The 71,914-nt window shown below is 40.6% G+C and overlaps 2 protein-coding genes and 1 long non-coding RNA gene across 4 annotated transcripts in view; all 3 read right to left on the bottom strand.

Annotated features, from left to right (window-relative positions):
* Window positions 1-8,042: 8,042 nt before the first annotated feature.
* On the bottom strand, window positions 8,043-35,214 carry LOC124111605 (L-threonine 3-dehydrogenase, mitochondrial-like). Its single transcript, XM_046471366.2, has 9 exons — window positions 35,072-35,214; window positions 27,848-28,039; window positions 26,400-26,442; window positions 17,929-17,999; window positions 16,021-16,236; window positions 15,607-15,713; window positions 14,735-14,825; window positions 14,157-14,423; window positions 8,043-12,166 (listed from the first exon to the last, which is right to left on the bottom strand). The coding sequence occupies exons 2-9, from the start codon at window positions 27,987-27,989 to the stop codon at window positions 11,982-11,984; spliced, it is 1,122 nt and encodes a 373-aa protein (XP_046327322.1). The 5' UTR covers window positions 27,990-28,039; window positions 35,072-35,214; the 3' UTR covers window positions 8,043-11,981.
* Window positions 35,215-45,208: 9,994 nt separating this feature from the next.
* LOC124111604 lies at window positions 45,209-56,870 on the bottom strand. Its single transcript, XR_006857467.2, has 3 exons — window positions 56,270-56,870; window positions 45,626-45,776; window positions 45,209-45,378 (listed from the first exon to the last, which is right to left on the bottom strand). It is a non-coding gene; the product is annotated as an uncharacterized LOC124111604 (long non-coding RNA).
* A 2,246-nt stretch (window positions 56,871-59,116) lies between these two features.
* The window catches only part of LOC124111603 (RNA 3'-terminal phosphate cyclase-like), a 15,249-nt gene continuing 2,451 nt past the window's right edge, over window positions 59,117-71,914 (bottom strand). The window contains exons 3-11 of one of the 2 annotated variants that reach the window (XM_046471363.2): window positions 70,602-70,745; window positions 69,718-69,841; window positions 68,972-69,030; window positions 68,352-68,493; window positions 66,525-66,649; window positions 65,330-65,388; window positions 64,617-64,711; window positions 61,841-61,945; window positions 59,117-59,594 (exon numbers count right to left, since the gene is read on the bottom strand). In XM_046471363.2, coding sequence (XP_046327319.1) covers window positions 59,508-59,594; window positions 61,841-61,945; window positions 64,617-64,711; window positions 65,330-65,388; window positions 66,525-66,649; window positions 68,352-68,493; window positions 68,972-69,030; window positions 69,718-69,841; window positions 70,602-70,745 — 940 coding nt within the window. In that variant the 3' untranslated portion in view covers window positions 59,117-59,507. Of the gene's footprint in view, window positions 59,595-61,840; window positions 61,946-64,616; window positions 64,712-64,750; window positions 64,891-65,329; window positions 65,389-66,524; window positions 66,650-68,351; window positions 68,494-68,971; window positions 69,031-69,717; window positions 69,842-70,601; window positions 70,746-71,914 lie in introns of those variants that run through there. The other variant, XM_048399643.1, reaches the window with a different exon arrangement.

Here is a 71,914-nt window from a genome sequence, read left to right on the forward strand (position 1 = left end):
GCTTGTCGTAAGAGGCGACTAACGGGATCGGTTGGTCAGGCTCGCTGACTTGGTTGATGCATGTCATCGTAACCCAATTCCGTGGATAGATGCTCATGATGTCAATCACTGGATTATCCAGACTCGATTATTTACAGACCGCCGTCATACAGCTGGAATATTGCTGCGTGCAGCCTTAAACAACAAGTAACAAACAAACAACATCTGATAACGATTTTCTGCTATCCATGCGAGGAATGAAGGTGACTGATTGCATGGAAATATTTCAATATACATGTATACATATATATATATAATAATTTAATATTGCATTCAATATATACACTTACAGCATCATTATGTAGCACGTACATGCACATATGTCTGTTGTCCTTAGTTTCTCCAACAGGATGGAAACGTAAACAGTATCGTATCCTTATTTAATATTGACGTGATTGATTCTGACGTGTGTTGAATTTTTATGGGAGTTATTTATTTAAGAATTGACTTTCACTTTGTGTGAGTTCATTGGAGTATGAACACTCATAGAATGAGGGCTAAACTGTATGAACGTCGGAGCTGTCATGCTTGAAATGTAAATTTGTACCGAAAAAAGCAATTTATTGATTTTCAAAAACAACATGTCTAAGAAATGAAGCATTCGGCTGCCTCTATAATTGATGTTAAAATATAATACCACTGCATGATGCTACTACTACTACTACTGCTACTACTACTAGTAGTAGTAGTAGTAGTAGTAGTAGTAGTAGTAGTACAACCGGCATCACAACACTACTACTGTTACACCTATAAATGTCTTCACGGTCGTCACTGTGCAAGCGCTAATCAACACAAAAACACTTTCTTCTTTCTTCGCGAAACTCAAACCACCGTCACGTACTAAATATGTAGACGTAAATACGATCCTCAAGTGTGAGTTACTCGTCAGCATGTTCGCTACACCCTGCATGTGTACCTGCCCGCTCCTCGTTACCGGAGTCAACCTTAATTACCAACTACACCACAGCATCAACAGGTGTACTGTCTGCGTTCTGGTCTCTAAATGGCATCATAATGTCAGGATGTAATCACAGGTGAGACACAGGTGAGACACAGGTGGGCTCGTTGCGTTACTTGCATGGAATCTAACCAACCTGTTCAACACATGTAATTGTAGGTACTAAGTACATAGGTTGTTGTGCTTTTAATTAGTTGTATATCAAGCTGTCCCATCACAGTGTGTGATTACCCGAGATAGGTTTCATATTGAACAAGCAGGGATATCGGGACACGCCCATGGACATCACCTGGATCAGGGTCGGCCGTGCACTTCAATCAGAGAACAAGAGAAATGACGACTAAATAAACCAGATGCTCCTTCAGACACTTTACAGAGATAGTTTTACGTTATCTGCGTTTCGCTCTGTGTTTACGAAAAGGGTGCATGGTAGAAACGTATTATTTCCCAGACCAGAGCGATGAAAATAATTGAATTCCTGCACGAATTCCTTAAGACCTGCATGTAGGCTATATATACGAATGCCATAATGTCTTTATTGTCCACACTTAATAGGTTGTTGTGAAGAAATATAGTGTTTCCTAAGATACTTTGCCAAAAGATCAAAGGCTCCGACAGTATTTCATCCTGCGAAAAGGTACACTCCTGAATTATACAATTAATGGGTTGCGTCATTGTTCAAATGTTCGTTAACAGGGCCAACACAACACCAACAACGACGTTTATACCACAGAGACGTCACTACTATCTTGGCGTCATCATTAACAATTGCGTCAACATATACTTAATGGGGTTGCCTAGTGAGGGATCGTATATAGCCCCGTAGCACCAAGAGAGATAAAACCATATTCTTAATACAAAAAAACAAACTATTCATAAATGCACCAGTAACGGGAACCAAAGATGGCGAAGTTGTACTATATTTTGCCCTTGGGGTACAAGACACAGGAAAGATATGTATTCATTGTTCTAATGCATTTCACGCGTTTCAAAGATCGAGTCAGGGGACCCATCTAAAATGGTTATCCCTAAAGTTAGAATTTCTATTAGCTATGTGACTCTTGACTTATCCATCAACGATACACTACCCATAGGTCACACCCCGATTCAAAATACCCCCTAGTAATCTGTACCATAGAATAGCGTATTGTTCTGGTGGTCTCTAGCCTATCAAGTATCTAGGATTAACTGAATTACATCGGTACACAGCTTTATACATATGTAAACAGTGTGTCCATTATGTAACACGTAATAATCCTTTGATCTCAGCGATGCCTGTCAGCCGCTCAAGTGGATGACCTTTTGACCTGATGAGAAGTTGCAACGTAAGAGATTTATCAGTATGCATACAACGGGCTTGTTCCCATCCAGGTATTATTGGGGCTTAGCCTAGGGCGGTGACTATAGGATATATGACACCAAATGATCTCATCGTGAAAAGATTTCTATACTATATTCATATCATTGATCAAATTTATTTATTAGGTTTGAAATATTTATGGGCAAGCTATTATCTAGCATCTACTAATGATGTCGTTTATTAACCAGGCTTAACTTTATGTTTGAGTGGCATTTGAAGTTGGATATGTAACTGATGATAAACTGTTATGGATGATCAACTGTTTTCACACTACAGTCATCATTCAAGCTATAAACGTCTCGAAAGGCCCCATGTTAAGTAGTGGATAAAGTGGCGCATGGCGCATATTGTCTGAGAGTAGAGTGGCATAGCAGGAATCTGTAGATTTACATAAAATAACAATTGTCATGTTAAACTGGTATACAGAAATAAAGATCCTGTTGTCATAATCAGGGTATGCAAAACCTTGGTCATCATAATGACATCACAGGTGATAATACATGGATAACCGTATATCCATATAATAAATAGATTATCTATCTCTTGCAGTTATGTATTATTTTATTTATTACGTCATACAACCCGTTAGATCTGCTGGACTGGTGTGTTGTACATGCAGCTTTAGCTGATGACAGGGACACCCTTTACGAGCATATAATTGACTCTTGAAACCCTGAAGAATATATGTGCATAGTGCTCTTGTAAATATGTTGTGCTAATATGACTACAATGTGTGTCACCCTCCGAAACTAATGGAGGGAATAAAGAACACTGTCACGTAGCAACATGTAAATACGATCCTCAAGTGTGAGTTACTCGTCAGCATGTTCGCTACACCCTGCATGTGTACCTGCCCGCTCCTCGTTACCGGAGTCAACCTTAATTACCAACTACACCACAGCATCAACAGGTGTACTGTCTGCGTTCTGGTCTCTGAATGTCAGGATGTAATCACAGGTGAGACACAGGTGAGACACAGGTGAGACACAGGTGAGACATTCGTCCATCCCGTCCTCACACACACACACACACACACACACACACACACACACACACACACACACACACACACACACACACACACACACATATATATATATATATTTAAACTGTTGGTGAACACAACGTCTTTCCTTGTTCTTGGAGCTGCCAGTATCTATAGCTATATTGTGCATCATGTATCGGGCATATATCAACTGCAGAGAGATATTGTGTGAGCTTCTTTTACCTACTTCCCCGTCCAAAACTACACAATAACAGCACTTCTCTTCAGAAGTGAGGACATGGAAAATAACAACCAATTTCAATACTTGAGGAAACTTACCTTTCGCCCTCGATGTGTATAAAACGGACACCCTTTTCACTCTCTCATATGCAACACGTGGTCGTTAGTCTAACTTGTCATTCAACTTAGACGAATATATGCTGTGAAATATATTGGGTTTTAATTGCCAATCCCGTAGCGCAATTATTCAATGTGTTTCCTTGTACAACATGCCCGAGGATGGGACAAGTTCTTCATAATGATTTGATCGACTAGTGTAGTAGCGATAGCTTGTAGCGATGTACGGGCATGGTGACAAGAGTGTGTGTCAGTCATAAACACAGAGTGACATTCATGGTCTGGCAGAGGACACAGAGGATTGATTCACAACACCGCGTGAGTCACCAGGTTGCATCTATTAAACTCATTCAATCTTATGCAGAGTGCACAAAAAAGGATTAATAGTGAGTTTGGGTAACATTAATTGTCACGGTGGTCAATCTTAAAGAGGATAAAAACTTGACAGCTTGTCTGCTCAAAAAAATATTAGACACGTATTTTAAATCAGTCATGTGAGTGTAGATGCATATTCGTTTAAAAAAACCATTACAACGTTTTCTTGAAATAGATTCATGTCCCCAAATCGAGGGTCGTCAGACGACCATATTGGAAAAGTGTTGAACGTTGGGTGTACAAAGGTATGAGAATGCTGCATTATTTGATTCAGGGGGCACGGGTGGCCCAGTCGTCTAAGGCGTCGCGATTCGATGTGCAGAGTTGCGTCCCTTGGGCACGCCAGAAACCTATGGTTGTGGGTTCGAATCCAGGTTCACCCCGATTATATTTCTAAGTTTGTCAGCACCGTACCCGTGCTCGTGGGTTTCACCGAAGTGGTAAACGTCTGGGCTTTCCTCCCACATTAAGCGGACACGCCGTGATATAACTGGAATACTGTTAAAAGCGGCGTTTAACCCAACTGACTCACTCACTATTTGATTCGGTGACGCCTTTCTCACATCCGTGGTACGTGAATGTAACTATGTTTCTGAGGAAAGCTTTTTGTAGACATTTAAAACGTTTGGAGTTTTATCATATGGGGATTACGGCAGTTACTACAGACGGATAATGACAGATTCCATGTATAACCATGGTACATCTATAAACATAACAGACCAGATCTAAATCATAATAAAATGTTCTATTTATTCTCTCCGTTATAAACTTAAGATATATTTCAGGTTTCAATAAACTCGTCAATTCTTTATACAGTCGAACCTCGTTGTGTCGAACTTGGATGAGTCGAATTCTCGTTGTCTCGAATTCACCTTCCGGTCCCTACGAACTTCTTCAATATTTATCATCATTTATACTCGGATCTGTCGGACTGTATATGCAATGTTTTGGGCTACTGGAGGAACGTATTGACAGATACGTTCTTAAATACTTAGTAAACTATTCAATATTAAATATATAATCTGATATAAGGAAGGCAGTTTTCTCACCCACAGTTTGGAAGATGAAAAAATCCCAAACCGAGCTCGAACAAACATACGACGTATATGATAGTGAAACATAAGAATGGAACCAAGCTTGCTATGGTAAACATATACTGAAGGATGAAAGTAACTGTGCTTGCAAAGTGGTGTAAATGTTATGTTTTTGCAACCATTGTCATTCGTCTGATCAATGTGTTATCGTAACAAATGTATTGACAAAAGCACGTAACGTCCCTGCAATTGCGCAAAGGTTGTCCCGGAAGCGTACGCCATTCAAATTACCAATAACAATGATGTGTTGTGTTGGCCCATGAGTTGTGATGCCACCCCATACCATCACACTGCCACCCCCAAAATGACGACCTTGGGTAACGCAAACATCGATAAAACGTTCTTCTGGACGCCTGACGACCCTTGCACGACCCCCAAAGGTGCCCTGGTGAAACCACGACTCATCTGTGAACACTGTTTTGGTGAAAATTAAAATGTCTGGCAACTTCGTTTCTGTTTGCAGCATACCCACGGCCTTGATTTTCAGCAAGCCGCGGCATTGCGTAAGTGTGTTTTTTTTATGAGCCCCTGATAGCTAAATAATCATTGTGTGCTGTTCACATTAAAAAAAACCACGCTAGTGAGTATCATGCTCCTAACAAACCCATAGACATCTGAATTGTGCGGCATGCATGAACATGCACAAGGAAAAGTTTAATTGTAATTCACGACCTTAAAGTCGAGCAGATGTCTTCAATAATATGCATTGAAAGGCGCATTATTTAATTTCAGAATAAACTTATTCTCGTCCAAGCATATGAAGCACCGTTACCTTTTTCCGTTAGTATATAAACATATTGAATAAGATTGAAAGGGCATCAGGAAGTTGAGGTATTCTTCGGTTGGATTGCAGAATGAATGAGTGAGTGAGTGGGTAGGGTTTTATGCCGTTTTGCCAATATATCTTTATGGCAAAATCACTGCGGAGGACAACAGAAATTCAAGATTCAAGATTGATGATTGAAGACAACACGTACCCATGTTACAAACAGGCATTGGTCAGGCATGCGGACGGCGCTATAAACATCACCTCTTCGCTAAGTATTTAGGTAGTTTACAATTAATCTACAATGGGCTTCACACATGTGGGGAATCAAACTCGTGTCTTCGGTGTGGCGAGGGAACGCTTTAGGTACTGACCCGTGATGACACTTTTGGTTCAGCATGGTTCCCTGGGTATGCTGCGCTGGCGCTCGGTTGCGCCAGCGCAACATACCCAGGGAACCAGGCTGATATAGAATGAGCACAGGGTTACGAGACACCCTGCTCTTATGACTTAAAATGTTCTATTCCAAACAAAATACCTTATAAACAAAGTTGACCCTATAATATAACCCTCCCTTTGGGTTCTTCACGTCGATATTTGTTAGGGTGCTGTATAGTGATGATTTATTCACAGTTCTAAGCAACATTGCAGCCCTATACGGCGGCGGACACAACTAGTGGCTTCATCCAGGTGTACCTAGCTTGGGCGTAGAACCCGGGCTTTCTTTAGCAACACACAAACACCCCAGGGCTATCCCAACGTACCGACCCAGATTCATTATCGTCCATGGTTCGACCACATTGTTCCCTGAGAAATACAACACGACCATGACAAGCCACCGCCCAATACTCTAAGTGTCCACGAATCTTACAAGGAATCTGGTACATCTAACAGCGTAACAATGTCCACCGGCCGACACTAAGTTGAAAAGAAACGTGTCAGTGAAAAATCCTTTTAATTGCATTTTCTATATTTATGGATTTATGGTATGTACACTGTCAGTCTGTCGCCGCACCCTTCGGTGTTGGCAGTCAATGTAGGTTTTGGGGTTAAGTTGCTAGCCAGGGGCGATGCTACTTTTGTTTTATGGAAAATCATTGATATGGCGAAATATAGATGATATCGTAATGAATAAATTGTCAGGCGCCTCTGGCGCGTTGTAAATCTCAGACTCTGAACACAGTTGTCAACACAGAACCGCAGGCAATAAACAAGGAGCAATAAAAGCATAAGTACTTTTGATAGAGAGCATTTTGCACGAAAGCTATGATCTATAATTGACATTTTTATGTACTTGAACTTCGTGAGGCATTTACATTTAATGGCATGCGTTCAGAAAAAAAAGGATATTGTACATTTTCGGTATTTCTTTCTGTTTCTTACAACAGTGTATTTGTGATTATTTCATCGTCGGATTTTGGTTGTATCAACTGTTTGTAAGTAGTAATTAAACTCAGGTTAGAGAGCCAAAGGCTGATTACGAATGCGTGCGCGCGTGGCTCAATGAGCACTACAGCTAGTCGAGTCGGGAACGTCGTTTGGCATGACGCGACCGGTGAACGAACCACCGACCTTCCGCTTTCCGTAGTTGAAATTTAAGAGATTCAAGTCAAAGTGTCAGCTAATCAGTTTAGGCTGAACGCCACCTTGGACAGACTTTCAGATATATCAAGGCGTGTAGGCTTCGCTTGGAAGAAAACGATGGGGATGTTGACGTTTGGATGGATGAAACCAACATGTTGCCGACAACACAAGGATCAGCATCACGCGTTGAGTGACGTCACTTGACAAGACTCGTTTGAGCGCGACTCGTTTGACCGAATCCCGAGTACCAAAATGGGGTTAGCAGCCTCACGTTTCTTATTAAGAACTGGGACTCGTTCCACAAAGCGGTCGTAACTCCCATATTTTCCTATAGACTTACTATCGTAGCGCTAAGATCACTTTGTAGAACGGGGCCCAAACTAAATTGAGATAAGTGTTTGTGCTTGAATGGCAGTCGAAGACTTATGTTAATGAAGCGCCTATAAAATATTTCTTTTGCAGACTGAAGCTTCTGACTTCATGTCACGCCGCAGCCTTCCGCTACAGACAAGCGTACACCATGGCACTTTGCTAGTCTTTATTTCCATAATCACCAAACATTATATTTTTTAATGAGACAAAAATATGTGGTCCAATAGACAAAGCATTAGGCAAACACCAGGTTAAAAGAAAATAATAATAAATATCACATATTTGGTTCCATGTCAATGTTTCTTGTTCAATGATGAAGGGAAAACCAGTTCATAACTCTTTAACAGATATCTGACCTTGAGTATGCTACAGGACAGTCTCATTAAATCTCACTGAATACTCATATGCATTGCCTCTTTTACGAAGAGAGATATCCAAACAGACTAAAAGATCTCATTTCATACTTCTCTCAGCAGAGAGGTATCAATTTGGAGTAAAAGATCTCATTTCATACTTCTCTCAGCAGAGAGGTATCAATTTGGAGTAAAAGATCTCATTTCATACTTCTCTCAGCAGAGAGGTATCAATTTGGAGTAAAAGATCTCATTCCATTTCTCTGTCAGAAGAGAAGTATTAAATATGAATAAAAGATAATATTTTATGAGATGGTTTAAATTGGTCGGAAAAATCCATTTCCAAATTAAATCACAATTAATGAATGATTGTGTTGCTGGTCAACATTTGGAGAGATTCAGTGATATGTGTAAACAGACTCAAATATGTGCAGCAAAATTTGTAAAGAACATAAATCACTGTTTTGATCAGTACTGTGTCTGCCTCTCAAGTAGCCTCAGAGTTGGTAAACAGTATTGGTTGTGGCTTTCATACACCTGTAAATTATCTTGCTGACATCCTCGAGGGACAACACCTATTGAGGAATAGTCAGTCCTAAAACAATGTCAAGTTAAAATTTGTGAATTTCATTTTATTTTGATCACTTTTGTAAAAGTTACTAAAAAACATCACAACAGGCTTGTTGCACAGTTCACAGGTTCATATGTCACTACCCTGTCAAACATAGGTATATAATCAAGCCATATTTGTATACACTCTATCAGATATATCATGGTCAATATTCATAAAGCTGAGGTTATATAGATTATAAATATACTAGTAACAACAAAGCTGTTTGACGTCACATTTGAGTGGATGGAACACCAGTGATGCAATATACATGATGGCCAAGAGAGAAAGTAGATGTGGTGATTCCGTGTTGAACACGTAACCAGCAACCTGCTGGTCATAAGAGGCGACCATAAACATCGGGTGGTCAGATTCGGCGACATGCTTGATGATGACGTGGATCATTGCCCACAATATCAATCACTTGATTGTTTGGTCCAGACTACCTGGTTTACTGAGGCAGACACTCCCTGGAACCATATCTTATATTTAGGGAGCATCCATTTAATTTCTAGGGGTGGGGAAAAACATTTTTAAATGAAAAGTTTGTTCAGAAATATGTCCCAAATAAATTGTTTGCTAGCAGTGATGAAAATATGAATAGTTTGTTTTGTTGAAATTACCAGAACTTTTGTGTGTTAATAGTGAAAATAAATAGATTGTTTGATAGTTATAGTCTGTTGGATACAGCTTGGCCAAAAATACAGAGTCCTAAAATACCCCCCACCCCTATACAAATCAAATGGATGCTCTCGTAGCCATATTTGTACGTATGCAGCAAAGAGCATATGACATACATTATATCATTGGTGTTGAATACAACCCCTAACAGTGACACAAGCAGTAGAGTTATCACACAGTACCTCAGCAGCCTCAAATAGCCGCAGCATGGCTAAGGTGGCACTAACAAATCTTCACTCACTGAACTCAGAACATGTTTAGAATCGTTGTTTTTCCGCTTATCACCGGGAATTCATTTGTTTGATATACTTCATGTTGAGATCTCAAAAACACAACTTGAATTTAATTTGTAATCAGCAAAACACTGTGAGACTCCTCAAACCTCCATTACATAGAAACAACGGAACAACACAAAGTTGAGCAATGATCACCATAACACAGCCCCGCTATACCTTAATGTCTTCTCAGAGAGTCACCATGGAGAACATTTTGTTCAAAAACATATACATACACATTTATTACAAACACTGGTAAAGGACTCCAAAATAACCAAGAAAAATGTAGAACCGATCGACCTCCTGCCCAAACAGCAAATACTAAAACGCAAACTGAACACCAAAAAAAAGCAAACTTACAATCATAGTTTGTATCCATTTACTATCAAAGGATGTTAAAAATTTGAGAATAATTTTTTTTATATCAAAGTCATGTGTACAGAAAATATTTGCAGAGAGATTAAAATTTGAAAATATAATTTTATCTTGTAATGTTTTATCTCAAAATTCACATTTTCATGGACCATATTTGTTATCTCCACTACATTCCCAAAACAAAATAGTGACTGCACATTGTATATAAATTATAAAATTACAATTTTTCCAGAAACTTGAATCCAAGAATGGTGAATGCACACTATACTGTATTTTCTTGAGTATAGTGCACACCTTTTTTTCCAAAAAACACAGCTGTGTAGAAGGGGGTGCGCATTATACAGACAGTAATGAGTTTTGATGTTTTTTCCCCCAACGGAAAGACATAACCGAGTACACAAGACAATGTTATATATATAAATATATACCATACTTACAGTTGTATGGAGATACATAAACGGTATAGACAATCTATTGTATAGCACTGGTTCTAAGATAGCATAATACAACAGAATGAAAATAACATCCATCACCTCTTGTGTTAAAAAGTAAATTATTTACCCAAATAGTAAATGGATAAATTTAAACAGAACATTAAAGATACCCTTGCTAAAAATAACGTAAATGTTGGCTCCATTAAAGTCTTTTACATACTGTCCTACATCAACATACACATGTATTGTAAACATCAAAAGTCACTTGTCATTGATAAAATATAATTGTCATTTTTCAGTGAACATGTTCTCTTAAGGTTACCATTGCACACTGACAATCATGAAGTACCATAGAAGTATTGATACAATATTACAAGTGATATGTAATGGTTCTCTCCCTTTATGTCACACTATTGTATATACATATACCCTGTAAGTGATGAAAAAAATAGACTCCATAGAAAATGATATTTACATATATAAATACAACACAGGCGTGAGTTTCCTTTGTGCTTCAAGCAATGGTTACTAGTTATTGCTCGGGCCTGTTTCACAAGTGACCACAATTTTAGGATTACTTCAAGTTCTAGTACTGTGCCACTTTTAGTTTATGTCTGCCGTGATATTGCAACATATTGCTAAAGCGGCTTAAAATATTAGTCACTAAAGTCTTGCTCAGGAATTTGTATCTGTACACAAATATATAATCATTCAAACAATTGGAAAGACAAAATATGATCTAACAGAAATACATAAATAATCTGAAATAAACATACACTGGAAAAACAGACTCTGAATGAACAGATTTAACACTTAGCACACTTAACACAGAGACAGATTACTACTGTAGTGGGAAACAAACAGGCATAAAAACAGAACAAATCTATGAGCAAAATATGGAGTATCATGGCAGATCGGTAAAAGGTACCCATTTTTGAACAAACATAGATTCAGCATGAGATTCTATTGTAAAGATAATTATTAGCAAAAAAATAAGATTAAGCTTCAGTTATTTAATATTACAAAGTAACTAAAATCCCATCACAATTGTAAAATTATTATGTCAAACTTGAATGTGAAGGTAAATAAAGAGTTCCACATTGATTTATTTAACTACATGGAATACCCATCAGCTGCTAATAGCACACCTTGGTTTTTCCTGGAAAATGTCTTGCAATGCTGGTACTTCAAAACTTGCATTTGTGAGATTCCACGGAAACATGCACAAGATTCCACAGAAACACACACAAGCTTCAACAATTGGTCACAAGTACATCCTTCAAAGAACCAGCACTAACTCCAGTGACCCGACATGGCAAAGGGAGATAACTCCACTCTGCAAGGGAGACAACTCCAACACAACTTAAAGGGCCTCTCTTTTGACTGTCTCTGTCTCTGTTTCTGTGTATTTAGCACTCTCCACTTGGTTGTATTGTGGGATGAGCTTCTCGAACATCACACGGCACATGGACTCCAGGTCATACTGATGGCTCCATCCCCAGTCTCGGCGAGCGTTGGTGTCATCCAGCACCTGGGGCCATGAATCAGCTGAAACAGAAACAAGTTGTATTGCTGTCACTAATCGTTAATTTTCTCGGTAATTCAAATTTACTTCAAAATCTGATTCAGGAAATATTCTTGTTACAAAGATGGAGAGATCTAAAAATCAGTAAGTAACCACAAAACAATTCGATGACATCATCCTTAAATGATAATTTGTTTAAAAGTTCTGTGACTATCTTATGACAGTTAATTGTTCAAGCATTTCTCATGGCATATATGACCACAATAACCAATAAGCTTCTTGCGTCTTTAACTCTATGATCTCTGTAGTGTAGTCATTGTGATGAGTGCTATAGTAAATAGTACCAGCAAGCTCGCGCTATGACGTAGCTGATGACGTCAGCGCAGACCGATGTACTGACGCCATGATGAAAGAATATACCCATGATGGTATCCTAATCTTCATGTTATAGATACAGAGATAAAGTAAACTACGTTTATAACGAACACACGAACTGATGGATATAACGAACATATTTTTGGTTCGGGCCATTTGCTGTATATATGCTTTATATAGGCTTATAACGAACTACGGATATATCAAACTAAAATCAGTGGTCCCTTTGAGTTGGTTATAACCGTAGTTGACTATAAAAATCATTCTAACACTAACGATAGTATTGTCAAGTATTCTGAGAAGCCCAACCTTCCAACATTGCAGAATGTGTTATTCTACTTGGTTTCAACCCTAACACATTCAACATTATCTATGTTCACTTGAGTGAGTGAGTGAGTGAGTATGCTTTTACGCCGCTTTTAGCAATATTCCAGCAATATCACGGCGGGGGACACCAGAAATGGGCTTCACAAATTGTACCCATGTCGGGAATCGGACCCAGGTCTTCGGCATGACGAGCGAACGCTTTAACCACTAGGCTACCTGACCGCCCTATGTTCACTTGATTGTCATTGAGGTAGAGCTTATGTGCAGATGCATCTGTTCCATGGGCATATGGTAAAGTATCAACTAACATAATTCACTAGGGGTGGTCATGAAAACTAACAATAGCCATGTGTAGTATAGGCTAAAAAGAAAATAGTCTTGGTTCTCAGGAACCGCCCGCATCATCATAAAGTTCGCCGCACGTTTCGTTTTTATTTCCATTTAAATTTATTTTTTTTAATCCTTAAAAATTCCAAGTCCAACGGTAGTCAAATACTGTATTCCAATATTTTACTCATCAAGGAATACATTTATGTAGGGAGGCCCTTTCCCAGGTTGATTGAACACAATTGTTTATTTATGACATAACTGTTTATTGGTTTAAAAGACACCGCCCGCCCGCCCGGGCATCATTCAAGAACATGGCTTTGCATGACTGGCCAACTCACTCACTCTAAGGAGAAGATCTGCAAGACAATACGAACCAAAAACCTGCCTCTCTATCTCTCTTTCATGTCTGTGAAGAAGGCATGCATGACAGTACCATCCAGCCAACTGTCTAACTGACTCACTCCATGGAGAGGACACACAAGACAATACTAACCAATAACCTGCCCCTCTCTCTCTCTCACTATCATGTCTGTGATGTGAGGTGAAATGGGGTTTAACGTCGTGTCCAAGATTATTGTACTTATATAGCGACGTGCATGTACGTGTGTGTGTTTGTGTGGCTGCTTGTACTAGTCCGGACTGATGCCGATTTATAGTGCTACCTCACTGAGATACCATGCCGCAGTTTAACATGAATACCCCACTCAGACACAGTATACTGACTCCGAGCCGACCAGTCCTTGTTTTAGCCCCTTAATGCCGAGCGCCAGACAGGGTAACAACAAGTACAATCTTTTAACGTCTTTTGGTATGATGCGGTCGGGGATCGAACCCCGGACCTTCCGCTCTACGGGCGGACGCTCTACCACTAGACCACGGAGGCGGTCCATCATGTCTGTGAAGAAGGCATGCATGACAGTACCATCTAACGGCTGTCCAACTCATTCACTCCATGGAGAGGACACGCAAGACAATACTAACCAATAGCCTGCCTCTCATCTGGGGAGTAGGTGACTTCCAACTCGGGGACATATTTTTTCACTTCCTCTGCGATCTCACTTGGGGTGAAGCTCATGGCCGTCACATTGTAAGTCCGCATGGACAGCTTCTCATTGGGCACTTCCATGAAGTTGACCGTGGACCGGAGAGTGTCGTCGATGTACATCATGGGGAGCCGAGTGTCTGGCCCCAGGAAACACCGGTGGTGGCCGGTCTTCAGGGCATCGTGGAATATCTCCACCGCATAATCTGCCATGAATAATAACAATGTTACCATCCCTACACTACACTTTAAAGAAAGGCTTTGTTTAGTTAACTCCCTTCTACCACCAAGTTGTCTCTCTTTTATCTTCAATAATAAATCCAAGTTCCATGGTACCTTCTGAAAGTGATTTTGGGTGACCTTGACCTATTCTTAGGAATAATTTGAAGGTACTGATTTTGTCATATTTTAATATAAATGAATAGCATAGGATTGGTGTATTTACCAAGCAAGTCATTATCTAAAACAAAAAATAAAATATATCAGCAATATAATACATATCTATGAGCAGACATACCTGTGGTGCCACCGCCGGGTTTGGTGTCAGCCGAGATCACTCCAGGGAATCTCAGACTGCGGAAGTCCAGGCCAAACCTCTGGTTGTAGTACTACACAGAAACAGTTTTGTGTTTAACATTTAGAATGAAAGTCAAGGGGCCCTTGTCATGGAGCTAATGTTAAAAAAGGGGTTGCATGAAGCATGGACTATAGCAGCAACTACAATGTCACCTTGGATCCCCTTAATATCTAACACCACAGTAAATAATAAATAGTACAGGGACATTTTTTCACATCTTCGCATCTTCCTGAGGCAAGAGAGTTAACTGACTTTAAAAGTCCAGTTTCCACCCTTGCCGAACTAAGCTGGAATTACTGGGCTAGATTGTAGCGCCACCAGTGGCTGTTACCAGTTATGTCCCTTCTAAGCCTACCAATCAGGTTCCACCTCTCGTATTGCTTGCGTTTGCTTCACACTAAAGGGCAGGATGATCTGCCTTACACGTGAAATGCATCAAATCACTTGAGCACCTTGATGTAAAACATGAACAGATTTGGAAAATATCTGCTACCAACGAGTTGGCAGTGCACATGATTTGCAAATCCTGCAATTGATTGAAATCTGCACAACAGTTAACGAACCAAATATCGATTTCGGTGAGCGATTTTGATTGAACTATGCATGGACCTGTTAGTCCAGCCAAAATGTAACTCCTAGTTCGGCAAGGGTGGAAACTGAACTTTTATAGTCAGTTAACTCCCTTGCCTCGGGAAGATGGTCCTCACGCAGAGAGGTATCACATTGGTGTAAAACATATGATTTGATGAGATTGGTGTAGACAGTTTGATGTGATGTCATTGTGAGCGTCTATGAGGTAACACCTAGCTCACCTCTCCCATTAGCTCCGCATGCACCTTGGACACGCCATAGATGGTCCGGGGACGCTGGATGGTGAGGTCAGGGGTTGGGTTCCGCGGGGAGTCAGGGCCAAATGCACCTTTAAAAACAAACATACCCTGAGTGTCTTTGATAGAACGGAAAGGCATGACCATTACAGCCCACAGCATTTACATACAGAAACAGTACTGTTGGCAAGTGACCAAATTGATATTTATACACTGGTAGAAACTGCAGTTTTTTTGTTTTTTCATTTAATACACGAGTACATAACATGCTTATTTCCACATTTTTCAATACCAATATGAAAACCAATACATTCATTACAACTGATGTAAAACTGAAACTGGGGACATAGTCAAAGGGAGACAACTCTCCACACGTTAGATGTCTTATTGGACTCATACCAATTGTGCTTGGAATGAACAGTTTGAGTCTGTATTGTTTGGAGACCTCGAGGACATTATGGAGGCCCTCAATGTTGACCTGCATGGCCAGGGGCACATTCTGCTCCCCGATGGCGCTCAGCAGGGCTCCGAAGTGAACCAGCCAATCCACCTCATAGTTGACAACAATCTCCCGAAGACTCTTGAGGTTCAGGACATCAGCAAAGAGGAATGGTCCTGCAGAACAATAATTGAAGGATAATAGTGACAGAGCAATAGTTTCAGACAAATAGTTTTTTATAGGCATTGTTTCTCACAGCTGCAGCCAGCAGCACTGATCCAACCAGTAAATAACCCAGGCAGTCAAACCAGTGGTGGATAGCATGGGCAACAATGCACGCCACTTCAGGGCACAATGACAGTAAAATCAGTCACACATTGTGCTCATAAAATTGTCATGTCAACTCTGTAACAAGCCTGACGTGCTGCAACCGCAAATATCACTACAATAGCTTCATTTTGAATCGGCTTCAAAGGACGCCAAAAAAACCTCTCAAAATATATCACAATTACGTGGAAGAAAATTTCTATGGGGAGTTAGTGATAAGTGATATTGAGCTTTTGATGTCACTTCTAAATTTAGCTAGGATAGCAAAAGGGTGTGGGTATTTTGTCAAGCTAGAATGGTAGTAAAATAGGGTTTAAAGTCGCGTCCAAGTGAGTGAGTGAGTATGGTTTTACGCTGCTTTTGGCAATATTCCAGCAATATCACAATGGGGACACCAGAAATGGGCTTCACACATTATACCCATGTCGGGAATCGAACCTTGGTCTTCGGCGTGACGAGCAAATGCTTTAACCACGAGGCTACCCAACCGCCCTCACATCCAGGATTATTGCATTGATATAGCGACATGCATGCATATCTGTGTGTGTGTGTGGCTGCTTTTACTAGTCCAGAATTATGCTGATCTTATAGTGCTAGCCCTGCAGTGATACCATGCCGCAGTGTAACATGAATATCCCACTCAGACACAGTATACTGACTCTGAGTCGACCAGTCATTGTTTGAGCCCCTTTATGCTGAGCGCCAGGCAAGGTAACAACAAGTACCATCTTTTAATGTCTTTTGGTATGACATGGCTGGGATTAAACTCCGGACCTTCCATTCTACCACTAGACCACACAGCAGCAGTCTCATGCTTGAATGGAGGAGATAATATAAGATTTGGAGGTGTTGGAGACAATTCTTGCCCAGAATGCCAGATACATGCTTCCCTTGCCAGGTGTTCCCTTACTTCTTGACATGAGCATAGTATATTCAGGAGGTAAGCGAGCATTAGTAGTTCGAAACAGCGGGTGCCGATACATCAAGTACAAATTAACATGGCAAACATCTCTTTAATGAACTCGTCCATCTGAAACGTAAGTGATGATCCTCATTTGATTAGCGATTCAGCAACTTCTTCTCATGTAGTGTCACCATCAGTCAGTATTGACATTGTTACTGCACAAGCAAGATCGTGTAAATATAGCAATGTGTAGTGATGTGTACTCGGATGAATGAGGTTAAATCACTACTCTGTTGTGTATTCATGGACCAGTTACATACAATCTACCATCAAGGGCTCATCATCATCCTCGATCATGCAGGGTATTATTTCTCCATTGTATTACAATAAATACCCTGGACCCATTTGCCACCAAAGTTTCGTTTCAGAAGCGACGTCTCCATCCTCATCTCTCTTTTCACTAACTTAGCTCAGGAGTTTAGCGCAAGATTTGTCTCACATATAAACAGATTGGACGGCTATTTTTAGTGGCATGTCTTTCAAATACAGTTGGAAACTAAGCTGTGGTAGCAAATGGGTCGACCGTATTAATCAGAAAACACTGGATAATTGAGGATTACTATTCATGTGTACTTACCACTTCTGAGAATAGTTTTGGGAGCCTTGTTGATGTCGGTCAGAATGACGTTGTCACGTCCGTACCTCTCTCTGAAACATAAGCATTACTTACTGATTCACTGTCATAGTGATTGCACAATTCAAAGAGGTAGTGCCATTGACCAAGGTATGGCTGGCGTCAAACTGGTTCTAAATCTATATCTGCACAGCAGAGGTTCTCTAGTAGTCTTGAGTAATAATAATGGCTGAATTCCTAATGTCTTTCTATTAGGTCACAACGTGTTATAGTAATATTAGTAGCTGTGGAGACTTTTCTATATTTGTAGGGGTTATCACAGGCCGCAGAATATTGTCACTGTTGAATGCCTTGAAATAGGACTGTCTCTGTGCTTGAATCCAGAATAGTCTTGGAAGCTGGCAGGAATTCGTATTCAATCCATGCTTGGCAAGTAGATGAGACACAAGTCTGGTCAAGAAGGCCTCAACTCGCCCTCTGGTCACTCATATAGGTAACCAGCCTTCTAGAAACGATCAAGTCTGCCATGTTCATATATGCAAGGGTGGATAACTCTAAATTCCACTTTTTTTGCTGCTGCAGTTCGCTATTCAAATCCGGCCATAACAGTACCCGACATCTTTCACAAGTAGTACAATCATCTGATAAATGCTACAAATATTAATCAATCACAGCAAAAGTAATTATCTTTCAGCATGTTCAGTATCTTGCCTTGTTAAAATTTGTTTGTGTTTTACTCATTGGTAGCAGTATTAGTCATTACTAATCTGGAGGTTTTTAAACATAAAACTAATATATGATAAAAGCTGTTACTTACACATAGCAATGAGATACAATTTGGTTTATATATGAGAAATGGCACATTTATTGTTTTTGAAAAGTAATTGTTTTTTGAAAGGTAATAGGATTTTTTTTTTTTCTCAAGGCATGTTGAATGTCAATGATTAGATAATATTGATTTTAGATGATACACTTTTATTTCTGCAACTTTGGCCCTTAATTCTCTTATTATGATAATCATGTTAACGGCTATGAATCATGAACTGAGTCACCAACACCAAGGTCATAATGACAGATGTTATACTCAGACTAGAATGACTTCAGAGGTTTTAGCCAAAAAACAAACAAAACAAATGAGTGATTATGGTTTTGTGCGCATGTAACAATATTGCATCAGTGTGATCGTCAGCATCCCCAAAAATGAATTCAAGGTCATGACCTTCAGACACTTACATTAGGCAAGCTCTATGTGCATTGCCCCAGTCATCACTTTCATTCACAATGAGTGAGTGAGTGAGTGAGTGAGTGAGTGAGTGAGTGAGGTTTTACGCCGCTTTTAGCAATATTCCAGCAATATCACGGCGGGGACACCAGAAATGGGCTTCACACATTGTACCCATGTCTTCGGGTCTTCGGCGTGACGATCCAACGCTTTAACCACTAGGCTACCCGACCTTCCCTCATTCACAATGATGCAGGTGTCTCTTCTGTACGTCAAGGAAATGGGTGTTCTTTATTTGGGGGTTCTTTGCTTGTTGTTGGAAGTCACCACACTCAGTAATATTCCAACTACATGACGGCGGCCTGTAAATAATCAAGTCGGGGCTGGACAAACCAGTGATTGATATTGTGAGCAAACTTTGACGGTGTTGAGCTACAATTACTTTAACCAACCAAGTCAGTGATCCTGACCACCTAATCCAGTGTGTGTCGTGTTACAATAAGCATGGGATACAGAGAGCTCACACTAACTCCACTTCCCTACAGGGTTCTGGGAAAAGGGTGAGTGAGTGATTTAGTGTTAAACACAACTCTGAACAGTATTGCAGTTATATCATGGCGTGTCAGCTATATATGTGAGATACATGTGACACAGGTCTTACATGTTTTAACACATGGAGATACCGTATTCACCATATTAAGCACCCTGCTCCAATAGGCACCCCCTAACCAACTTCCCCATCAATCTGTACTTAATCTTAATGAGCGCTGTCTAAGACCAAAACGTTATGACAGTCCCAATATTTTTTTGTATATTGCAGATTATTTACTGAGGAAAGCAGCGTAGAAGGGGAATATAGTTGCCTGGTAACTTTTATCAAACAAATTTAACTCATTAAGAATGGTTTCAGTAAGCTTTGAGGTTTGTGAATGTTCTAAGCACTTATGACGGCAAATACTATAGGATGGTGAACTCCACCAGTACAGGTATGGTGGGTGTGGATGTCCCGTAGACAACTTTGTCAACCACAGAGACAACATGTAGATGTCCCGTAGACAACATTGTCAACCACAGAGATAACTCGTAGATGTCCCGTAGACAACATTGTCAACCACATAGACAACTCGTAGATGTCCCGTAGACAACTTTGTCAACCACATAGACAACATGTAGATGTCCCGTAGACAACTTTGTCAACCACATAGACAACTCGTAGATGTCCCGTAGACAACTTTGTCAACCACATAGACAACTCGTAGATGTTCCATAGACAACTTTGTAAACCACAGAGACAATTCGCAGATGTCCCGTAGACAACATTGTCAACCACATAGACAACATTTAGATGTCCCGTAGACAACTTTGTCAACCACAGAGACAACTCGTAGATGTCCCGTAGACAACATTGGCAACCACATAGACAACTCGTAGATGTTCCATAGACAACTATGTCAACCACAGAGACAATTCGTAGATGTCCCGTAGACAACTTTGTCAACCACAGAGACAATTCGTAGATGTCCCATAGACAACTTTGTCAACCACATAGACAACTTGTAGATGTCCCGTAGACAATTTTGTCAACCACAGAGACAACTCATAGATGTTCCGTAGACAACTTTGTCAACCACAGAGACAACTCGTAGATGTCCTGTAGACATCTTTGTCAACCACACAGACAACTTGTAGATGTCCCGTAGACAATTTTGTCAACCACATAGACAACTTGTAGATGTCCCGTAGACAATTTTGTCAACCACATAGACAACTCGTAGATGTTCCATAGACAACTTTGTCAACCACAGAGACAATTCGTAGATGTCCCATAGACAACTTTGCCAACCACATAGACAACTCGTCCAGATTTGATTATTTACAGGCTGCCGTCATGTAGCTTGACTATTACTGAGACCAACATTAAACAACAAACTGACAAAGAAACAACATTTGTAGACCAATGTCTACAGAGGTGATAGACCAATGTCTACAAATGTAATAGACCAATGTCTACAAAGGTGATATGCATCATGATGACAAGGCCATCACACTAGTGACTACCTGGGAAAAACATTTAGTATTTTCAGATTGTCAGGCATTTTGATTCAATCTTCAACTGGAACCAACAGCGCTATAGTATATTATTACCCACACCCACACACCAGAAACATCTGGCTGCATCATAGTGCAAGAATATGGCAGTTCAACTTGACACATCAATCCCAAAAATAAGAATGACAAATTAGAATGAAAAATCATGATATAACCATATAACATAATGATCACCCAGTTTCGTTTATTAAAAACTTACGCAATTATTTGAATTTTTTAGGACACAAAAACATGGGATGCCCAAGTTGTATGATAATCATGACCAAAAAAGAATACTTCAATTAGGTTCTATCATGTCTCAGTAGACCATGGAATTGATTTTATGTAAATAGTACAGATGTGCTTGTATGCCCTAACTATATGAACATGCTGAAGGCAAGAGTAGAAAAATATGTTTAGAATAAAAATTATTACTGACTAAATATATTACCATGGTTACTGCATGGTGATGATAACCATATTATCTCCTGCCTGGGGGAGGCGGGATAAGCAGGTCTGTACAACCAGTGTTGAATTTGTTCACATGTAAGGAGCCGTGGCTTGTTAACAAAAAAAATGTTGCAAGGCCTCATCATATTGTACTAGCTCAAAACACATCCGATAAAATATGAAAAGAAACAATAAGACAGCAGACTTTGACATTAAATGATGCCTTAACTGATTTGATGATATGTAGAAATAAATATATATTGATTATTGTTTTCAACTTGACAGTCGGGCAAGCTTAATGGAAATGTTACCAGCCCAATTTAAAAGTCACTGGTATTTGGCTAGCAGGCAGGCAGCTATTTCGAACACTGTGTAAAACCAATATTTCAATATGGTGTCGGGCCTTACATGTCTTAGATTTGGAACAGAAAGTGTTCATTACGTTCATCATGTTCATGAATATATAAATAACAACCGAAAAACATCAATGAGATAGGTACTGTGTATCTATGGTAACCTATGCGTTTAACATAAATTATGATACAATGCATCATATAACATGTACAAATATGACAAGAGTCATTAGGAGATGAGATAGACAAGTTTAAACAAGTATTATTTAACGGTTTTGGAGCTCTGCTCCAGAAACGGAAAACAGAAGGAGGATGGACAGACGGACATGCTGATGGCTAATTCACCCATTTTTCAAACTGGGGGATTATCATGATTATGGAAAGCCTTATGGAAAGGTAGGGGTTAGACGCTTTCATTTACAAAATAGTGAAATTATTTTACAAAATAGAGATGGAGGTCATGTATGAAGATTCAAATACTTTCCTATATGTGCATAAATTATACAATCACCTGATTCATGTCACGCCACAGTATAAACCTGGAATGTTTATCAATCTCGTCATTTTTGACTGCTTTGATATAAACAACTGTTTTTGGTTAAACTATTGTATGTTTCGGTTCATCGAGTCAACGTCAACTGATGTGCACACTTTTGTAAGAATCTGCTATGCGGATTCATACAGTTTGCACATCGGTTTTTCGATTCATACCTCAATGAACCGAAAAAAATACACAGTCAGTCCTTAAATGAATGGAAAATATTTTGGCGTTTTGTAAATAGCCTAAGTGAAAATTTCAGGCATTTTCACATTGACTGAATTTACACATCGACTGTTACATATACAAACACCATATCCCATGTATACAAATAATACACACACTGAGTGTCTCCATACACTATATCAACACAGGCTGAGCAGGGAAATTTGGTCTCAACATAATACGATGATATGGTATCCATGATATATTTTCCCTAGAGAGAACTTATTCCGACATTCAGCTTTAAATATTTATTGGCATGAGTCATACTGCAGCATGACAGTGCTGTTTCAGCAGATTAATAATCGGTGGTGACTTCACACATTTTAAATAAATTAATCAAATTTCATAGACACACAATTTACTCACTATAGTTTGAAGTGATAAACAATTATTTTGACAATCTAACGAAACAGGTGAACATGGAAACAGGAGGCAAAACTAGATTCCTTGTTGTTTACGTACATTTAACATGTTAAATTAACTTCCAAGAAAATATCTTCACAAAAAAACATTTTGACTCAACATGCTCAAACCAGGCTTTTTTCATACATTGTTTACATTTGACTGTCGGGTCCGACAAATAAATATTTAGTTTTCTTTCAGCATGTTCAGTTAACCATGTTGGCTGCACTTCTCAGTACCTTCAATAAAATGAAACAAAACTTTCAACTGACAAAGAAAAGCAGTTGTAAGCGTAAGACGACATTCAAGAGACTTAAATCAAGTCTACTTCCTTGCAGTGGAGGCACAGTGAACATCAGCTGATGCAACATGTCGATACTGTTAACCCAGTTAGCCACATTCACCAGGCCACAGCAGGTACATGTGATGGAGCATATCTGCCCTCATCTGACCTCAACCACAAGAAAGATGGGCTTCAACAGCTTCATCTGGATAGTGAGCATGGTTTTACGCCACTTTTAGCAATATTCCAGCAATATCACGGCCGGGGACACCACTAATGGGCTTCACACATTGTACCCATGTTGGGAATCAACCCGGGTCTTCGGCGTGACGAGCAGACGCTTTAACCACTAGGCTACCCAACCGCCCCTCATATCGATAGACACTGGCTTAACAGCTTAATATGGATAACAGCACTGATCTCTGAAAATTCACTGGGACTGGTTGTTGCCTTTGTAATTTGTCTATCCTTAGGATACCCTGATGATATCCCAGAAATTTGACAAGTTTGATACCTGTGCTGTGCCAGCCGCAAGCACATTTGTCGCTTTTATTGATAGTATAAGGGTGTATCGTCACATTGATCAACAAAATTACTATACAGTTTTGACACTGAAATTATATTGAAATGTAGGTATCTTTGGTGGTAGCATTGGTAATACTAATAGTCACAAAGTTTGGATAAGTCACTTGTCAATTGTGCGGTTTTCGTTTACACTCTTTTGACTTGTAATACAAACTGAATATTTCACCTCAGCTTTGTTTATTTGATCGTGTGTATGTTACAATCAATGTGTAAAATGACTAAAATTTTCACTTTGGCAATTTATTAACCACCTAAATATTCAGTTATTTTACATATTGACTGAAAAAACAGTTCATTTATTTTATTATAATAATGAATCCGAACATTTTGATTTTTAATTTCATCACCCAGAGACTGAAAATGATAGGATTTAAAGAAAACAAAAGTTAAATTACATTTCTATATTTTTTTGCTTCTAACCCAAGCATAATTAGTCAATTGTGATGCCCTTTAGATATATAAAGTCATGCATATCTCATCAGTCATAAAATTTAATATCATGTATGCACTTTCTTATCTGTAAACATGTAATCACACGTAGATTTTACTACACCTATTCATCCAACTTGCAAACTCAGTCAAAACTTCATGATACTCTGAAGCATGTCATAACTTAACTAATACAGGTGGTTGCCTGTGTTACCATGGTTTTGTCGTCTTATCATTCAATTTAAACTGCATTATACTTTGCAGTGCCACAGCCCATTTATCTCTTAGTGTAAAGAAACCTTGAAAGTGAGGTGAGGTGAAGGTGAAATTGGGTTTAACGTCGCGTCCAAGATTATTGCACTTATATAGCGACGTGCATGTACGTGTGTGTGTTTGTGTGGCTGCTTGTACTAGTCCAGACTGATGCCGATTTATAGTGCTAGCTCACTGAGATACCATGCCGCAGTTTAACATAAATACCCCACTCAGACACAGTATACTGACTCCGAGCCGACCAGTCCTTGTTTTAGCCCCTTACGGCCAAGCGCCAGACAGGGTAACAACAAGTATCATTTTTTAACGTCTTTTGGATTGAACCCCGGACCTTCCGCTCTCCGGGCGGACGCTCTACCACAAGACCACGGAGGCGGTCCCTTGCAAGTGAACATGGCACAAGCAAAATAATTGCTTGTTTGTATGTTGTTTAACACTGCACTCAGCAATATACCAGTTGCCATAAATAAATCGAGTCTCGACCAGACAATCAAGTGATTGATATGAGAAACAATCCACGCCATCAGGGTACAATGACACACAATCAACCAAGTCACCTAGTCTGACCATGACCTCTTATATATCTTTAGATGTTTAATATTTTTTATGAAGGAATTTTGTTTTGTTCTTAAAATGTCGGTGGTAAAAAAAATTAAAATATCTCAACTCTTATCAGTCTACATCGCTTCAAGTTTTGCGGTATGTACTTTGTAATTCTGAATGAATCTTCAACACTAACCAAAAACTTAATTGCCTACGACGATCAGCTAAGTTGCTAGGGACATGAATCCCCGCTGGGCAATCATAAAAAACCAAAAACGGAAGAGCCATTATCCAAGTAATGAAAAAAACTTTCTTACAAAAAGAATAAGTTTCATCAAGCCTTCAGAGATAATGGGTTCCCCTGAGCTGGAGTTGCTGAGTCATGTCTACACATTCAGCTACCAACCCCGTGACTGTAAGTAATCAATAAGAAGCAACACTACACTGGTACAACTCATGTCACCTGGCAGAGTACTGCTGTGGCCTATTCAGACTTTAATCAATCATGTAGCTAGGCTGATAAATGGCTGTTTTCGGAAACATTAAGGAAAGGTCAAGTTGACTGCAACAGAGAGTGGCTGGTTTACGTTTTGTTTGGATAGAGGTTTAATCAAGGACCTAAATATTTAGGTCCATGGTATAATGTTTCAGAAACAAACAAAAATTTAAAAGAGTTAATTCAAATAGAAGAATATGGTAATTTTATTAGTCTGCGTTCTGCACTGTGTCTTTCAAACTGACTGAAAACAATGACAAGTGGGAATGGGTTCGCTATGTTTATCATTACCACGATTACAATGGAAATATACTACTCAAAAGAAGTTAAGGATCATCCGATTCTTTCATATTGGTAATGTTAATCTGTCATAGCATGAGAGATTAACTATTGTAATATGGAAGAATCGGGTGATCCTTAACTTCTTTTGAGTAGTATATATCCAATGGAAATACCAATGAGGCACAGAGTTACCTACGCTCTCAACTCATGGATCACTAAACTTATCCTATACTAAAGCATCTTGGATAACTAGACTTATCATGCTTACTGGCTGTTACCATAAATAATTAACAGTTTAAGCTTACCTTAGTATCTTTGCCAGCCCAGTTCCGAGTTGTCCCAGACCGCCTGTAGACACATGAAGAAAATTTCTTATTGAAAGATCGATGTTTATTGGTATGAGTGGGTTGTGTTTTATTATTATTATGATGTCTATTATGATGTTTATTATAGTGTTATTTACACTCACCACTACCCTTACCGCGTGAACCACTCAGCACAACACTTATAATAAACAACATAGCTTTCAAGGTGCAGATTTCGGACAGGTGCAGAATTTGCAAAGGATGTGTACCGTCAACTGGGGGTTGACAGACATTTTCCAAATCTTTTCATGTTTTAATCAAGGTGATCAGGTGATTGGATACACTTCGCTTATTACAATATAGATCTTGATCATCGATCAGATCGTTTTCACTGGGTGCTGCCATTTTGTTTGAAGCAAATGCAAGTGATACAAGAGGTGGAATGTGATTAAGGGCATGGAAGGGATATAACTTGTAATATTCACTGTAGGCGCTACAATCAAGCCCAGAAATTCCAGCCTACTTTCGGCAAGGGTGAAAACTGGACATTTTTTAATCATTTAATCATCCGTTGCCTCACGAAGATGCCTTACAGCGTTATCCACTCACCACTACCCCTACAGCATGATCCACTCACAACTACCCCTACAGTATGATCCACACACCACTACCCCTACAGCGTGATCCACTCACCACTACCCCTACAGCGTGATCCACTCACCACTACCCCTAAAGTGTGATCCACTCACCACTACCCCTACAGCGTGATCCACTCACCACTACCCCTGCAGCATGATCCACTCACCACTACCCCTACAGTATGATCAACACACCACTACCCCTACAGCGTGATCCACTCACCACTACCCCTACACATGATCCACTCACCACTACCCCTACAGCGTGATCCACTCACCACTACCCCTACAGTATGATCCACTCACCACTACCCCTACAGTATGATCCACTCACAACTCCCCCTACAGCATGATCCACACACCACTACCCCTACAGCATGATCCACTCACCACTACCCCTACAGTATGATCCACTCACCACTACCCCTACAGTATGATCCACTCACCACTACCCCTACAGTATGATCCACACACCACTACCCCTACAGTATGATCCACACACCACTACCCCTACAGTATGATCCACACACCACTACCCCTACAGCATGATCCACACACCACTACCCCTACAGTATGATCCACACACCACTACACCTACAGTATGATCCACTCACCACTACCCCTACAGTATGATCCACTCACCACTACCCCTACAGCATGATCCACTCACCACTACCCCTACAGTATGATCCACACACCACTACCCCTACAGTGTGATCCACACACCACTCCCCCTACAGTATGATCCACACACCACTACCCCTACAGTATGATCCACACACCACTACCCCTACAGTATGATTGACTCACCTGTGATGAGGACCCTGGGGGGTGAGTTTTCCTCCCCCGCTATGCCAAGGTGAGATGACCGAGACATCCATGCGGCACAAACCATCCCTTGTTTCCCAGACAAGAGACTCTTTGCGATACTTTTACTTAAGAGTCCTGACATGATTCAGATTCTTGCTCTGTTCTTCCAATTTTTCCAATTTCTAAAAAATTCTGAAAAGAAATATTCAACATTAAAACTAATAAATGTGATAAATGCAATTCTGTTTTAATTCCACTCTAACCAGCAATGATAAGCATTAGCAAGATGTCGATACTCCTATTTTAACAGGCTGAAATGATATGTTTCGAATAATTCAAAACCATATTAAAACATTAAGTAATACAGCAAATCTAGCCGATACAGGAGAAATTTATTTAAATATCAAAATAAGATGGTGAGAGAAATAGGAAGACTCCCACAAAAAACACAACATATTTTGTTTTTTCATGCCATATAAAAGTGTGAATCGTCATACCACTTCCAGACAGAATTAATACTACTGTTCAATGTGTCTATTAAATTCATCAGAACAAACAAGGAATGCAACACGCAGCAGTGGGAAACATGATCTGTGTTCAGCTGTTACCACAGGGGAAGTTTCTGCGAAAACAATGTTCACACTAAATGGTGAGAAGTTGTGTAGACAATTGAATATGACAACTATGATGTGATGAAATTTCTACAAAATCAGTCTCTTGAAAGAGTGAGTGAGTGAGTTGGGTTTAACGCCCCTTTGAACAGTATTCCAGTTATATCACGGCGTGTCAGCTTAATGTGGGAGGAAAGCCCGAAGTGATGCAGGTCTCTGACGTTTACCAATTCGGTGAAACCCACCAGCACGGGCATGGTGCTGACAAACCTAGAAACATAATCGGGGCGAACCGGGATTCGAACCCACAATCATAGGTTTCTGGCATGCCCAAGGGATGCAACTCTGCACAGCGAATCGTGGCGCCATAGACGACTGGGCCACCCGTGCCCCCCAAAAAGATGGTGAGCTGAGAGAGAGAAATAGGATGACTCCCATGCCATATAAAGGTGTGAATCGTCATACTACTTCTAGACAGAATAAATATTACTGTGTGGCATCACGTCACGTGTCTATTAAATTCATCAGAACAAACAAGTTTCAGTAACATGTAACTATGGACGGGAATACAACATGCAGCAGTGGGAAACAGGATCTGTGTTCAGCTGTTACCACAGGGGAAGTTTCTGCGAAAACAATGTTCACACTAAATGGTGAGAAGTTGTGTAGACAATTGAATATGACAACTTTGATGTGATGAAATTTCTACAAAATCAGGGATAAAAAAATAGTTTTATTAAAGAGCAGTACTCTAATCATGCTAATAAAAGAAATTTCGAACCCAGAATAATTACCATGAATACATGATTATATATTGCCTAATGGAAAAGGCATAAATCCCAGTTAAACAGATCAAATATTCGCTTTTGTGGAGTTTCTGGTTCAGTAAGACTGGAGGCAAAAATGAAAATAATGTTGTCATGGTTACATTTTGTGAAAATAACCACAACTTATAACATATAATTAAAACAACAAATATTTTGAGCAATAATCAATGATAATAATAATTGAGACATGTTCAATAAGCATAACTTCAATCAAACACAGCTTGTTAAACAAACATCTACTTTTGCAAAAATGATGATGGGAGTTTCATTGGGCTTTTAATTATTATTACTGGTAGGTGGTTTACAAACATTTTGGCCTTAAATTCAATGTAGTGGGTCGGGGGAAATATAATAAACTTCCAGATTAGTACTGCTACTAATGAAAGAACACAAACTCGTAGGTGTGAGTGAGTGAGTGAGTTGGGTTTAACGCCACTTTTAACAGTATTCTAGTTATATCATGGCGTGTCAGCTTAATGTGGGAGGAAAGCATAAAGTGATGCAGGTCTCAGACTTTTACCACTTCGGTGAAACCCACGAGCACAGGTATGGCGCTAACAAACCTAGAAACAAAATCGGGGCTAACCGGGATTCTAACCCACTATCATAGGTTTCTGGCATGCCCAGGGGAGGCGACTCTGCACAACATCATGGCACCTTAGACGGCTGGGCCACCCATGCCCCCTCGTAGGTGGACATCATCACAACGTCAGTCATAATCTCAGCAACTACCATGATTTTGTTGTACCATTTGCACAGACATCTGCATTTAAAAGTTCTTATGTTATAGATACATCAGGTCAATGAAATAATCTACCATCAGAAGTAGGGCATAGTTCGTCAGTACCTTCTGTTAAAGCTTTGCATTGGAGCATTCTACATCACCTCCTATATACTATAATTGTGGTATACGCGTGAAGATCCGGGTTAGAATAGGTCTTCAGCAACCCATTCTTGCCGTAAAAGATGACTATGCATGTCGTAGGAGGTGACTAACAGGATCGGGTGGTCAGGCTCGCTGACTTGGTTGATGCATGTCACCGATCCCAATTGCGTGGACCGATGCTTATGATATCAATCACTGGATTGTCTGGTCCAGAGTCGATTATTTACAGACCACCATCATATAGCTGGAATATTGCTGAGTGTGGCGTTAAACAACAAACCAACCAACTTTAATTGTGGTAAGCATGGCAGCAACATACTGCACACTAGCCTGAGCCACACAACTGTAGCATACTAAATTGTGATCTGTCTGTTAATGTGGCCGTTTTGAAAATTCATTCCAGTACTTTTTCAAATGCACTTTTCATATGCTTTATATGATGACTTTAGGAAGACATTATTGTCAGCTATTGATAATCTTGGAGGACAAAAAACGCTACACAGTATTATATTTGGTGACCCAAACCTAAATGTTTACTGAATACAAATAAAGTCTGTCCGTACACAAATTTATAAACAAATACCAACAGATTCAGTAGCTGCATAATGTTATTGTTTCGAAATTGTTAATCATTAATATTGTTAGAACTATATATGTAAATACTAAACTGTATAATATTTGCATATGTAGGAGATGTACACCTTTTTCACTTTCCAGTGCATTGTAAATAACCTTTATATCAGCAGTGTATATGCATAGTGCAAAATGTTTCCACAATGTAAGGCTTCAATTGGAAATTATTCATGTCCCCTACATAATATTATGTTTAATCCTGTAAACGGAGAAGGTGGAAATAGGTGAACGTGTGCCCAATCCCTGTCTTTTGGACAATAAAAGATATATTTGTAAATTGCAAAATAAATACCAAAAGATAATCAACTGGTTTATTTTGTTAGCATAAGAGATTTTTCTTACGAAGAATGGTGATTAAAATCATTTATGTTGATTCGTCTCATAAACCAACTAAAGAATAAATATGGCCCATATTTATAAATATATATATATATATATATACGCCAAGAATATAACTGGTCTGGGCCCACTTGCACAAAGCGATCTTAGCGCTAAGATGATCGTAACTCCCATACTTTAACAAAGGCTTACAATAGTCATAGCGCTAAGATCGCTTTGTGCAAGAGGGCCCTGGTCTGACAATACATCATAGATTTAGGCACTGGGACAGTAATATTAAATTATAGTGTTTTCATTTATAATTCTTAAAACATATACTGTAACCATGGTAACATTATGATAATCAGTGAAATGAACACAAGTGTCATGTACTCCTATGGTTAGTCAACTATTCAGTGTGTATGTTAAGATGAACCCAATTCCAAACTCTGCAATAGAATTACATCTAGTTTAACAGCTGGCAATATAACCTTGACTACAACACATCTGATCCTACACTTTGGGATTGCACAGTGTTTTGTAGGTATTTCTCATGAGGGTATCCCCGTTACTGACACTGCAGTGCATGAGCTAACCACACATTCATCACTAAACATGTCAATGGACAGGCTGAGATAAACACTCTTTATTATACCGTACCATATTCGACTTAATAAGCGCCCATGGCGCTCTCAAAATTAGAAATAGGAGGCTCTTATTAGAATATTATTTTGAGTTGAAAGATCGTCAATTTCGTGGTTTATGCTGACAGCCTGAAATGTTTATATAGGACAGAAATATTTTTCCAAGATTTAATTGCCCATATGATAATTAAGGGTGCATATAACTACGAGTGCGTATTATATACGAATAAATAAGTCTTGTGTACAGTTGGAAGGGGTGCTAATGTGAGATTGTTCACTAGCCAATATATTAGCAAATATCGCTGTGGGGGCTTATTAGAGCAGGCGCTTATTACGTCGAATACGGTATTTTTATTCATTAACATTATGATGATTGTCTTTGTTTGAAAGTTGAAATTTTCTGATTTTATTTTTTTTACCACCTCAACTGAATTGTGGGTCCACTTCTCGGGACTATCATCTGAGAGGGTGTCAGATATCCTGCAGAGGTAATTTATCAGAGTAAAAGGTCCGGTTTCACAAAGCGAGTTTTGCACTAAGATGATCATAAGTCCCTTCCTTTAACAAAGGATTATGATAGTACTAGCACTAAGAATGTTTTGTGGAACAGGTTTCAGAACCGAACAAGGAGCTGGACAAAATACTACTGTGAAAACACCATCTTTATTGTTTGGTAATAATACAAACAGAATAAGTATTCATGTTTTCCAACCAAACCAACCCACCCAAACAAATTCAAATTAGTGAGGGAGAGGAAGGGAGGCGGGCTGCGAAGGTGAGGAAATGCTCAAGAAAGAGCCTTGCTGGAGCAACTGCTGAATGAAATACTTCTTACATCAGGTGATCTCAAACAAGGTCATCTATGAATACATTTTCAGGCTCGAGTGAGACCATGGCCTAGATTTTGTACACCTATCGTGGCAAACCGGTTCATTTTACAGTCTGTTGTCTACCAACATTGGCCCCAGCGTATGTTCAGGTAACCTTAGATTCTGGTCATAACCAGTCATAACAACTAAACAACTGATCAATGAAAACCAATAATATCAATCCAGTCTTCCTCAAACAGTTCTTTGCCATGTGGTTTTAAGATCAGTCATAGAAATGTCCATTCTCTATGTTTAAGTCTTCTCTTTACTTGTTTACAAATAGATATTTATCTCAATGATCATTTCCATATAATAAAAATAGAATACTAAACGAGCTCCCGTGTAATACCAATTTTATGAAACGAGTGAATAGTTCTGGTATCTGACGAGCAAAAGCGAGTCAGATACCACAACAATTCACGAGTTTCATAAAATTGGTTTTACACGAGAGCGAGTTTAATATTTTATTTATTACTTGTCATTTATAATGTTTTTAGAATTATACTGTTGAGTGTAAATAGGCTGACACCTACACGATCCATGGCATAATCCAATTGAGTTTAACAGAATAATACTTCAAACACGTCAAAAGTTGAAACGTATGAATTTAATATCATACAATGGTCCAGCTTTAGAATTCAGGCGTTCGTCCCACAAAATTATCGTAGTGCTAAGGCTATCACAACTCACATAATTTAACTTAGACTAACGACTGTCGTTGCGCTAGAGTACGATCGCCTTGTGGAACGGGGCCTTGCACCTCAAAGTTTACAATCACGTCACAATACCCGATGACGTAATTTGTTGAATTTTGTTGCAAGATCCATCGGTGAAACAATGCCATGTGACGTCAGCCTAGCAACAAGGTTGCTGGGGTCATCGAGTGTGCATAAGCTCCTCCCAGTGATCTATCATCTCCACACACAATGTCGTTGAATACGCCAAGGGATGTTGAGAGCTTTCAATATTTGTTCGTGAAACGTGTTCCGAGAGTACATAAGCACGCGTTTTGGTATTACACAATGTGTAATAAAGCTGTATGTTTATTAAACGGGTGATCTCTTCACGGGCAAGTAATAAAGTCAATTCATAAGAATACAAAAAAACCTTCAAAGCCTGAATATCAAGTATAGCTGGGGCCCTAACAAAATTCTATGGAGTTCTTTGAGGTTAGGGACAATGCCTAAACCTCTTTCGGAAAATTGCTGAAATTGGGTCACAAACCAATAAATATCACATTGATCTAATCCTCTGAAGTAAATCCTTTTATACCAGTGTGACACCAATACATAAATGTGCAAGTTGCCAATAAAACCCCTGGGGCAGAAAGCTTCATCCATACACAATGAGCCTCTGCTTTTATTATTCCTCCAGCATAAAAGGCCCCAGGGTAGACATTCAGTGAAGGTTAAAATGGGGTCTATGTTTGCTTGTGAATATAAAATGTAGAATTTACAATAAAAATTTGTTTACAGTTGTTTCACATTTAAAACAAATTTGGTAGACAATGTCCATAATTTAAGAAGAGTTATAAGGAGAGGGTATAATTTATTGATCATTGAAAAGATTAAATTAATGATTTGATTGATATTTGACCCAAAACAGAATATAATGATTAATAATGAATAATTATTACAATCACAAAAATATGATATTATTATCATCCTCATTATCATTATTATCTGGGTTATTTCTGTATGTGGGATGCATACAGGTTCTATTATATCAGGATAATATCAAACATGTGTTGGAATGCATCACTTTGTCCGTTTAGATGACAAGATTTATACAACAATGACTAATTGGATGGAATCCTGTAGTAAACATGTTATGGTAAACCCCTGACTTAGAGGAAGTAGTTGTAACCGGCGAACATATAATCCGGGTCTTGAGGTTCGACAATCTGACGCAAAATCAAATATAACATAAATTTTACGCATTCTTTTTAAAGAACACATAATATTAATTACAAAGGCAGACAGAATGACACGAGACGATCGACTTGAACAGTTGATGAATATACATTACTGGTAATAAAACTGTAACAGCTATTGGACAGGCTACATTGCCCAATGAAGTAAACTCTCAGTTTGAATTTTATACACAGGGAGAAAAATCCTTATTTCTCTCTTTTTTTCGACGTAGTTTCTACGTATTGATGCTTTATCGATCTTTCTTGTTTGTCTTACATTCGTTAATTAATGTATACCGCGTAGTGGGAAATTTTCAACATTTCCTCACACCGTTCGGCCGATGTGCAACCGGGAACCAGAAATCCCGAATCGATACGCTTCAATGGTTGTGATGCAGTACGTGGTAACTGTCCGTCCGTGTGATCTGGGCCAAGATCACGTCTGTACGACAGGCAGAAACGTCGCTACTCCTTCCATTCAGTGGAACAGATTTGAATATCAATTCTTGTAATCAAATACTTACAGTGTGAAATTGTAGACAGGATTGGTTTTCCTCCTACGGCTTCCGCGAATTCAGATGCTATGCGCAAGTTAATGTTGACAACCGTGAGTTACCTCGAGCATTGTCGCGCCAAAGCAGCCAATCAGATGCAGGCAACTGAAGGTGTGGCAGATATCCGTAATTTCATTGGTCCTCAAATAGACGACCTTGACCTTGATGAACATGCCGGGGTAATTGAGTATATATGACGAAACAGCTTCTCTCACTGCTCTCGCGACACCTTTAAAACGTTCTTAACCGGAATTTCGTGCCTTTCGACCAGATTTCCTTAAACAACACAAGAGTATCAAGTTCATTTTGTCATCATAAACTTTCATGTGGTGAAACACGTACCTCTCTCTCTCTCTCTGGCACTGGTTTACAACAACGTAATCGTAATGTTGTTGTACATATGTCCTTGTTATTCTTTACTTAACTATATTATACCACCCTGTCAGCACACAGGCAATGCGTGAAGACGGAGTAGCTGATGTTATTGATCTGTAATTTCATACATCAGGGATCGATCGAGTGTCCTACAAACACTGTCTTGTCCTCGCTGGTTCAACGTCCGTGTGAGGGGGAATGGATTGGATGGTGATGATAGGGTGTGTTATTTTTATGACATATGTATTTCCTTGTCGATGTTACGTAAATTAAAGGGTCATGTAAAAGGAACACGCACTTGGGTATTGCTTAATTTTTTTTGCACCAAAACTACGGACACACACTCATTTTGGCTGGTAGTTTTGTACGTTCGTGATTACATTGATCCAAGCAACATGAAGCAATGCATCGCTCGCCACGTGTCATCGCACACAAGGAAGCGGATTTGCAAATATGATAATATTGTTATGTAAACTAAGAAGAGGAACCACAAAATTAGCTTTAAAAAGGCGCACATATTATGTTCAGGGCCCCGCGTTCACAAAGTTACCTTAGCATTAAGACGATCTAACTCCCATAAATTAGCGTAGACGATAATCGTAGTGCTAATCTTGACCACTTTGCCCTGGACTGGTCTTTTGCTTGCAACGTAATCGAGAAGGAAACGAATATTTTTCCCAAAGAGTATAACTTTCTCAAACAATTACCGGAATGGTGGCTGGTAGATCTGAACAATCCAGACAACTATAAAAAAAACGAACACCCCATATATGTTAAATTGATATAACCAGTAGATGGCATATCTTCCTTTATGGGATCATATGTTAATTGTTGCTTAAGAGGTCACATTAACTAAATATCGATTCCAGAATCAATTCCACTGATTAAGTCTGGTGGTCTCGCTTACGCTAGTCATACCGGACCCGGGTTCTTATCTTAACAGAGGTACAAATACCTATCATTTTACTTCTATTTCTAAGGGGCGGTCGGGTAGCCTAGTGGTTAAAGCGTTCGCTCGTCACGCCGAAGACCCGGGTTCGATTCCCGACATGGGTACAATGTGTGAAGCCCATTTCTGGTGTCCCCCTCGTGATATGGCTGGAATATTGCTAAAAGCGGCGTAAAACCATACTCACTCACTCTATTTCTAAAATCGGCTCAAAACCACACTCACTCATACCAGTATTACTCTACTACAACAGTCAGTCGCCCCCGGCCTGTGAATTAAAAACACTGCAAGGTAGACAGATGAGTTAGTGTTTGATTATATGAACACACATTGTTCTCTGAATAGTGAATCAGTGAGTTGGGTTTGACGCCCCTTTGAAAAGTATTCCAGTTATAACACAGTGTGTCTGTTTAAACTGCTCAAAGTGATGCAGGGCTCAGACGTTTCCCACTTTGGTGAACCCCGCGAGCATGGTATGGTGCTGACAAATCTAGAAACGTCATCGGGGATAACAGGGATTCGGACCCACACCCACGATCACACGTGCAGGTTTCTGGCTTATTCAAGTCCCGCAACTCTGCTCAGCGAATTGCGGCGCCTCAGACGACTGGGCCACCCGTGTCCCCGTTCTCTGAATATGGAGTTATGGACAGAAATGGCAAAATAAAAGACGTTTTTTACATCACGTTTGACATCACAGAAGCTTAAATTATCTCCTATAGTAATCAGAGCTAAAAAAACAAAATGTTGGTGTACCGATATTAATACATACCACCCAACTTTTGACAGCGGTAATCAGATATGTTATTCTATTTAACGCTTGACATATGCATCTTCCCGGGGCGAGGGAGTTAACTGTCTTTAAAAGTCCAGTTTGTGGCAACTGGACTTTTATAATCATTTAACTCCTTTGCCTCGGGAAGATGGACATATGAGAATCAGTTTTGTGCAACATGGAAAGATAAAAATATCCCTATCAAAAGTGAAAAAGTATATATGAATATGCCAAAACGTACTACGGAAGGCTTTTAGGGCCATTTGGTTTTTTGGTGGGTTTTTTCGATACTATCTTGAAATTTCAAGATACTAAGTTGAAATTTCAAGATACTGAGTTGAAATTTCAAGTTATTATCTTAAAATTTCAACTTAGTATGTATCTTGACATTTCAAGTTTGCATCTTGAAATTTCCAGAAAAAGAAAAGCAAAAAAGAAATAACCCTTATAGACTTCCGTACAAAACTAAAATGACTTCATTAGTTTTAGCCATGCTATAAACTTCACTTCTGGGCTTGATGTAAGATGATAGGCGGAGGGTCATTTCACAGTTTCACATTTCACAATGGTCTCCGATTTCTACACTATGTTTGGTTAAGATTGTTACATAACTGCTCTTTCTGGCCCTCTAAAATAACCAATTGTATGACAGAAATGAGGCAAAATGTATTAACATGTTGTCATAGCAACCTATTCAATACAACCTTTGTCTGAAAGAAACTTTTAATTCAACATGCTAATTACCATTTAGCCATCGCACACGCCGATCCCCTGCATAGGTATATGCGTATAATCAACGGCATGCATGCACACGCGTGTGGAAAGCACGTTGTTAATTTAATTTCATGAAAGTTATCTGAAGTGTTCGTATGATTCAGGACCATTTGTTTTTCACATTCACTTGTTTTGTACTTCTAAAAAACACCAATTAATGCTTGAAATAAGGCTATATTGTGTGTAAATTATTTACAGATTTTTAGTAAGTGTTTGGGGAATATTTCATCATTAGTTTAACGTAAACTTATGTTTGGCCGTTTCTAAGACGGCATATCAAGACGGTTCTTTAGAAACGGCCAAACATAAGTTTACGTCAAATATATGGAGACACATTTACCTTGGGTCACGGACTTCACACATAAACTAAGCGGCAAAAGGAAGTATAGGTTGTCAATTTGTAATTTTCCGAATATGACTGCCGAGGGACAGGTACCAAAAGAAACCTCACCCGAACGCGCCACCTTTGACGGCGCCCGTGCGGTGACAAAACAATGGTGAAACAGGTTTCCCGCCTATGCATAAATTGCACGTGCATGTTAGCTGTATAAATGCGTTCGTCTGCAGGGTATAACCACACGTGATGAAAGCACACAAAAGAAATGCCACGACTGTCACAGGAGCAGAGCGAGAGAGAGAGCGAGCCATCGGTATGGTCGAAATGGGGGCAACACAGGTCCAAATTGCCAGGTTTGGCTGTACACCATTGACAGTAGCCAGGCTGATTCAACGGTACAGGCAGACAGGGAGGACACAGGACAGGCCTAGAACCGGACGACCCCGAGTGACAACACCACTGGAAAACGGTCAGATACGGCTCATTCACCTGCGAAACAGATTGGTAACGGCGACGGCGACGGCAGCAACAGCGTTGGGACAACCCATTAGCCAACGTACAGTAGTACGACGACTTGTATGGAGGAGGAATGGTACTGACTGCTCAAAATCGACGCCTGAGACTGCGATGGGCGAGGCAGGTTCGACGCTGGCAAGTGAGAAATTGGCGTCGAGTGCTGTTTTCTGATGAAAGTCGGTTTAACGTGTTTCGAAATGACGGCAGAGAACGAGTTTATCGACGCAAAGGGGAACGTTTGGCTCCGGCGTGTATTCGAGAGGTCCATCCATTCGGCGGGGGAGGTGTCATGGTGTGGGGCGGTATTTGTGGAGATCAGAAGACTGATTTGGTGATTATACAGGGAAACCTGAACGCTGTGCAGTACAGAGACCAAGTGTTGCAGCCAGTTGTGCTTCCGTTCTTACAAAACCAACAGCAGGGAACATTGTTTCAACACAATGCCAGGCTCCATACTGCAAGACTGACTTGGAACTTTCTAAACCAGCAGAACGTTGACGTTTTACCCTGGCCTGCCCACTCACCCGATATGCATCCTATTGAACATCTGTGGGACCATCTTCACAGACAGATTAGAGCACGCTATCAGCCTACCGTCGACAGACAAGAATTGCAGCAGGCCCTGAGAGACGAGTGGCAACGGATTCCAGTCCACGTCATCAGAAGACTGACGTCATCGATGAGGCGGCGTATCACAGCATGCATTGAGGCAGCTGGAGGTCATACACGCTATTGAAGGCAACTGTGTCGACAATGAACTTGTAGTGTGTCTGACAATTTTGGTGACATTTCAGACAACTTTTGAAAATTAAATTTCTTACCCCACCATTGTTTACCTTGAGCTTACATTACCTGTCATTGCACAAGTTCTTTCAAACTGTGGTTGATCAATCATGTGTTACCCCTCCCTAGATTATATTATGATCACAGAAAAACCTCTTCTTGTTATTTTTTTATCTATCATGGAACTCGACCTATACTTTCTTTTGCCGCCCACTTTACTTGTAATTTGATGTCATGATGTTTGAATAATTACACATTTACTCTCATTTTATCCTTTATTTGTAAGATTATCGAGGCAAGATGTCCGTCACAGGAATAGTCCAATCTGACGTCCATATAGATGCTGTTAACTTTCCCTAACTTTAAAAATTGTAATTTCTGCAGTGGGCTGAACTGATCTTCACCATGCCTCGTTCTCTGTGTGAATGTAGAGTTAACAAAAAGTGGGGATAAAATTGGTGAAACGGGTGTTTTTTCAGTAACGTGGTGGGAAGGTAGAAATGTCCGCATCTGTTGCGTAAACAAATGAAGCGTGTTGATTTGTACAATAGATGATTATAGGGACCGTCTCACAGGCAAGTGGGCTAACTTAAAGATCCTCGAGCTTGAAAACAGCGTAAAAATCCACATGGTTACGTCGCCAAATGCAAAAAAATCACACACAAAAAACAACAACAACATAACCAAGTAGCTCTCCATAAATAACGTGTACGCTTTCTTATTTTATTCATCCGTCACTTCAATATTTTCATTGATGATATTCCCTCAGTTGTGGCATATAAGCTTGCCTTTTATAATTCGTCTTCGTGTTAACACGCCTTGTGTTCAGATTAACGTTCAGTTTATTTCGAATAGGCGCAGTGGCCGTAACTTAATCTTTGATGTAGATATAAATGTTGTTTCAAGCAGGAATAGGAGTGACCAGACAGTTATCCAGCAATGCAGTGACGCTATGTCAAATTATACATGTAAATGTGCTTATTTAAAAAAAAACCCATCTGTACATTCATGTCATATTCTATATACTATTTCAGAAATTATTTTGGACTTTTTCATGAGAGTTATCATGTAAATTGTGTATCTTGGTTGATCAAATTTGAACATGTAAAACTGTAAATAATAAATGAAAAAGAAAACGTTTATTCTTGTTAAATTCTTATTTGGAATATTACGTCAGGGCCATCCCTTTTTTATTCTTGACACGACCCCCATCCTTGTGACAACAGTGCCCGTTACGTGCGGCCATAGGGGTACAGTAATTCGAGTAGTTTAAACAGGAAGGGACGAACCGAGGCCTCCCGAACCGAGGTCTGACTAACCTGAATACCAAGACCGACCCCGACCTGCTTTCCTGACGTTCAATATCACAAAACAATGCAGGATTGTATTTTACGTGTAATCCAATTCCGATAATCCGTTGATAACCCCTCAAGACTGTCATGCGAAGTCGCGTTAACTCATTGTATAACTGTTGACGCCATATTCCCCCCCTCACCCTCTCTCCCAACCACACATATCCCGCGCGCTAATCCTTTCTCACCCCTGCATGTATGCATAGTATAGAGGGTGATACACGCACAATATGTTACAGTGAACTACGGTTATAACGAACACGCTTATAACGAACTAACGGATATAACGAACTAACTTTTTAGTCCCGACTATTTGCTGTAGCTATACTGTATATATGCTTACAACGAATTACGGTTATAACGAACTAAAATTAGTAGTCCCTTTGAGTTCGTTATAACCGTAGTTTACTGTAGTAAGTTAGTTAGTTATTTAGTTAGTTATAAACTAGACCCCGTTCACATGCAAGCGTTTACTTATGTGAGTATTATTATTCACATATACGTTAGGTTACCCACCATAAGGAAATGGGTCACGTGAATGCATTTGCTCTCTATACAACATACACCGGGAGTATATTTACGTGAGCAAAATAGGTCTTGCAAAAGTATTTCTGCACTTAAGTATATTTAAATGCCATGTATAGTTTGTGCCACGTGAACTTCCCTCACTGATTACCGGTTTGCTCATGTGTGTAAACAGGCCTCGTCATGAATGTGCCTCAGTGCCAGAGGACGGGTGCATGGCTGTTACATTTCAAAGGGTCAGGTGAAATGGGGCTAAACGTCGCGACAAGATTACTGCACTTATATAGCGACGTGCATGCGCGCGCGTGAGTGTAGAGTTGAATTAAACCTTGGAACTGAAGTTTCCTTTGAATGTCATAACCATAACAACAAATAAAAAGTTTGAGATATGACTGATTTGATTTTTCTTTGCCCTAATAATTTAAGAAAAAGAAATTTCCGCATTACCATGTGTAAATTACTACCTCTCATGATATAAAGAAAAACAAATTTGAACAGCATTGCGTGTATTTTATTGATATGGCAAATACAATCGAAATTATCGATTTTTCTAACTGATATCGATACTTTTGATCGGAAACTGATTTAACAATCGATTTATTGACTTTAAGTGCTTACCAATAGCAATACATCGATTTTCGTGACACCCCTACTTGATAACTGTGCTAGAACCTACATCGAAACGTCGCTCCTAATTGTAATAAAGAAGTTGTTCATCCATATATCTTATCCTTACCTATAGTATGATGTGTATACAGACAGCTGTGAACAGGGCTACCAGGTGTATAAACACACGTATCAGTTTACCTGCACGCCGCTGGCGTGTGTTGGGGCTGAGTATATGTGACATTGAACCTGTAGGTATGTATGTTTTGTTTCACTGCGTATTATATGACGATATCAGGGCAACTCTTTTTAATGAATGTATTGCTAAATCTTACAATGATTTAGATATACCTGATATCGACAAACTTTGTTTAATTTTCAGTGACTCCAGTGTGTGTTTTATACTTGCCCAAAGTCTGCTTTTGAATTCTTAATCGTAGAAAATATCTTTTATATGGATAACTTTTTACTATATCATCTTTATATCATTTATGTATAAATTCTGTGAAAATTTGTCTCTCATAATTCTATTGAATGGTTCTGTACATTCTATCTATGTCAAGTTGTACAAAGCTGTTTTATGTATGTACAGAAGTGAGACGTTAATAAACTATTGTCTATGTACTTAAAGCTTGCATAAAGAGTTACTTTTCAGTAAATAAACGCATCATGCGAAAGGTCAGTTTTTCTCGCCCCGAGTACCAGTTTAAAGAGGCGACATTTTTTGTAATAATGTTCATTCCATTTCCAAGTACATGTTAACAAATTTACAAAGGCAAAAACAAATTTACAAAGGGCAAAAACACGTTTACAATCAAGGTTGAAGACATGATAAAAACTATTATGGAAGGCCTGTTTTCAATGTAGACACAAATGGGACTAAGACATGAATAATATATTTTATGAACGTTTCAAATGTTATCATGATTGTGAACAGAAGTAGGAGCCAGTTGCTTCCAGTTCTTGTAATAATAATTGATTCTGTTGTTTGAAATATACTTTTTCAATTTTATTAATATCACTCAATATTTTAATGAATACATCAAAGGTAAGTTTTGTTGTTTATTACGATGAATGAATCTTTTTGCTGAGAGCAGGATCTGGTTAACTACATGGTTGTATGTACAAAATCCAGGAAAGGAAAGTGTATTTTGTGAATGTAAGTTCAATACGAGTATTTTGATTACTGTTCTTAAATGCTTCAACCTGTGACCAGAAGTCCTGTTCACGTGTTCTCATTCAGAGTAAATACGTTATAAATATTCTAAATGGCATTTATAGAATATACAAATATCATCATTGTAAGTATTTTTTTCTTTGTGTGGATTATCTGTAAATGAACCTAATATTGAAAACCTAATTGTTTATTAGTCCTTAGTACATTTTCTATACTGAACAACAAAAGTTCCTGTGACATTGAATAAGATTTAATGCAAAGTTATGTTTTTTACCAAATCTGAAACAATTTCGGTTTGCAACAGATAAAAGACTCCTGTAAGTGTTCAAATGTGGTAATTTGCCATACTGACTTCAGAAAATGCGTGATTTCATAAAAAACAACAACCCATGAACATGTCAAAATGTCAATTTACAAATCAGTAGTGTGTGTGTCCACCTGTGGTTGCGTTGCAAGCAACACATCTTCGTCTCATGGAATGGACCAGGCGTCGCACAAAGTCCCGTGGAATATCTGTCCATATCTGCTGGAGCATGTTTCGAAGTTCCTGGAGTGTCTGTGGAACACGTGGTTGACGTCGAAGGCACCGATCCATCTCATCCCACATGTGCTCGATTAGTGAGAGATCAGGGGAGCGAGCCGGCCAGGGATGACATTCACGTTGTTTTGTTGAAAAGAATCCTGAACAAGTCGAGCAATATGTGGTCGGGCGTTGTCATGTTGAAAGGTAATGCCTGGGCCATGACGACGCAAAAACGGTAGAACAACAGGGCCGATGATCTCGTCGCGGTAGCGCTGTCCATTGAGATTTCGCTCTACCACTATCAAACGGGTCCTCTGTCTTTCTGTAATCCCACCCCATACCATAATGCTGCTGCCCCCGAACCGATCTTCTTCCATGACACAATGATTGGCGTAACGTTCACCTCGACGTCGGTACAATCGAATCCATCCATCGCTGTGGCTGAGGTGAAAACGAGACTCGTCAGTGAATAGAACTTGTCCCTACTGCATGGCCGTCAAGCGTAGATGCTCTCTGCACTGCTCGTTAGCAGTTTTGATAGTCCACAACTGTCCCTTTTATTTGTACCTGTTCCAACAATCTCCCAAATGTAGAATACCATTGTCATACAACCTTGTAGATAGGTTTGGTCACTCTAAATCACCAGGTGATCATCATATGAAACAGGTGGGGTGGCTTGCTTCACTGGTTTTTTATTTCCTGCTCAGGGCCCGTTCCACAAAGCGATTTTAGTGCTATGACTGTCGTAAGCCTATGTTAAAGAATGGGAGTTACGATCGTCTTAGAGCTAAGATCGCTTTGCGAAACAGGGCCCTGGTGGGTAAATCGGCGGATGGGACTTGGCTATTAGTCCATTACTGGACCATCGATATACCTGAAGTTTAATTTAACTCCTTGGAAAAAAACAACACTTGTTTTATTTTCGCCAATCCAACAGAAATTCTTACAAGAAGAAGAAACAGGCCAGATAGGAGGGGTACGCACGGGGATACCTACTTATAACCTGAATGTCCTATCCCCCTATTCCCACGTAGCTTCCATCTTTGAGGACGTCCAGTATTTCACGTGTTGCTTGCATTGTATGATTCTTTTTTACAATCTGTCCTGTCGAAACATTTTACCAACAAACAGACATAAAAACAGGACAAATCTGTGAGACAAAAATAAGCTAATCTGACATAATTACTAACTCATATATAATTGGACAAAACATTAGCTTAAAGCAAACAAAATACAGATACAAATTACCATTGGCGTAAAATACACAGCCATATATACAGGACAAATCTACAAGCAAATTATGGAGTACATAGCAGATGTCTAAAAGGTACCCATTCACGACAAAGGGAGATAACCATATTATTCAAGGGAGACAATTCCTCCAAAACGCCAACAAAAACCTAACGGGCCTATCTTTTGACTGTCTCTGTCTCAGTTTCTGTATATTTAGCACTCTCCACTTGGTTGTATTGTGGGATGAGCTTCTCGAACATCATACGGCACATGGACTCCAGGTCATACTAATGGCTCCATCCCCAGTCTCGGCGAGCGTTGGTGTCATCCAGCACCTGGGGCCAGGAATCAGCTGAAACAGAAACAACTTGTATGGCTATCACTAATTGTTAATTTTCTCGGTAATTCAAATTAACTTCGAAATCTGATTCAGGACATATTCTTGTTACAAAAGATGGAGAGATCTAAAAGTCAGTAACCATGCACAGTGTCAGTCAGTAACCACAAAGAAATTCAACATCACTCTTATATTTCAATTTGTTTCAAAATTTTATTTTTATTTTATGACACTTTATTGCCTAATCTTGTTCAAACATTACTTTTTCAGCTTCTCATTGGGCACTTCCATGAAGTTGACCGTGGACCGGAGAGTGTCGTCGATGTACATCATTGGGAGCCGAGTGTCTGGCCCCAGGAAACACCGGTGGTGTCCGGTCTTCAGGGCATCGTGGAATATCTCCACCGCATAATCTGCCATGAATAATAACAATGTTACCATCCCTACACTACACTTTAAAGAAGTCTTTGTTATATCCCACAAGTTGTCTTCTTTTATTTTCAATAATAAGGGGCGGTCGGGTAGCCCAGTGGTTAAAGCGGGTTCGATTCCCGACATGGGTACAATGTGTGAAACCCATTTCTGGTGTCCCCCGCCGTGATATTGCTGGAATATTGTTAAAAGCGGCGTAAAACCATACTCACTCACTCACTCAATAATAAACGATAGACTCTGAAATTCCAGGTTCCTGGTGTAATACTGACAATTATTTAGGTGACTTTGATACTTCCCTTGACTGCTTTTAACTTTTAACACGGGCAGTATTTCAGCCATATCGTGACGAGAAGTTATACATTTATGATACATTTATGATATATATATTCAGACGAAATAAAAAGCTGTCAACGATGGACAGTAGAATAACTAGAATCCTGCATGGACCCCGGCAGGATTTATATAATCCCTTCAGTCACTGGCGACAGAGTACCAGTTAAGCCTTAGGTTAAAAAAACGAATATACTACGTTTAAAAGCCTGGAATGCAGAAAAATACTTCGAATGATATGGGACTTACATACCCTCTTAGGCTATTGTTAAAAGGTCAACTTAAGGGATTGCATGATTTGTGGACTATAACAGACACTTAGGATCCCCATTAATGTAAAACACCACAGTAAATAATAAAATAACCTTTTGGGACACCATAGTCCGCCACAAGGTAATAGTTTTTAATTTTTCCAAATGTATTATTCAGAACATAGACATATTTCAGATTTGCGTTGTAGTTGCAATGGACTTTATTTGCATTGATATCAAATCGAGGCTACAAAACCCTTTTCATAGCGATAAGAAACATATCCATTGTACTATTCCGACTATATCATGAGCATGTGTTTATAAATATGGTATAAATTCCTCTTGTCTCAATACTCTCTGAGAATATAAGGATAACCCTTCCTTGATTATATAAAGGATTGTGGTTGAGGGTTTTCATGATACATTTTTGCTGGACTTGGATGACAGCTCGCGTTGGTAGAATGAGTTCAGTCACCTCTTGTTCAGTTTGTGAATTCTACCAATGACACCATCATGCGCTGACGTTACCCACTCTGAAAGACTTTCAACAAGTTCATCTTTTCTGTTGGCCCGTTTGGCATATGCGTCGGCAGCATCCCAACTTATTTTATAGTTTTGATCATAAATGGTACCAGGTTGTTCCCCTGTGACTATACGGACAACAGATTAGCAGCAATTTGGTGTGTTTTGGCAGCCACAAGTAGAGAGCCTTACACCATAAGCTGCCAAGTCCATGCACGTTCTGCAACAGTTCCTATAATTGAACAACTTGGATGAGCTGGCGTCCATATAGGAAAACGAAACTGTTGTTGTTTCATGAAATATGAAATAATCTGGGACATATGGGGAAATTGATTTTTTTTCTGAGAATGTTACTTTAGTTTAAAGCAGCCATTCCCGTGTTTGCAAATTTCAAATTCAGTGACATGCTGGGTTTTTTTTATTTAGTGGAGTTTGTTTTTCGTTTGGACAAACATTTCAAAGCAGTATAAAGAACTATATCAGCCAGTCGACAGCGTTCTCTTACTGTTAGAAGACCCATCTATCAGCAAAAGTTGCTGGACTCGTTTGATTTCTTTCAATGACAAAGAGTGTTGTCTTGTTTTTGTATCGTTGGTTAGAGTGAGTGAGTGAGTTAAAATTTAATGTCTCATCGACATCATTTCAGCCGTTTAGCGACGAGACCAAGTTACTATGTTCACAATTGAGTCATCAATGCAAAGTTACATTTAAAAATAATTCGTTGGTTAGAGAAACTGGTAACGCTTTTATTACGTCATTGTATAAGCATGTTCCATGCTGTTTAATTCGTGCATTTCCTGCCCCGGTGTGCCACAGATCTTTGCCAACATCTGTGACACATCGGTGCAGTAGTCATGAAACCAAAGATGATCGTCCGGTGGCTGTAGGGTGTCCGAAGGAGTTTGGAGAAAATGGTAGGCTTATACAGTCCACTGACTGACCGGTCATCTGGCGACAATCGGCCGGTAATCTCCCAATACCCGTACGTTGCCCGTCCGATGTAAACTAAAACGTGCGGTGCCCGGCCGATGCCCGGCCGATGCCCGGATGAACATCGCCCGTTTACTGTTAGCTATAAAAGGAGCCCGCTCAGAAACCTTGGAGATGAAGAGTGGAAAGGCAAAGGGAGCTTCGGGCTCTAGCGTACTGCATACTGAGCCAGGCCAGTCTCAGTGTGTGTGGAGGGACAGGCATCCTGAAGACATTCTATGCTGCTCATCCCATTCAAGCCCATTATATACACTCCGGAACAGGCACGTCAACATTTCTGGTGCCCGATGAATGATACCCGCTCGGCGCCTGCTCGATGCTTGCCCGGGTTCCGGTTGGTCACCTTACAACTTTGCTTAATCGTCCGGTCACCGGAGGGGAATATTCCAAGTATTGACCGATTTCCGGCAGATGACCTTTCGGCTATCCTCCGATGACCATACCACACCCGCGCACTGCAAAATTTGTCCGATTCCCTCGCGGTCTGGCAGGTGCCTGGAAGGTCACTGGTGGGCTGCCGAAAGATGTCACAGATCCATTACCGATGGGGGTGTGGACCACTGGTCGCCGCAAGAAAATAACTCAGAGTTATTTTCTTCCGATGTGCCCACCGGGGTCCTCCCGATATCAAAACATGGCCAATGCTCACAGATGATCGTCCGCCGCCCCTACGGGTATCTCTCAATTTGGCCGATTTTCAGCCTCTTCGGGCATCGTAAACTAATCTTTCCCGGCATCGGTGGATATGTCACTCAGGCATTAACAGAGGGACTGAAGACATCGCCTTGCCTCCTACCTTACTTACCAGAGGAAGTGAAGACATTGCCTTGCCTCCTTCCTTACTTACCAGAGGGACTGAAGACATCGTCTTGCGGCCTACCTTACTTACCAGAGGGAGTGAAGACATCGCCTTGCCTCCTCCCTTACTTACCAGAGGGAGTGAAGACTTCGTCTTACGGCCTACCTTACTTACCAGAGGGAGTGAAGACATCGCCTTGCCTCCTTCCTTACTTACCAGAGGAAGTGAAGACATTGCCTTGCGGCCTACCTTACTTACCAGAGAGAGTGAAGACATCGCCTTGCCTCCTACCTTACTTACCAGAGGGAGTGAAGACATCGCCTTGCCTCCTTCCTTACTTACCAGAGGGACTGAAGACTTCGTCTTGCGGCCTACCTTACTTACCAGAGGAAGTGAAGACATTGCCTTGCCTCCTTCCTTACTTACCAGAGGGAGTGAAGACATTGCCTTGCGGCCTACCTTACTTACCAGAGGGAGTGAAGACATCGCCTTGCGGCCTACCTTACTTACCAGAGGGAGTGAAGACATCGCCTTGCGGCCTACCTTACTTACCAGAGGGAGTGAAGACTTCGCCTTGCGGCCTACCTTACTTACCAGAGGGAGTGAAGACATCGCCTTGCGGCCTACCTTACTTACCAGAGGAACTGAAGACATCGCCTTTCGGCCTACCTTACTTACCAGAGGGACTGAAGACTTCGCCTTGCAAGCGGCCTACCTTACTTTAACAGAGAGACTCAGTGTATCGCATTGGGACCTTACTTACTTTCTTACAAATAGCGATGAAATATCTATTTACCAAACAATTAATATCTTTTGAAAAGGACATCGTTGGATATTTCTTAGGGTTTATCGTACATCATGCCAAAAAGTACCTCAACATACATCTCTTTGTTCACTGCTTTGTTTACATGTTAATACATGTCATCATAGTATGTCTGGGTCCCCATATTGTTTTAGTATAAAACAACTAAAATTTGCTCACTTGTATAACCCAAACACAAACATATACCTAGTAGTCTAAGGATTGGTCGTAGTTTGTTTTGATCATAATTGAAAACAGAAACAAAAATAAAGACAAAGATCAATATGGCATTAAGATGACATTATTAAGTTATGATTATGGTTCGCCGAACAAAAAAGGATATGCCAAGAATGAGTGGGATAAGGTTCAGGACCTAGGAATAAAGATAATGTTAATCACACACTTAAGGGTGAAATTCACTTCACCAAATTAAAAATAAAAACAATATGGGGGGCGGCTGGGATTTAATCGAAAAAAATAAATTGCCCCGAAAATGCTTAAAAAAATTTGATTAATACAAATGAGGCTCATGCCTCCCAGTTGATTTTATCATATTTGATTTTCAATTGAAAATATCTAAATTTTGCGATATTATATTCAAAATATGAACTGTACAGGCGCTGAGTCAGAAGTCAAAGAATACGTCTACATGGTTTTATTTTTTAACATTCAAAACTTTTAAAAAATATTAAAAAACCGCATAATGCTGACGGGTATCTTAGACATCTTATTATTGTAAATTAATACATGTTGAGCAAGAGTCGTATAACGTTCTTTGAAATCTTGTGTTTGTTTATTGTTTAACGCCGCACTCAGCCATATTCCAGCTATATGACGGTGGTCTGTAAATAATCGAGCCTGGACCAGACAATCCAGTGATTGACATCATGAGCATCGATCCACGCTATTTGGATACAATGACATGCATCAACCAAGTCAGCGAGCCTGACCACCCGATCCTGTTAGTCGCCTCTTATGACAAGCATAGTCGCCTGTTACAGCATTCCATAACCTGTTCTGTTCCTATGGGGCTGAACCAATGCCATTGCCAAGTTAAATTTTAACTCACTCACTCAGCACCATTTAAGCTATATACAAACACACAATGGGAATACATAATCCACTTTAATCTGAAATATGAATGACAAGAAAACGTTTTTACCAATACATTTTAACTCCTTTGACAAAAAATGATGGCTGTGAGACAAAATGAGTGCACAGGAGAATATCTCGTCTGAATACACAGGAGAACTTAATCTGATCTTTGGGGCCATTTTGACAAATATTACACAAATTTGAATATGCATTTTCAATGTGTGTCAGTATACCACAGCCTGCGAAAGCAACAAGGGAAAGCTAAATAGACTGTCTTACATGTTTAACAACTTGGTAAAACCCACAAAAGGAGGTGCCGATGTATGTACCTGGATCACAATCTTTGGAACCTGGCCTGAATAACCAGTGGATCCTTTGAACAAAGGGAGACAACACTGAACCACCTGGCCACCCACAGCAGCAAGTATCCAAGGTACTTTTAAGTTGTTAGTAGTCGGCAATTGTTGTTAATTACCAGGGTGGCAATTCGAGTACCTCTTCGACCTAACTACGCTATCCCCTCGTTCTTGGTGCTGACACTCAGGGATGTACAATGTCAGTACCGGAGGGCCTTGGATCTATTACCGTAGTTACTCCAACAACCACAAAGAGTGATCTTCGTTCAACAGCTTTTATTCACTCTAGTGTTGTTGGTCAACCCACTCTATAGTCACTTTGATTATTAAGAGTCTTCGGCCGCAAGGCTTCAGTCCCTAGTCAAAATACTGGAGGTTTGTATGTTTCTTTTCCGAATATTAGAACGAGACCACAGTGTTCAAGTGGGATCCTCCAGCCGTCCCGAACCTCCCGTTTCCTTGTTTTTTTACTCCCGACCTACGTCATGGCCTTACTCATTTTTTTCATTGTCATTGGCCATCCACCTATCTCCCCTGACATTAGGTCGTCTTAGGCCACTCTTGTCTAACTTCTTTTTAGGACTTGTGGTAATGTGACCGCCTTGACTCCCGGAGTCTGTACTACATCCCCCCCCCAAAAAAAACAACAACAAACCCAACAACAACCAAACAAACCATATATGTATCGGAGGGCAATTTCCTCTTCGTTTCCTCTCTCAATCTATTTTGTCTTTGGCAACCTGTATATTCCCTTGCTATGTTACCTTTATTGTTTTGCTCTAGGACCCCGACCCTCGACCTACTACTGTCACCCCTGGTTAACAGTGACCCAGTATGTCTCCTTTGCTCCTCAATTCCTATATCGCCTGCCCTTCCTATATCTTCCCATGTGTTATACCTATTTCTTACTCTGTTAGCCCCTCATATTGCTTATTTATATAATTACTATGAGTGTCCTAATGAGTTGCTAATTACTATTATTTTATCTATCATTTTATGCCTATAATACGACCCCCGGTCTGACGAAGAGTGTGTCCTCACACTATTAAGGTAGAGTGCCGTGGGAATCTGGGTTGGTTCAGGTTGGTTTGTTCTGTTACGTACTGTTTTGTTTTTTTAAATTAATAATTGTGACCATAGTGTTGGTAGACCTTGAACAATTGCAGAAAATACGCACACACGTGAATACAATTTCAATAGATATACACGTCTAATACACAAACATTGGCATGATTCTAATAACAATGAGCCACATATTTGCATATATTTGCACAAGATTTGCACTGATTCAGTTTCAATAGGAGTAATAATCTTCGAATATATATTCATGGGTACACCCTCAATACCAATAAATAACACAGAATACATAGATGGACACAAGGAATACGTTACTTACGAAACGACATTTATACGTTATAGAGTTAAGAGACGTAAACGCTTTGATTATGTGTGACTTCTCTGTGAGACGATTCTTATTGCCGCACAACTATGTTATGTTTCGTTTGAGCCATTGTCCTGATTCAACCAGTCTGCTAACCGAGTACATGATACCCCCTTGTTCCAACAATATTCGTCCGAAAAGGTTGACCTTTGAGGAGGGTAGAACAGTCTAATTTGTAGCGCCCTCGTCTCCACGAGTCTACGATGGAGCGCACCTGTGAGGCGTCTGGTCTCATCCATCAACCTTTTTGGAAATTCTATTGGAGGGGACGACTGGCTTAAATATATTCGTACCGGTTTTCTCGGTCGTATTCGTACTGTTGACGATCTGAAATAATTCAAGAGGGTCCTTACGTCGAATCTATCGAGGGGATGTTTGGGCGGTGTGAAGGCCGGATTCTTGTTCAATAGAGGTGGAATTTCGCTCGGCACCTCCATGAAATCAAAGCCGAAAGGTACCCTACAGACTGAACACTGATCTAAATTGAATCTGAGGTCTAAAGGTGGAGGAACAAGACCCTCCATGAACCCTGGCTGCACTTCGAATGCCTCCGAATAGTGGCTAGTAGGGAAGTCAAGTTCTATATACTGTCGGGCATTTGGTGTCCCTGCGTTGAGCGTCACTATGCGATAGGATAAGCCAGACTGTTTTAGAAGGGCGGCTGCACATTCCACGTGTTGTATCCGGCGACACCATTTGCAAAATGTTACTGTTGGAAAATTTGTTCCTGGATCATTAATCGGAAATGTGTCTTTATAACAAAGGGCGCATCGCGTCAAGACATGCCGCAACGCAAATTGTGATCGTCTAAAAGGAAGATGGCCCCTTCCCATTGTTAAACTTTTCAGTACTTCCGGCGTAATTGGTTTGGACAGAGTTCGTCCGATGACTGATCTAGGAATATCCACTAATTGCCAGAATATTTCTTCATAACTCTGTAGGTCGGCCCCCATGTCCGTCTGTAGCTGTGTTAATTGGAAGAGGATAGCCACGTCCACGTCCAATTCTCCGTCTGAACACCTAGTACTACCAAAGTTGGTAAGTCGTAGTATAAACCGTACATTAAAAGTACGGCAGCTCCTATACCTAACGATTCAGGAACATCGGTCAGGGATCCTGGGTTTGCTGCTAGATAGAGGGCCCTTCCTATACGGTCGGCCAAATCAGGGGGGGCTGGGCGTAAAAAGTATTGGAGGGTTCAACGTGAAGTGATGACATTTGTAAGTTTTGAACCTTCCGTCTGCTAAATGGGTTTTGCCCCAATGTTCTCCCATGTTAAAAATGTATCCAGAAAGACATTTCAAAAATAGGGAGAGCCGACACAATTTTCGCCATAATTTTCCCGGGATGACGACTGGGGCGGTCGTTTTGCCGAATTCGTCATCAAAAGAAGTCACAACATGTTCAACTGTCTGCGTATCCATCACGTTACAGGGTTTCAAACCAATATGTATGTTAATAATCGAACACTAACAATATCATTTATATAATTGAACTTAAGATAACGATCGGTAGTCGCCGAATGTAGTTCCAGGCGTAACACCCCTGTCGAACTGAACACATACGACTTTGATACGAGTACCGGTCAATCCTTTGTTTCCATGTCTATTATTTTCAACAATAAATACCCCTTCATCCTAATCAACCGTTGAGTGAGTGCGTGAGTGAGTTTAGTTTCACGCCGCTTTTAGCAATATTCCAGCAATATCACGGCGGGGGACACCAGAAATGGGCTTCACACATTATACCCATGTCGGGAATCGAACACGGTTTTCAGCGTGACGAACTGTCCAACCGTTGACATTTTATGTATAATAATATCATCAAATATGTAATATTGATTTGTTTTTTTGTGACTACCGGGATGTAAATTCTGTATGTCTGTATAAATGTATATATGAATCATAATGTTTCATCTTTACAAAATTGCATCAGTCCCATAATGGAATGTTTCTGCAATAAATATTATCTTATCTATGTTCTGCAGATTAAGAAGATATTGGTCCACTTGTAGCTGAACCATTTGGATTTTCGTTCATTGGGCGTAACACAATTGCCTTTTTAATGCTTTTCAACGCGGAATCACATATTACAAAATATAACTCTTTTATCATGAAACGTTTATCAAGTCAATTTTGTACGAAAATATCAGAGGTACCACAGTAGACATTGATGAAAAAAATAAACAAATGCTTTTGATTAACGAATCAAGTAGGTTTTGTTTTGGGTTTTTTAGGTCTTTTTTGTTGTTGTTGGTGGTTTTGTTTTTTCATGAAGTAGAACTAATAAACTGGATTCAATATTTGACATAATAAGAATTATCTTAATAGTCCTACAACGGTGTTCATACCCCTGCAGGTCCTATGAACATCATGTTTCCCCCAGTGCTACCTACTATTGATGCTCGTGGTCTTCTGGTGGTATTTATGTAACGGGGAGAAGTTCAGTTAAAATAACGATATAGCCCTAAAAATGAAGCAAGTCTACAATTTTCCGAAGCTGAATCTGTCATCTCGGTTTGGACCTTTTTTCAAATTTTTTGGAGTTATTGGTTTCTGTCAAAATTATGTTGTTGTTTTTGTTGTTGTTTTGTTTGTGTGATTGGTTTTTTTTACTAAGGGTTTCTTGTACTAACATACCTCAGTGTGCGCCTACCCCATAACTGCCATCATTTATAATGCTTAATGAATTGCCTAAATGGGCTGAAGGCCCATATGTATATAGATGGTTACCATATTGATCGTAATTCAAGGGATAACTGTTTTTTTAGTGAATAGACACTGGCCCATACCATCAGTGCCATAACGTAAACAACTCGGACCAGCTCGCCCCTGCCTGTTTTACTGGAGCAGGAGAACAACTGATAAGATCATGGTTCATGAGTATCAGGTTCAGTGATGGGGGGTGGGGGGGATTGCTGGCCGGGAGAGGTTAGGCTTTTGTCACAAAGTGTCCTGTGAGTAACATGCGAAACCCTGCATTGGAGTGTAGTATACTACCTCCTCCACACGTGTATTGTCGCCCGGGGGATGGTGGAAACTTTCTGCTCTATTTGTAAAATTTCCCTGTTGGGTGAAACGGCCACCACTGCCATTGTGGTTTTCCCTGGATTATGACTGTTATTTTGAGGACAGTAAAATGTTGACTGTGTATGTGTCTCTAGGGCTCTAGGTAGGTGTGTGTGTCTTGTGGTGTTTTGGGCACGAAGGTACTGGCTCAAATTAACAACATTTACTGGTTGGAGTGAAGATTGTCGCGAATTAGTGGGCTAGTCCACCTGTTCACTCAGTAAGTGCATTGCATGATTACTTTTGACTCAAACTGAGGGGACCCGGCAGCGTAAGCTGTGTTCTAAATAACTTTAGCAAGTGTAGAATATCGTCTAGTAATCACAAATATTTTTATATTCTGAGATGCATTTCCAAGAACAAGATCCCTGATAAAATCATCCTTGTTTCGACCAATTATAGCCGTTGGATGTCTGACCACTTGTAAGAAGTAAGTAAATGGCTCAACATTTGTTGTTTTATGTCAATAAGGTCATTGGCACTTTTTAGCGCAATGATTGAGAGCGGGGAATTTCATTGGGAAAAGTTTTCTTCAAGGTTGTTAGGAGCACTTATTTCTCAATTACCTCGACAAGCCGTGCGTACTGGCACCATGAGACTGGTATGCTACCGGAGTGCAAGTGCTCGGCTCACTAGGTCAGATGGAACGACCTTACAACTTGTGAGTGGCATAGAAAATAAAGCCGACCCACGCCGACACTGTTGATCGACAGTTGTACCGTTATTGTTTGAGTCTTGTGTTAGTGGCATGATTATGTTCAAGGATCTCGTTCTTTTACAATATGTATTCAACACAATGCATCAAAATATTGCTTACCTAACCAGGCCCGGTCCAATGAAACTTGGCACCACACAAAATGTTAAAATGTCATAATTGTTAGTTCTGTTCATCACTTCCTGGTACGTCACTCCACCACTGGGTCCAGGTGTAACCATCCGCTCGTCTCTCCGAAAGCCCCTCCATTGTAAGCCCGGAGTGGTCCGTGGATGTGCAACCGTCTGCACCGTTCCGGATGTGCAACCGTCTGCACCGTTCCGGATGTGCAAACGTCTGCACCGTTCCTCCCAACGACTGTAATCTCCCTCACAGTGGAAGTTCTCGTGCAACCGCTGCACCACGTCACTTCACTTGTGCGACCGCCGCACAGTTCCACTTTACTTGCGCAACCGCTGCGCAACGTTACCTCGCTTGTGCAACAACTGCACGCCGTCACCTGACATCGTTTAACAGCTTTTATTCCCACTTTGTGTTGCCGGTCAACCCACTCTATTTGTCACTTAAATGCGAGACTTCGGCCGCAAAGCTTCAGTCTCAGTCGAAATGCTGGTGCCTAAGTTTGGTTTCTGGTTCGGAAGATCGTGACAACAAGCCGAGAGCGGAGCACCAGTCCAGATGTAGTCCTCCCAGCCGCTCTCTCGATCTGGGGGCTTTTCCCCCTATTTAACCGGTACCTACGTCACAGTTCTTCTCATGTTTCCATGTATCATTGTCAACCACCTTTCTCCCCTGACATTAGGTCGTCCTAGCCCACTCTAGTCTAATCCCTAGGTTCTTTTTAGGACTTGTGGTAATGTGACCGCCTTGACTCCCGGAGTCTGTACTATCCCCCTCCCGCCCCCAAACCATATATGAATCCGAGGGCAATTTCCTCTACGTTCCTCTCTCAATCTATTTTGTCTTTGGCAACCTGTATATTCCCTTGCTATGTTACCTTTATTGTTTTGCCCTAGCACCCCGACCCTCGACCTACTACTGTCACCCCTGGTTAACAGTGACCCAGTATGTCTCCTGTGTTCAATTCCTATATCGCCTGCCCTTCCTATATCTTCCCATGTGTTATACCTATTTCTTACTCTGTTAGCCCCTCATATTGCTTATTTATATAATTACTATGAGTGTCCTAATGAGTTGCTAATTACTATTATTTTATCTATCATTTTATGCCTATAATACAAGAACACAAGTAGGACATAATCTCTATTTCTGCCCTCCAAACGTCTTCCCTCATGGTGCCTGGATGTCAGTCAGCGTGCATACCGCTGTGCCGCACTGTGATGACGTCGCTGTTTCAAAAACGTATTTGATATCTAAATTCACGGTTTATAAAGGGCATTTTCTCGGGACCATATATGGTCCTGTGGCACCAAGAGGGTTTAGTCAGTTTACCACTTATGTTTCAACCCCATGAAGATCTGGGTTAGGACTGTTCTTCAGCAGCCCATGCTTGTTGTAAGAGGCGACTGACTAACGGGTGGTCAGACTCCCTGACATGGTTGATGCATGTCATCATATCCTAATTGTGTAGATCAATGCTCATTATGTCAATCACTGGATTGTCTGGTACAGACTCAAATATTTACAGAACGCTGTCATATAGCTGGAACATTGTTGAACATCAAACAAAAAACATGTTTGACATACACTAAAAAATAAACTTGAAAATATAACCAAAAAATGTCATTGTTGTGTAAAGCATATATTTCATCATGATCAATACTGAAAAACATGATAACAGTCAAAACAACGTAAAACATTTTCAGCTCAAACCCACCAACAAATCAAAGCAAGCTCTTAGAATTCCTCACATACTGCATACATTATCATGAATTTATTACACATTCATGTAATCACATGTTTTACCAAAATATACAAGTCCTTTGGTTACCACTCTGACCTAACCCTTTTCATAGCTTCTCTGCCACTTACATATTATTAGTAATTAATTATACATGGCCTTTATTTATAGCAGCTCATATCAAACAAATAGGACCCGTGAAGATCCCGGGGTAGAATAGGACTGCAGCAACCCATGCTTGCCATAAAAGGTGACTATGCTTGTCGTAAAAGGCGACAAACGGGATCGGGTGGTCAGGCTCGCTGACTTGGTTGATGCATGTCATCGGTCCCCAATTGCGTGGATCGATGCTCATGATATTAATCACTGGATTGTCTGGTCCAGACTCGATTATTTACAGACCTCCGTCATATAGCTGGAATAATGCTGAGTTCGGCGTTAAACAACAAACCAACCAACCAAAACATCAAACAAATAGTTTATGAAAAATTGCAACACCAGACACTGTGCTGAATGGTTGGCTTTCTCTGAAATACTTCAATCAATTGTCCATCGCCTCAGCTAGAATTCAAAAAGTTGGTTACTTCACTGAAAGAATGTAGGGAACTCTGTAGACATATTAGTATAACTCACTTATTACACAGTAGGAATAACCTTTAATAGTAAATTATCAAGGACCTCTGAAGTTTATTATTATTATTTAAATGTAAATTGCTGGTGCAGAGTGATAACAATGAGACATACATATTTCCCCATACAGCTGGACAGCTGGGACTCAAACTGAGATTGTCATCCCAGAATGTAGCAGTAGCGCATGTGACGGAGTGATGCAATGGACAGGACTGATGAATCCTCCTTTAAGTAGCGCATGAGATAGGTGAGTCCTCCCTTACATAGTGCACTAGCCAGGTGAGTCCTCCCTTACATAGTGCACTAGCCAGGTGAGTCCTCCCTTAGGTTGTGTACTAGCCAGGTGAGTCTTACCTTACATAGTGCACTAGCCAGGTGAGTCCCCCCTTACATAGTGCACTAGCCAGGTGAGTCCTCCTTCAGGTTGTGCACTAGCCAGGTGAGTCCTCCCTTACATAGTGCACTAGCCAGGCGAGTCCTCCCTTACATAGTGCACTAGCCAGGTGAGTCCTCCCTTAGGTTGTGTACTAGCCAGGTGAGTCTTCCCTTACATAGTGCACTAGCCAGGTGAGTCCCTCCTTACATAGTGCACTAGCCAGGTGAGTCCTCCTTCAGGTTGTGCACTATCCAGGTGAGTCCTCCCTTACATAGTGCACTAGCCAGGTGAGTCCTCCTTCAGTTTGTGCACTAGCCAGGTGAGTCCTCCTTTAGGTTGTGCACTAGCCAGTTAAGTCCTCCCTTAATTAGTGTAGAAGTAGAGAGTTTACAGTGACTGGTTTTTATTATTATGCTGGGAGATCAGTGGACGGCTGAAGCTTGTCACACAGATGTTGAACTATCACACACGCTTCATCGTAACCTGCTGTTCACAAGTCCAATCCCTTCACATTCTATGACATTGGAGTTGTCTGATAGCTTCTTGATCTCGAACTTGGCCTGAAGAAACAGTGAAAACGAAATTGCAATGAACATTTTATAAGCATTGAAAACAAAGATGCATCGTTAAGTCATTCAACTAAATCACTAAAATGTCCCATTTGCACATTGAACGTACATTGTCTGCACCTGTAGTTCTATAATCTGGGCCCCATTTCACAAGGTGATTTTAGACCTTCAATCAAGTAATGGAGTTACTAGTTTTGCTAAGATGGCTTTGGGAACTGGCCAAACACTCTCAATACATTTGCATTTGATTTTGGTAGACAGCAGTCACAGTATCAGAGTCTGAGTCAGTGGGAGTTGAGTATATGCTCAAATCAGCAATATTACACCAGTATCAGGGTTGCCTTGCAACTGATCACCATTATTACACCGGTATTAGAGTTGCCTGCAAGTGATCACCATTACTACAGCTGTATCAGGGTTGCCTGCAAGTGATCACCATTACTACAGCTGTATCAGGGTTGCCTCCAAGTGATCACCATTACTACAGCTGTATCAGGGTTGCCTGCAAGTGATCACCATTACTACAGCTGTATCAGGGTTGACAGCAAGTGATCACCATTACTACAGCTGTATCGGGGTTGCCTGCAATTGATCACCATTACTACAGCTGTATCAGGGTTTGTGTGGAGGGTGATGGCTACCTCAGTGAGAAGCTGAGCCACATGTATTGCAGTGTTTGTGTGGAGGGTGATGGCTACCTTAGTGAGAGGCTGAGCCACGTGTATGGCAGTGTTTGTGTGGAGGGTGATGGCTACCTTATTGAGAAGCTGAACCATGTGTATGGCAGTGTTTGTGTGGAGGGTGATGGCTACCTTAGTGAGAGGCTGAGCCACGTGTATGGCAGTGTTTGTGTGGAGGGCGATGGCTACCTCATTCAGAAGCTGAGCCACGTGTATGGCAGTGTTTGTGTGGAGGGTAATGGCTACCTCATTCAGAAGTTGAGCCACGTGTATGGCAGTGTTTGTGTGGAGGGCGATGGCTACCTCATTCAGAAGCTGAGCCACATGTATGGCAGTGTTTGTGTGGAGGGTAATGGCTACCTTAGTTAGAAGCTGAGCCACGTGTATGGCAGTGTTTGTGTGGAGGGCGATGGCTACCTCATTCAGAAGCTGAGCCACATGTATGGCAGTGTTTGTGTGGAGGGTGATGGCTACCTTAGTGAGAGGCTGAGCCACGTGTATGGCAGTGTTTGTGTGGAGGGCGATGGCTACCTCATTCAGAAGCTGAGCCACATGTATGGCGGTGTTTGTGTGGAGGGTGATGCCTACCTTAGTGAGAAGCTGAGCCACGTGTATGGCAGTGTTTGTGTGGAGGGCGATGGCTACCTCATTCAGTAGCTGAGCCACGTGTATGGCAGTGTTTGTGTGCAGGGCGATGGCTACCTCAGTGAGAAACTGAGCCATGTGTATGGCAGTGTTTGTGTGGAGGGTGATGGCTACCTTAGTGAGAGGCTGAGCCACGTGTATGGCAGTGTTTGTGTGGAGGGCGATGGCTACCTTAGTGAGAGGCTGAGCCACGTGTATGGCAGTGTTTGTGTGGAGGGCGATGGCTACCTCATTCAGAAGTTGAGCCACGTGTATGGCAGTGTATGTGTGGAGGGGGATGGCTACCTTAGTGAGAAGCTGAGCCACGTGTATGACAGTGTTTGTGTGGAGGGTAATGGCTACCTTAGTGAGAGGCTGAGCCACGTGTATGGCAGTGTTTGTGTGGAGGGCGATGGCTACCTCATTCAGAAGTTGAGCCACGTGTATGGCAGTGTATGTGTGGAGGGGGATGGCTACCTTAGTGAGAAGCTGAGCCACGTGTATGACAGTGTTTGTGTGGAGGGTAATGGCTACCTTAGTGAGAGGCTGAGCCACGTGTATGACAGTGTTTGTGTGGAGGGGGATGGCTACCTTAGTGAGAAGCTGAGCCACGTGTATGGCAGTGTTTGTGTGGAGGGCGATGGCTACCTCATTCAGAAGCTGAGCCACATGTATGGCAGTGTTTGTGTGGAGGGTAATGGCTACCTTAGTTAGAAGCTGAGCCACGTGTATGGCAGTGTTTGTGTGGAGGGCGATGGCTACCTCATTCAGAAGCTGAGCCACATGTATGGCAGTGTTTGTGTGGAGGGTAATGGCTACCTTAGTTAGAAGCTGAGCCACGTGTATGGCAGTGTTTGTGTGGAGGGTGATGGCTACCTCATTCAGAAGCTGAGCCACGTGTATGGCAGTGTTTGTGTGTAGGGTGATGCCTACCTTAGTGAGAAGCTGAGCCACGTGTATGGCAGTGTTTGTGTGGAGAGTGATCGGGCCACACAGAACCTCTGACTTTCCCTCTGCCAGCGCCATCAGCAGGATCAACTAAATCAACAGAAACAATATGCCATGGGTAAGGTGAAACAATACAGTGATCCCTCGCTACAAAGCTACCTTCCGGGTCCAAATAATTGATGAGCGTTATAGATGATCAGCAGTTTAACAGAGGTCAAGTCGTAGGTGGTAGACAACCAACAAAACAGTATACATGCTCTGCCTACCTAACACGATCAAGTATTAATATGCACTTTAAAAAAACCACATTGGATCCCTTTGGCGAATTCAGGTGAATAAACAGGTATAACAAACTTGGTCAATAAAAGTATGAAATTTGATATAAAACATCACATGATGATTTACCATTTAAAATGTATTTCCTGCTCTACAAGGGATTGTTTTATATGCAGAGATTAAGATTACTGTGTGTATTTTCTCGTAAACTAAGCCAGAAATAGCAATCAGCTGTGCACACGTTTCCTCCCAATCTACCGGTGATTCAGTTAAAAAATACCAAATGATACAACTTCAAAGAATTTTGACGCAATAGTCAGAAGAAATTGTATCTGAAATTATTATTTTATCAGGAATAACATATTCCAATATTGTGTTATTTTAGTTGCAGCTGCCACTATATATATACTTAGAATTATAAGGACCATAAAGCTAAGCACTTTGGTACAGGTGGTATGCAGGATATTTTTTTACGCATGGAACAATTTGACCAGTCACATGGGACATCCCGCACTACATGTATTTCAATCGCGAAAACGTTATGTTGACATTTAATAGTCAAACTGCGTCAAATATGACTTTTAGCGAGTCATGGTATGATATGTGTATCCATTCTCTTGCAACTAAAGTTTGTAATCTGACCATGGCTGCTGTAAATAAAAGTGAGTTGTGCAATCTACCGATCACTTTGCATACGATTTTGCTGAAATTATTGTAAACATTATTATAATTATTGAATGAAATTTTGAATGTAATTAATAAGATATATTGAAAACATTAGTCCAGATAAACAATGAACAATTTTGTTATAACCAGATAAGATAATAATAGGATTTAATTGCGTACTTCAGTTTGGATTTGTTGACTGGTATTTTCGGTGTTACGTGATTGGGGTGATCAGTTGATAATGTTTTCTGAGATGGGGGAAAACATTGTGTCAGTGGAAAACTTGAGTTTATTAAAAATGTTATTAAATTTTGGGAGCCATGCTTTACTGTGTGCTTTATTCGAGTTAGTGCTATACGGAAGAGCGCAATAGCAAGGGAACACTGTATGTCATGGTAAGGTAAAACAATATGTCATGTAAAGTTAAACATCAGATCCAACTATATGCAACTGTCCATGAGATGACAAGTTAGCTATTAATACTTGACAGCATCATCAGATTTAAATAATTTTGATACTAAAAAAAAACCCAACAATTTTATCACTATCCTGTAATCATCATTAACTTTTAATAATGTGACAAGTATACAAGACTTGGTGAGAACTACCTCCTGTAATTCCCTATCAATCTACTGAACCAAGGACATGTAGGACATCTTCAATCTCATTCAAATCAGATCTTAGTTCTCAGATCTCGCTACCACAAAACAAAGATCTGAGGACATGCCATTTGGGGTCACGTCAGAATGACCTTTCATTCGACCAATTAGGGCGTCGCTTACCAGTTCAGGAAAGTGACAGTCGGAATGTGTTTTCTAATCATGCACCTCAAAACATTTAACATGGGGTATTCCGAACAACAGTTACAGGCTTTATGACCAAATCAATCAAAATCCTCGTCTATCTCTTGCTTCAATGGGATAAACATTTGAACAGAAGAGAATTTACATTGCTCATGGGAAGTACTGCCATACCATCTAGGCCATCTGTTCTACATTCCAGAATGTTCTTTAGTTTAGTTTTTAATTTTTGAATCAAGAATTTGTCAAAATAGTTTTCAAAGCATAGTCACCAGTTTTAAACTAGTGCACAATAGCTCGAGAAAGTTGCATTCTGATTGGCTAAAAGTCAACTTCATGTTCGTGTTCTGAAGTGACCTGTAATGGGATGTCATCAGATCTTTGTTTTGCTGTAGCGAGAACCAAAATCTGATTTTAATGAGATTGGGACATCTTAGGCTCATTGTCATGAAAAATAAAGTCAGGAATTCTGTATAGTTTGGAAATTAAAGTACTTATCATGCTACTGCAATGATATTGTAATAGTAGTACAAATATTGCAACTGTGTGGTCTTTTAGCTATCACAACACCATGCACCTCTTGAGTGAGTGAGTGAGTATGGTTTTACGCCGCTTTTAGCAATATTCCAGCAATATCATGGCGGGGGACACCAGAAATGGGCTTCACACATTGTATCCATGTCGGGAATCGAACCCGGGTCTTCGGAGTGACGAGCGAACACTTTAACCACTAGGCTACCCGACCGCCCCGCATCTCTTAATACAGCTAGACCCAGCTGAGTCTTTGTGGTCATCTGTAGTTCAGTTTCAACAAAAACTAGACTTACTCAGGCTCTTGTTTGTTATAGTGAAACGGAATACCAGTTGATATCTTACAGTATATTCAATAACTCAGTTATTTAGGTGAAGAAATACTTTGGAAAATCCCATCTATCAATGATTGAACAAACTCAACATTTAGATCAAAAATGAAAATTGGGCATTATTTGGTGTTGCCTGATGATAAGCATCTGACTGACCTGATCTTGTAGATGGTCATCAACACATCCCCCGTGGGCCAGGCTATCAAGCAGCATCTGAGCAGCATCCGTCCCCACCTTCTCCGCAGGAACACCTACACAACACACAACAACATGTCTCCATGATCTGTGACCCCACAAGGGCTACACTACAAGTGTCTGACACCACCTTCTCCGCAGGAACACCTACACAACACACAACATGTCTCCATGATCCATGACCAGACAAGGGCTACACTATAAGTGTCTGACACCACCTTCTCCGCAGGAACACCTACACAACACACAACAACATGTCTCCATGATCTGCGACCAGACAAGTGCAAGACTATAAGTGTCTGACACCACCTTCTCTGCAGGAACACCTACACAAAAACATGTCTCCATGATCCATGACCAGACATAATTCAGCAGTGGACATATAAAAAGCTATTAATACTTACGCTTAATTGTGTGTCAACTCCATTTGGGAAGTGAGTGCCGCTATTTGCAATATTCCAGCAATATCCAAGCGGGGAACACCAGGAATTGGCTTCACACATACAATCCATGTGTGGAATCAAACCTGGCCCTTAGGTGTGACAAGCAAAGACCTTTACCACTAGGCTACCCCATGGCCCCAAACCCACAAGTGGTGCAGGACGTAAATGTTTGCCACTTTGATACAACGCACAGACATGGAATAGTGCAAGCTAGTAGTAGCCTCCAGTTACCTTTCTTTCCCAGCCCTGATCCTGCCAGTAGACATCCTGTGCTAGTTTCTGCCACTATTCTAAAACAGTTATTCATGTGAAGGTCAGGGTCCATAGAAATACATCGAACATGCAATTTTCCGCATTTCCTAGAAGAATCAAATGTTTGTATTCAAATTTCATGATGATACACACTGAAAAGGCCTGGACCCACTTGCACAAAGCAATGTCAGCGCTAAGATGATCTTAACTCCAATACTTTAACATAGGCTGACAATAGTCTTAACACTAAGATCGTTTTGTGTAAGTGGGCCCTGGACGTCAACGGTTTTGGGTGTTTTTAAATGCATGAAATAACTTCCGAGTGTGACGTCACACCTTTAGTTCATGCACAGTTCAATTCTCAAACCAAAACAATAGAACTCAGCACAGCGAAGCCGACATCCAAAGCCCTGTACAGAATAAACTGAGTCGGTAATGCCTCTCTTTGAAACAAATTGAAGAGAAAGCTCTCATGTTTTGAGTTACAAAATACTAACTGCTAGCTTGATTGGAAGCCAGTGTTTATCAAAGCCTAGATTAAAATATAAATGACTAGGTAATATGAAGCCAATCACGTTGCATCAACATGGCAGGGGTATTTACCGGAAAGAAGCCCTTCCTGACCTGCTGATGAGTCTTGTCCCATGGTGTGGTCAGAGTAAGGTCAGAGGTTATCAGATATTGTTTGCAAACAATGCTTCAACATCCTGGCACTTTAAAGAGCAGATCTCTTGTCAAAAATGACATTTTCCATATGGATGCCCTGATGCCACAGACCAAGTTGGACCTGAATTCTGTCAGCCAGTAGTGTAACAGACCCAACTAATGCTTGGTTTCAGAGAAGAAATATTATGTCCAAAATGTTGGTAACCGACACATGGACGAATGGACAGACTATCTTAGAGATTTAATGAGGAACAAAAGGCCAATAATGTACTGTTTGTCCCACCAAACCCTTTTCCAACAATAAAGCTTAGAGATAAACATTTCTCTTGGATGATGAATACATCTCGAACGATGGGACTGTCCATGAACATGATGAAAAGATAAAAGAATTACTGAAGCTGAGCTACATTTTCTATAAGACAGCCTTGATCAAGTTTTAAAAGTAGATAATTCAATGAAAGGCACTTCAAAGATCTCCCTAAATCTTATTACCATCACTATAACTCACATGATACCTGTGCCTGTCCCCACAGCAGCGTAGTCTGGTTCCTTGACAACATCCTTGCTGATGGCCACATCCTTGTACTGCTGTCGGATCGTGTCCATAGCACAGCGGGCCATTATGTCAGCGACCTGATGGGGATATATTGACAGTTACTAACCATAGTAACACAGGGTATTATGTCATGTACCTGATGGGGATATATTGACAGTTAAAAACCATAGCACAGCGGGCCCTTATGTCAGCGACCTGATGGGGATATATTGACAGTTACTAACCACAGCACAGCAGGCCATAATGTCAGCGACCTGATGGGGATACATTGACAGTTACTAGCCATAGCACAGCAGGCCATAATGTCAGTGACCTGATGGGGATACATTGACAGTTACTAACCACAGCACAGCAGGCCATAATGTCAGTGACCTGATGGGGATATATTGACAGTTACTAGCCACAGCACAGCAGGCCATTATGTCAGTGACCTGATGGGGATGTATTGACAGTTACTAACCACAGCACAGCAGGCCATTATGTCAGCGACCTGATGGGGATATATTGACAGTTACTAACCATAGCACAGCAGGCCATAATGTCAGTGACCTGATTGGGATACATTGACAGTTACTAACCATAGCACATCAGGCCATTATGTCAGCGACCTGATTGGGATACATTGACAGTTACTAACCATAGCGCATCAGGCCATTATGTAAGCTACCTGATGGGGATGTATTGACAGTTACTAACCATAGCACATCAGGCCATTATGTCAGCGACCTGATGGGGATGTATTGACAGTTACTAACCACAGCACAGCAGGCCATTATGTCAGCGACCTGATGGGGATGTATTGACAGTTACTAACCACAGCACAGCAGGCCATTATGTCAGCTACCTGATGGGGATATATTGACAGTTACTAACCACAGCACAGCAGAAGATTATGTCAGCTACCTGATGGGGATATATTGACAGTTACTAGCTACAGCACAGCATGCCATTATGTCAGCTACCTGATGGGGATGTATTGACAGTTACTAACCACAGCACAGCAGGCCATTATGTCAGCTACCTGATGGGGATATATTGACAGTTACTAACCACAGCACAGCAGGCCATTATGTCAGCTACCTGTTTGGGATATATTGACAGTTACTAACCACAGCACAGCAGGCCATTATGTCAGCGACCTGATGGGGATGTATTGACAGTTACTAACCACAGCACAGCAGGCCATTATGTCAGCGACCTGATGGGGATGTATTGACAGTTACTAACCACAGCACAGCAGGCCATTATGTCAGCGACCTCAACGGAGGATTGGATATATTGACAGTTACTAACCATAGATACAATGACAGTTGAGTAAATGCTACAGATTTTCCTGATACACAAAAGACCTTTTCAACTGAAATCATAAGAAATCTTTCAAGTTGGTTAAAAATGGATATTTTTAGCCTTTTTAAACTTAAACAGAAAACAAGACACAAAACAGGATAATAATTCTCCATTGGCATCAATATTAAGAAAGTGTGAGTGAGTCGGGTTTAACGCTGCTTTGAAAAGTATTCCAGTCACATCATGGCGTGTCAGCTTGATGTGGGGGAAAGCCCAAATTAGTGCTGCAGGTCCATGTTTACCACTGTGGTTAACCCACGAGCAAGGATATGGTGCTAACAGACCTCGAAAAACAATCAAGGTGAATCAGGACTGGAACCCACAATCATAGAATCTGGTGTGCCCAAGGGATGCAACTCTGCACAATAAAAAGGAAGAAGTAAAAATGGCACACATACAGAAAAGTAAATATATATCACTGAATTATTTTACCTTAATTGGCAGTACTCCTGCCACAAATGACCTGATGTTCACTTTGGTTACTTCTCCTCTGGTTGTCATGGAGACTGCTTTGAGTTTCTTGGTTGGATATGATGTAATCTTGACTTCACCACCGCCCTTTGGATAATAGCCCCTAACAACACACAAACACCATGTAACACTTGTAGACATATATGAGATATTCTGACCAATAATGCTTGGAGAACACATAGAAAGTGTGGAGACAAAAAAAGACTGCTCTGAAAATTTGAAGCAGGATTTTAATATTTGAAGACTATTAATGTATCAGACATCACAATATTTTCTTGGCATGATTGGTTTGGTTTGTTTGTTGTTTAACGCCGAACTCAGCAATATTCCAGCTATATGACGGCGGTCTGTAAATAATCTGGACCAGACAATCCAGTGATTGACATCATGAGCATCGATCCACGCAATTGGGATACGATAACATGCATCAACCAAGTCAGCGAGCCTGACCACCCGATCCCGTTAGTCGCCTTTTACGACAAGCATAGTCGCCTTTTATGGCAAGCATGGGTTGCTGAAGACCTATGAAACAGGCTACATTCCCAATCTGGGTTAAGAATATATATGCCAGCAAGGGTTACCTTCGATGTATATCACACTCAGATGTCATTCCAAATTCTTCAGCCATTGGGTTAAACACCTGTGAAGACACAAACCAACCACACATTAGCCTTAATCAGACATGCAATAATAATAATGGACTAGAAGAGTGAGTGAGTCAGTCAGTGAGTATAGTTTTACACCGCTTTTAGCAATATTCCAGCAATATTCCAGCAATATCACAGCGGGGGGCACCAGAATTGGGCTTCACACATTGTACCCATGTCGGGAATCGAACCCGGGGCTTCGGCGTGACGAGCGAACGCTTTAACCACTAGGCTGCCCGACCTCCCATGAACTAGAAGAAACTTTATAATTATTTAAAAGGTATACAAGATTATCCAACTTGATATATGTATCAACACTTGAAGAATTAAGTTTATAATAAGTTTATTAATGAATGTAGTCTACAAGTTTGTATTTAGTATTTGTGTATTGTCATCTTGAATAATTTTGTATTGTTTCTTTCTTTGTTGTTAAATGCCGCACTTAGCAATATTCCAGCTATTTGACGGCGGTCTGTAAATAATCAAGTCTGGACCAGACATTCCAGTGATTGATATCATGAGCTTTGAGATACGATGACATGCATCAACCAAATCAGCGAGTATGAGCACCCGATTCCATTATTCTCTTACAACAAGCATTGTCGCCTTTTACACAAAGCATGGGTTCCTGTTCTAACACGAATCTTCACCGGTCCATCTGGAATCAAGTAAGGTCTAACCATTGTGGTGTAGTCGACCTGCGGTGCCATCTCGGCATTGGTCCCCCCTCGCAGACTCAGGGTGCTCTCCCCATCTCCAAACAACAAACACGGCATGGCGGCCTGCATCAACAGGCAGATACTCCTGGAATAAGACAGGAGGTGGTCACCATGGTAACAACACAATAAAACATTCCATTTGCGTTCACAGGCTGGTTGGTTAACATATTTTATTGCTGCCCACAACATATCTTATTTGCCTGCCCGTCAAATATTTCCTCTATGTTCTAATTTGAATGTCATCAAAACATCATACGATATTGTACATTTATTATTCAACTAACATAGTGATGTGGGTTGTCAGTGGTGTTCACTTCATGTATCAAATATAAAAAACATATTTCCAAGAGAAGACATATCTATATCTATACATATCATGGAAATAAAACCAAATTATTTTTCATTTAGACCTATTTGAATGACATGGAGCAAAAGGGAGGTAGCCCAAATTCTCAACCTATATTCCAACTGGGCAACGTAAGCACACCTGTAACCCAAGTTTGCCCTTATTCCGTACTATAAAATTCAGACCATTTAGCAATAAATAATACATGTCCCTGCCCTACAGATGCTTAAAAGCACCATGACCATATTACTAAATGGTAATTATATAAATAGTGTTAATTGAAGAGATAGGTATTGGGGAAAGCTGAAGGAAACCTGGTTAAATGATGCATGTTCCTGCGGTATTACTTTAGCCTGTAAATTTCTGAGTCTTGGATACATGAAGTCAGTGGTTGATGGCATACAGAATCTTTGCTTGTCAGCTCGCAACAAGCATGGGGTGATGGGAACTATTCTACCCCAGGATCCCAAGGGTGGGGGGGACTACAACAAGTTCTGACCCTGCTGTTTTCGTGTCTGCTTGGTAGGCCCCTCCCTTGATTGGTCCTGGATGGAATGTGATCTCGGTCGACCCCACTCGGTCTCCGGTCAGCTTCCCTCCACAAATGTCCCTGATCAGCTGCAGACCCATCAAGTGTTGGGGTCTGAAATAAACACATGACATTTATTGAAGCTGACGGAATCATTAACTATTGCATTGGATTGTGAGGTAACATCTAGCTAGTGATGAACAGCAATATCAGAAGTAACTGTAACTAGTATTAATTTATTGGTGTAGAGTGAGGTGAGGTGAGGTGAGGTGAGGTGAGGTGAGGTGAGGTGAGGTGAGGTGAAATTGGGTTTAACGTCGCATCCAAGATTATTGTATTCATACAGCGACGTGCATGCATGCGTGTGTGTGTGTGTGTGTGTGTGTGTGTGTGTGTGTGTGTGTGTGTGTGTGTGTGTGTGTGTGTGTGTGTGTGTGTGTGTGTGTGTGTGTGGCTGCTTGTACTAGTCCGGACTAATGCTGATTTATAGTGCTAGCTCACTGAGATACCATGCCGCAGTTTAACATGAATACCCCACTCAACACTCCGAGTCTTGTTTTAGCCCCTTAATGCCGAGCGCCAGACAGGGTAACAACAAGTATCATCTTTTAACGTCTTTTGGTATGAAGCAGCCGGGGATCGAACCCCAGACCTTCTGCTCTCCGGGCGGACGCTCTACCACTAGACCACGGAGGCGGTCTGAGGTGAGGTGAGGTGAGGTGAGGTGAGGTGAGGTGAGGTGAGGTGAGGTGAGGTGAGGTGAGGTGAGGTGAGGTGAGGTGAGGTGAGGTGAGGTTGAACATTGCATTCAACATTATAGCACTTATGTCTATCCCACTTGAGACACCATGCCGCAGTTTACCATGGATACTCCACGCAGGCACATCATACTGATTCCCAGCTGACCAGACCTTGATTTATGCCCTTAATGCCGAGCACCAAACAGGGAAACAACAATACCATTTTGTAAAGTCTGTAAGTACCAGTATGACACAGCCAGGAATCAAACCGCCAACCTCCCTCTCTATACATCAAACAGTGTTCAACAGAAACTATTCACAACTACAGTATACAGAGATAAAGTCTGACATTAACTCAACATTAAGTCATAAAATCTTGTTAACTACAAATCTTTGAAAAACCTGAAACAACTGTTTAATGACATTTAATCATGTTAATGTCAATGTAATGTGTGAATACACAATGCCATTTAGAAAGTGGTCAAATGTAACAAATGTTACATTTGGGATAACACTTTCTTAGTAAATTACAGTTTCTCATAC

The sequence above is a fragment of the Haliotis rufescens genome, unplaced genomic scaffold (assembly GCF_023055435.1).
Source record: "Haliotis rufescens isolate VD_foot unplaced genomic scaffold, xgHalRufe1.0.p SCAF_2, whole genome shotgun sequence".
Taxonomy (NCBI): domain Eukaryota; kingdom Metazoa; phylum Mollusca; class Gastropoda; order Lepetellida; family Haliotidae; genus Haliotis; species Haliotis rufescens.

Bases quoted from the DNA above. Each gene is read 5' to 3' on its own strand.
- LOC124111605 (XM_046471366.2), bottom strand. From the start codon at position 27,989: ATGTCAGGACTCTTAAGTAAAAGTATCGCAAAGAGTCTCTTGTCTGGG. The intron at 15,714-16,020 runs GTATGAGTCCAA...TTGTTTTTAAAG, and splicing joins GTTCATTCCAAGCACAATTG to GTGCATTTGGCCCTGACTCC. The intron at 14,826-15,606 runs GTGAGCTAGGTG...GTTTCTGTGTAG, and splicing joins ATGCGGAGCTAATGGGAGAG to TACTACAACCAGAGGTTTGG.